We start from the raw sequence: 72,089 nt of genomic DNA on the forward strand, positions 1-72,089 counted from the left end.
AAAACAAGTTTTTCATATAAAAATTTCAATTTTTTTAGGTTTTGGGTGGATTTTTCAATTTTTTGACGGTGGTCACGAATTATCGTCCTTTTCGCTCTAGGACGCATATTTAAGGAGATATGGCCAAAAGAAGTTTTTCATATAAAAATTTCAATTTTTTAGGTATTGGGTGGATTTTTCAATTTTTTGAGGGTGATCACGAATTATCGTCCTTTTCGCTCTAGGACGCATATTTAAGGAGATATGGCCAAAAGAAGTTCTTCATATAAAAATTTCAATTTTTTTAGGTTTTGGGTGGATTTTTCAATTTTTTGACGGTGGTCACGAATTATCGTCCTTTTCGCTCTAGGACGCATATTTAAGGAGATATGGCCAAAAGAAGTTTTTCATATAAAAATTTCAATTTTTTTAGGTTTTGGGTGGATTTTTCAATTTTTTGATGGTGGTCACGAATTATCGTTCTTTTCGCTCTAGGACGCATATTTAAGGAGATATGGCCAAAAGAAGTTTTTCATATAAAAATTTCAATTTTTTTAGGTTTTGGGTGGATTTTTCAATTTTTTGAGGGTGGTCACGAATTATCGTCCTTTTCGCTCTAGGACGCATATTTAAGGAGATATGGCCAAAACAAGTTTTTCATATAAAAATTTCAATTTTTTTAGGTTTTGGGTGGATTTTTCAATTTTTTGACGGTGGTCACGAATTATCGTCCTTTTCGCTCTAGGACGCATATTTAAGGAGATATGGCCAAAAGAAGTTTTTCATATAAAAATTTCAATTTTTTATACCCACCACCATAGAATGGTGATGGGGGTATAATAAGTTTGTCATTCCGTTTGTAACACATCGAAATATCGATTTCCGACTATATAAAGTATATATATTTTTGATCAGGGAGAAATTCTAAGACGATATAACGATGTCCGTCTGTCTGTCTGTCTGTCTGTTGTAATCACGCTACAGTCTTCAATAATAAAGCAATCGTGCTGAAATTTTGCACAACCTCGTCTTTTGTCTGCAGGCAGGTCAAGTTCGAAGATGGGTTATATCGGTCCAGGTTTTGATATAGTCCCCACATAAACCGACCTCCCGATTTGGGGTCTTGGGGTTATAGAAATCGTAGTTTTTATCATATTTGCCTGAAATTTGAAATCTGGAGGTCTTTTATGACCATAAAGAGGTGTGCCAAAAATGGTGAGTATCGGTCCATGTTTTGGTATAGCCCCCATATAGACCGATCTCCCGATTTTACTTCTTGGGCTTATAGAAACCGCAGTTTTTATTCAATTTACCTGAAATTGGAAATCTAGAGTTATTGTAGGACCACAAATACGTGTGCCAAAAATTGTAAGTATCGGTCCATATTTTGGTATAGCCCCCATATAGGCCGATGTCCCGATTTGGGGTCTTGGGCTTATAGAAAGCGTAGTTTTTATCCAATGTGTCTGAAATTGGAAATCTAGGGTTATTTTCGGACCATACAGAGGTGTGCTGAAAATGGTGAGTATCGGTCCATATTTTGGTATAGCCCCCATATAGACCGATTTCCCGATTTTACTTCTTGGGCTTCTAGAATCCGAAGTTTTTATCCTATTTGCCTGAAATTGGGAATCTAGAGGTATTTTCGGGTCATAAAGAGGTGTGCCGGAAACGGTGAGTATCGGTCCATGTTTTAGTATAGCCCCCATAAGAACGATCTCCCGATTTAACTCCTTGGGTTTCTAGAAACCGTAATTTTTATCTGATTTGCCTGAAATTGTAAATATTCTGGTATTTTAGGCTCGGTCCATTTGGTAATGCCTCCGTATAGACCGACTTCACTTGAATTGCTTGAAACTCAATGTAAAATTTCCAGATTTTACTTCTACAGATTTAAGATTTCAAATCAAGACGTTATTTTATAATTTTCTTGCACACTTACAAGAGATGTTAATGATTCCTGTAAAACTCAAACAAAAATGGTTCTTATAAATCCAGAATCTGATATAGTCCTCATAGGTGAAATCTTTAAATTTATCTTCGGGAAGTGTCCTCAAGTCCTCAAGCCCTCCTAAAATTTCAAAGGAAACCCTAATATTTGGTTCATGGCGGTGGGTATTTAAGGTTCGGCCCGGCCGAACTTAGTGCTTTATATACTTGTTTAGGTATTGGGTGGATTTTTCAATTTTTTGAGGGTGATCACGAATTATCGTCCTTTTCGCTCTAGGACGCATATTTAAGGAGATATGGCCAAAAGAAGTTTTTCATATAAAAATTTCAATTTTTTTAGGTTTTGGGTGGATTTTTCATTTTTTTGATGGTGGTCACGAATTATCGTCCTTTTCGCTCTATGACGCTTAGTTCAGGAGATATGGCCAAAAGAAGTTTTTCATATAAAAATTTCAATTTTTTTAGGTTTTGGGTGGATTTTTCAATTTTTTGAGCGTGGACGAATTATCGTCCTTTTCGCTCTAGGACGCATATTTAAGGAGATATGGCCAAAAGAAGTTTTTCATATAAAAATTTCAATTTTTTTAGGTTTTGGGTGGATTTTTCAATTTTTTGAGGGTGGTCACGAATTATCGTCCTTTTCGCTCTAGGACGCTTAGTTAGATATGGCCAAAAGAAGTTTTTCATGTAATAATTTCAATTTTTTTAGGTTTTGGGTGGATTTTTCAATTTTTTGAGGGTGGTCACGAATTATCGTCCTTTTCGCTCTAGGACGCATATTTAAGGAGATATGGCCAAAAGAAGTTTTTCATATAAAAATTTCAATTTTTTTAGGTTTTGGGTGGATTTTTCAATTTTTTGAGGGTGATCACGAATTATCGTCCTTTTCGCTCTAGGACGCATATTTAAGGAGATATGGCCAAAAGGACGCATATTTAAGGAGATATGGCCAAAAGAAGTTTTTCATATAAAAATTTCAATTTTTTTAGGTATTGGGTGGATTTTTCAATCTTTTGATGGTGATCACGAATTATCGTCCTTTTCGCTCTAGGACGCATATTTAAGGAGATATGGCCAAAAGAAGTTCTTCATATAAAATTTTCAATTTTTTTAGGTTTTGGGTGGATTTTTCAATTTTTTGAGGGTGGTCACGAATTATCGTCCTTTTCGCTCTAGGACGCATATTTAAGGAGATATGGCCAAAAGAAGTTTTTCATATAAAAATTTCAATTTTTTTAGGTTTTGGGTGGATTTTTCATTTTTTTGATGGTGGTCACGAATTATCGTCCTTTTCGCTCTAGGACGCATATTTAAGGAGATATGGCCAAAAGAAGTTTTTCATATAAAAATTTCAATTTTTTTAGGTTTTGGGTGGATTTTTCAATTTTTTGACGGTGGTCACGAATTATCGTCCTTTTCGCTCTAGGACGCATATTTAAGGAGATATGGCCAAAAGAAGTTTTTCATATAAAAATTTCAATTTTTTTAGGTTTTGGGTGGATTTTTCAATTTTTTGATGGTGGTCACGAATTATCGTCCTTTTCGCTCTAGGACGCATATTTAAGGAGATATGGCCAAAAGAAGTTTTTCATATAAAAATTTCAATTTTTTTAGGTTTTGGGTGGATTTTTCAATTTTTTGAGGGTGGTCACGAATTATCGTCCTTTTCGCTCTAGGACGCATATTTAAGGAGATATGGCCAAAAGAAGTTTTTCATATAAAAATTTCAATTTTTTTAGGTTTTGGGTGGATTTTTCAATTTTTTGACGGTGGTCACGAATTATCGTCCTTTTCGCTCTAGGACGCATATTTAAGGAGATATGGCCAAAAGAAGTTTTTCATATAAAAATTTCAATTTTTTTAGGTTTTGGGTGGATTTTTCAATTTTTTGATGGTGGTCACGAATTATCGTCCTTTTCGCTCTAGGACGCATATTTAAGGAGATATGGCCAAATGAAGTTTTTCATATAAAAATTTCAATTTTTTTAGGTTTTGGGTGGATTTTTCAATTTTTTGAGGGTGGTCACGAAATATCGTCCTTTTCGCTCTAGGACGCTTAGTTAGATATGGCCAAAAGAAGTTTTTCATGTAATAACGAATTATCGTCCTTTTCGCTCTAGGACGCATATTTAAGGAGATATGGCCAAAACAAGTTTTTCATATAAAAATTTCAATTTTTTTAGGTTTTGGGTGGATTTTTCAATTTTTTGAGGGTGGTCACGAATTATCGTCCTTTTCGCCCTAGGACGCATATTTAAGGAGATATGGCCAAAACAAGTTTTTCATATAAAAATTTCAATTTTTTTAGGTTTTGGGTGGATTTTTCAATTTTTTGAGGGTGGTCACGAATTATCGTCCTTTTCGCTCTAGGACGCATATTTAAGGAGATATGGCCAAAACAAGTTTTTCATATAAAAATTTCAATTTTTTTAGGTTTTGGGTGGATTTTTCAATTTTTTGAGGGTGGTCACGAATTATCGTCCTTTTCGCTCTAGGACGCATATTTAAGGAGATATGGCCAAAAGAAGTTTTTCATATAAAAATTTCAATTTTTTTAGGTTTTGGGTGGATTTTTCAATTTTTTGACGGTGGTCACGAATTATCGTCCTTTTCGCTCTAGGACGCATATTTAAGGAGATATGGCCAAAACAAGTTTTTCATATAAAAATTTCAATTTTTTTAGGTTTTGGGTGGATTTTTCAATTTTTTGAGGGTGGTCACGAATTATCGTCCTTTTCGCTCTAGGACGCATATTTAAGGAGATATGGCCAAAAGAAGGTTTTCATATAAAAATTGCAATTTTTTTAGGTTTTGGGTGGATTTTTCAATTTTTTGAGGGTGGTCACGAATTATCGTCCTTTTCGCTCTAGGACGCATATTTAAGGAGATATGGCCAAAACAAGTTTTTCATATAAAAATTTCAATTTTTTTAGGTTTTGGGTGGATTTTTCAATTTTTTGACGGTGGTCACGAATTATCGTCCTTTTCGCTCTAGGACGCATATTTAAGGAGATATGGCCAAAAGAAGTTCTTCATATAAAAATTTCAATTTTTTTAGGTTTTGGGTGGATTTTTCAATTTTTTTAGGGTGGTCACGAATTATCGTCCTTTTCGCTCTAGGACGCATATTTAAGGAGATATGGCCAAAACAAGTTTTTCATATAAAAATTTCAATTTTTTTAGGTTTTGGGTGGATTTTTCAATTTTTTGAGGGTGGTCACGAATTATCGTCCTTTTCGCTCTAGGACGCATATTTAAGGAGATATGGCCAAAAGAAGTTTTTCATACAAAAATTTCAATTTTTTTAGGTTTTGGGTGGATTTTTCAATTTTTTGAGGGTGGTCACGAATTATCGTCCTTTTCGCTCTAGGACGCATATTTAAGGAGATATGGCCAAAACAAGTTTTTCATATAAAAATTTCAATTTTTTTAGGTTTTGGGTGGATTTTTCAATTTTTTGACGGTGGTCACGAATTATCGTCCTTTTCGCTCTAGGACGCATATTTAAGGAGATATGGCCAAAAGAAGTTTTTCATATAAAAATTTCAATTTTTTTAGGTTTTGGGTGGATTTTTCAATTTTTTGAGGGTGGTCACGAATTATCGTCCTTTTCGCTCTAGGACGCATATTTAAGGAGATATGGCCAAAAGAAGTTTTTCATATAAAAATTTCAATTTTTTTAGGTTTTGGGTGGATTTTTCAATTTTTTAAGGGTGGTCACGAATTATCGTCCTTTTCGCTCTAGGACGCATATTTAAGGAGATATGGCCAAAAGAAGTTTTTCATATAAAAATTTCAATTTTTTTAGGTTTTGGGTGGATTTTTCAATTTTTTGAGGGTGGTCACGAATTATCGTCCTTTTCGCTCTAGGACGCATATTTAAGGAGATATGGCCAAAAGAAGTTTTTCATATAAAAATTTCAATTTTTTTAGGTTTTGGGTGGATTTTTCAATTTTTTGAGGGTGGTCACGAATTATCGTCCTTTTCGCTCTAGGACGCTTAGTTCAGTAGATATGGCCAAAAGAAGTTTTTCATATAAAAATTTCAATTTTTTTAGGTTTTGGGTGGATTTTTCAATTTTTTGATGGTGGTCACGAATTATCGTCCTTTTCGCTCTAGGACGCATATTTAAGGAGATATGGCCAAAAGAAGTTTTTCATATAAACATTTAAATTTTTTTAGGTTTTGGGTGGATTTTTCAATTTTTTGAGGGTGGTCACGAATTATCGTCCTTTTCGCTCTAGGACGCTTAGTTCAGTAGATATGGCCAAAAGAAGTTTTTCATATAAAAATTTCAATTTTTTTAGGTTTTGGGTGGATTTTTCATTTTTTTGATGGTGGTCACGAATTATCGTCCTTTTCGCTCTATGACGCTTAGTTCAGGAGATATGGCCAAAAGAAGTTTTTCATATAAAAATTTCAATTTTTTTAGGTTTTGGGTGGATTTTTCAATTTTTTGAGGGTGGACGAATTATCGTCCTTTTCGCTCTAGGACGCATATTTAAGGAGATATGGCCAAAAGAAGTTTTTCATATAAAAATTTCAATTTTTTTAGGTTTTGGGTGGATTTTTCAATTTTTTGAGGGTGGTCACGAATTATCGTCCTTTTCGCTCTAGGACGCATATTTAAGGAGATATGGCCAAAAGAAGTTTTTCATATAAAAATTTCATTTTTTTTAGGTTTTGGGGGGATTTTTCAATTTTTTGATGGTGGTCACGAATTATCGTCCTTTTCGCTCTAGGACGCATATTTAAGGAGATATGGCCAAAAGAAGTTTTTCATATAAAAATTTCAATTTTTTTAGGTTTTGGGTGGATTTTTCAATTTTTTGAGGGTGGTCACGAATTATCGTCCTTTTCGCTCTAGGACGCATATTTAAGGAGATATGGCCAAAACAAGTTTTTCATATAAAAATTTCAATTTTTTTAGGTTTTGGGTGGATTTTTCAATTTTTTGACGGTAGTCACGAATTATCGTCCTTTTCGCTCTAGGACGCATATTTAAGGAGATATGGCCAAAAGAAGTTTTTCATATAAAAATTTCAATTTTTTTAGGTTTTGGGTGGATTTTTCAATTTTTTGAGGGTGGTCACGAATTATCGTCCTTTTCGCTCTAGGACGCATATTTAAGGAGATATGGCCAAAACAAGTTTTTCATATAAAAATTTCAATTTTTTTAGGTTTTGGGTGGATTTTTCAATTTTTTGAGGGTGGTCACGAATTATCGTCCTTTTCGCTCTAGGACGCATATTTAAGGAGATATGGCCAAAAGAAGGTTTTCGTATAAAAATTGCAATTTTTTTAGGTTTTGGGTGGATTTTTCAATTTTTTGAGGGTGGTCACGAATTATCGTCCTTTTCGCTCTAGGACGCATATTTAAGGAGATATGGCCAAAACAAGTTTTTCATATAAAAATTTCAATTTTTTTAGGTTTTGGGTGGATTTTTCAATTTTTTGACGGTGGTCACGAATTATCGTCCTTTTCGCTCTAGGACGCATATTTAAGGAGATATGGCCAAAAGAAGTTCTTCATATAAAAATTTCAATTTTTTTAGGTTTTGGGTGGATTTTTCAATTTTTTGAGGGTGGTCACGAATTATCGTCCTTTTCGCTCTAGGACGCATATTTAAGGAGATATGGCCAAAACAAGTTTTTCATATAAAAATTTCAATTTTTTTAGGTTTTGGGTGGATTTTTCAATTTTTTGAGGGTGGTCACGAAATATCGTCCTTTTCGCTCTAGGACGCTTAGTTAGATATGGCCAAAAGAAGTTTTTCATGTAATAACGAATTATCGTCCTTTTCGCTCTAGGACGCATATTTAAGGAGATATGGCCAAAACAAGTTTTTCATATAAAAATTTCAATTTTTTTAGGTTTTGGGTGGATTTTTCAATTTTTTGAGGGTGGTCACGAATTATCGTCCTTTTCGCCCTAGGACGCATATTTAAGGAGATATGGCCAAAACAAGTTTTTCATATAAAAATTTCAATTTTTTTAGGTTTTGGGTGGATTTTTCAATTTTTTGAGGGTGGTCACGAATTATCGTCCTTTTCGCTCTAGGACGCATATTTAAGGAGATATGGCCAAAACAAGTTTTTCATATAAAAATTTCAATTTTTTTAGGTTTTGGGTGGATTTTTCAATTTTTTGAGGGTGGTCACGAATTATCGTCCTTTTCGCTCTAGGACGCATATTTAAGGAGATATGGCCAAAAGAAGTTTTTCATATAAAAATTTCAATTTTTTTAGGTTTTGGGTGGATTTTTCAATTTTTTGACGGTGGTCACGAATTATCGTCCTTTTCGCTCTAGGACGCATATTTAAGGAGATATGGCCAAAAGAAGTTTTTCATATAAAAATTTCAATTTTTTTAGGTTTTGGGTGGATTTTTCAATTTTTTGAGGGTGGTCACGAATTATCGTCCTTTTCGCTCCAGGACGCATATTTAAGGAGATATGGCCAAAAGAAGGTTTTCATATAAAAATTGCAATTTTTTTAGGTTTTGGGTGGATTTTTCAATTTTTTGAGGGTGGTCACGAATTATCGTCCTTTTCGCTCTAGGACGCATATTTAAGGAGATATGGCCAAAACAAGTTTTTCATATAAAAATTTCAATTTTTTTAGGTTTTGGGTGGATTTTTCAATTTTTTGACGGTGGTCACGAATTATCGTCCTTTTCGCTCTAGGACGCATATTTAAGGAGATATGGCCAAAAGAAGTTCTTCATATAAAAATTTCAATTTTTTTAGGTTTTGGGTGGATTTTTCAATTTTTTTAGGGTGGTCACGAATTATCGTCCTTTTCGCTCTAGGACGCATATTTAAGGAGATATGGCCAAAACAAGTTTTTCATATAAAAATTTCAATTTTTTTAGGTTTTGGGTGGATTTTTCAATTTTTTGAGGGTGGTCACGAATTATCGTCCTTTTCGCTCTAGGACGCATATTTAAGGAGATATGGCCAAAAGAAGTTTTTCATACAAAAATTTCAATTTTTTTAGGTTTTGGGTGGATTTTTCAATTTTTTGAGGGTGGTCACGAATTATCGTCCTTTTCGCTCTAGGACGCATATTTAAGGAGATATGGCCAAAACAAGTTTTTCATATAAAAATTTCAATTTTTTTAGGTTTTGGGTGGATTTTTCAATTTTTTGACGGTGGTCACGAATTATCGTCCTTTTCGCTCTAGGACGCATATTTAAGGAGATATGGCCAAAAGAAGTTTTTCATATAAAAATTTCAATTTTTTTAGGTTTTGGGTGGATTTTTCAATTTTTTGAGGGTGGTCACGAATTATCGTCCTTTTCGCTCTAGGACGCATATTTAAGGAGATATGGCCAAAAGAAGTTTTTCATATAAAAATTTCAATTTTTTTAGGTTTTGGGTGGATTTTTCAATTTTTTAAGGGTGGTCACGAATTATCGTCCTTTTCGCTCTAGGACGCATATTTAAGGAGATATGGCCAAAAGAAGTTTTTCATATAAAAATTTCAATTTTTTTAGGTTTTGGGTGGATTTTTCAATTTTTTGAGGGTGGTCACGAATTATCGTCCTTTTCGCTCTAGGACGCATATTTAAGGAGATATGGCCAAAAGAAGTTTTTCATATAAAAATTTCAATTTTTTTAGGTTTTGGGTGGATTTTTCAATTTTTTGAGGGTGGTCACGAATTATCGTCCTTTTCGCTCTAGGACGCTTAGTTCAGTAGATATGGCCAAAAGAAGTTTTTCATATAAAAATTTCAATTTTTTTAGGTTTTGGGTGGATTTTTCAATTTTTTGATGGTGGTCACGAATTATCGTCCTTTTCGCTCTAGGACGCATATTTAAGGAGATATGGCCAAAAGAAGTTTTTCATATAAACATTTAAATTTTTTTAGGTTTTGGGTGGATTTTTCAATTTTTTGAGGGTGGTCACGAATTATCGTCCTTTTCGCTCTAGGACGCTTAGTTCAGTAGATATGGCCAAAAGAAGTTTTTCATATAAAAATTTCAATTTTTTTAGGTTTTGGGTGGATTTTTCATTTTTTTGATGGTGGTCACGAATTATCGTCCTTTTCGCTCTATGACGCTTAGTTCAGGAGATATGGCCAAAAGAAGTTTTTCATATAAAAATTTCAATTTTTTTAGGTTTTGGGTGGATTTTTCAATTTTTTGAGGGTGGACGAATTATCGTCCTTTTCGCTCTAGGACGCATATTTAAGGAGATATGGCCAAAAGAAGTTTTTCATATAAAAATTTCAATTTTTTTAGGTTTTGGGTGGATTTTTCAATTTTTTGAGGGTGGTCACGAATTATCGTCCTTTTCGCTCTAGGACGCATATTTAAGGAGATATGGCCAAAAGAAGTTTTTCATATAAAAATTTCATTTTTTTTAGGTTTTGGGGGGATTTTTCAATTTTTTGATGGTGGTCACGAATTATCGTCCTTTTCGCTCTAGGACGCATATTTAAGGAGATATGGCCAAAAGAAGTTTTTCATATAAAAATTTCAATTTTTTTAGGTTTTGGGTGGATTTTTCAATTTTTTGAGGGTGGTCACGAATTATCGTCCTTTTCGCTCTAGGACGCATATTTAAGGAGATATGGCCAAAACAAGTTTTTCATATAAAAATTTCAATTTTTTTAGGTTTTGGGTGGATTTTTCAATTTTTTGACGGTAGTCACGAATTATCGTCCTTTTCGCTCTAGGACGCATATTTAAGGAGATATGGCCAAAAGAAGTTTTTCATATAAAAATTTCAATTTTTTTAGGTTTTGGGTGGATTTTTCAATTTTTTGAGGGTGGTCACGAATTATCGTCCTTTTCGCTCTAGGACGCATATTTAAGGAGATATGGCCAAAACAAGTTTTTCATATAAAAATTTCAATTTTTTTAGGTTTTGGGTGGATTTTTCAATTTTTTGAGGGTGGTCACGAATTATCGTCCTTTTCGCTCTAGGACGCATATTTAAGGAGATATGGCCAAAAGAAGGTTTTCGTATAAAAATTGCAATTTTTTTAGGTTTTGGGTGGATTTTTCAATTTTTTGAGGGTGGTCACGAATTATCGTCCTTTTCGCTCTAGGACGCATATTTAAGGAGATATGGCCAAAACAAGTTTTTCATATAAAAATTTCAATTTTTTTAGGTTTTGGGTGGATTTTTCAATTTTTTGACGGTGGTCACGAATTATCGTCCTTTTCGCTCTAGGACGCATATTTAAGGAGATATGGCCAAAAGAAGTTCTTCATATAAAAATTTCAATTTTTTTAGGTTTTGGGTGGATTTTTCAATTTTTTGAGGGTGGTCACGAATTATCGTCCTTTTCGCTCTAGGACGCATATTTAAGGAGATATGGCCAAAACACGTTTTTCATATAAAAATTTCAATTTTTTTAGGTTTTGGGTGGATTTTTCAATTTTTTGAGGGTGGTCACGAATTATCGTCCTTTTCGCTCTAGGACGCATATTTAAGGAGATATGGCCAAAACAAGTTTTTCATATAAAAATTTCAATTTTTTTAGGTTTTGGATGGATTTTTCAATTTTTTGAGGGTGGTCACGAATTATCGTCCTTTTCGCTCTAGGACGCATATTTAAGGAGATATGGCCAAAACAAGTTTTTCATATAAAAATTTCAATTTTTTTAGGTTTTGGGTGGATTTTTCAATTTTTTGACGGTGGTCACGAATTATCGTCCTTTTCGCTCTAGGACGCATATTTAAGGAGATATGGCCAAAAGAAGTTTTTCATATAAAAATTTCAATTTTTTAAGGTATTGGGTGGATTTTTCAATTTTTTGAGGGTGATCACGAATTATCGTCCTTTTCGCTCTAGGACGCATATTTAAGGAGATATGGCCAAAAGAAGTTCTTCATATAAAAATTTCAATTTTTTTAGGTTTTGGGTGGATTTTTCAATTTTTTGAGGGTGGTCACGAATTATCGTCCTTTTCGCTCTAGGACGCATATTTAAGGAGATATGGCCAAAAGAAGTTTTTCATATAAAAATTTCAATTTTTGTAGGTTTTGGGTGGATTTTTCAATTTTTTGAGGGTGGTCACGAATTATCGTCCTTTTCGCTCTAGGACGCATATTTAAGGAGATATGGCCAAAAGAAGTTTTTCATATAAAAATTTCAATTTTTTTAGGTTTTGGGTGGATTTTTCAATTTTTTGAGGGTGGTCACGAAATATCGTCCTTTTCGCTCTAGGACGCTTAGTTCAGGAGATATGGCCAAAAGAAGCTTTTCATATAAAAATTTCAATTTTTTTAGGTTTTGGGTGGATTTTTCAATTTTTTGATGGTGGTCACGAATTATCGTCCTTTTCGCTCTAGGACGCATATTTAAGGAGATATGGCCAAAAGAAGTTTTTCATATAAACATTTAAATTTTTTTAGGTTTTGGGTGGATTTTTCAATTTTTTGAGGGTGGTCACGAATTATCGTCCTTTTCGCTCTAGGACGCATATTTAAGGAGATATGGCCAAAAGAAGTTTTTCATATAAAAATTTCAATTTTTTTAGGTTTTGGGTGGATTTTTCATTTTTTTGATGGTGGTCACGAATTATCGTCCTTTTCGCTCTATGACGCTTAGTTCAGGAGATATGGCCAAAAGAAGTTTTTCATATAAAAATTTAAATTTTTTTAGGTTTTGGGTGGATTTTTCAATTTTTTGAGGGTGGACGAATTATCGTCCTTTTCGCTCTAGGACGCATATTTAAGGAGATATGGCCAAAAGAAGTTTTTCATATAAAAATTTCAATTTTTTTAGGTTTTGGGTGGATTTTTCAATTTTTTGAGGGTGGTCACGAATTATCGTCCTTTTCGCTCTAGGACGCATATTTAAGGAGATATGGCCAAAAGAAGTTTTTCATATAAAAATTTCATTTTTTTTAGGTTTTGGGTGGATTTTTCAATTTTTTGATGGTGGTCACGAATTATCGTCCTTTTCGCTCTAGGACGCATATTTAAGGAGATATGGCCAAAAGAAGTTTTTCATATAAAAATTTCAATTTTTTTTAGGTTTTGGGTGGATTTTTCAATTTTTTGAGGGTGGTCACGAATTATCGTCCTTTTCGCTCTAGGACGCTTAGTTAGATATGGCCAAAAGAAGTTTTTCATGTAATAATTTCAATTTTTTTAGGTTTTGGGTGGATTTTTCAATTTTTTGAGGGTGGTCACGAATTATCGTCCTTTTCGCTCTAGGACGCATATTTAAGGAGATATGGCCAAAAGAAGTTTTTCATATAAAAATTTCAATTTTTTTAGGTTTTGGGTGGATTTTTCAATTTTTTGAGGGTGGTCACGAATTATCGTCCTTTTCGCTCTAGGACGCATATTTAAGGAGATATGGCCAAAACAAGTTTTTCATATAAAAATTTCAATTTTTTTAGGTTTTGGGTGGATTTTTCAAATTTTTGAGGGTGGTCACGAATTATCGTCCTTTTCGCTCTAGGACGCATATCGTCCTTTTCGCTCTAGGACGCTTAGTTCAGGAGATATGGCCAAAAGAAGCTTTTCATATAAAAATTTCAATTTTTTTAGGTTTTGGGTGGATTTTTCAATTTTTTGATGGTGGTCACGAATTATCGTCCTTTTCGCTCTAGGACGCATATTTAAGGAGATATGGCCAAAAGAAGTTTTTCATATAAACATTTAAATTTTTTTAGGTTTTGGGTGGATTTTTCAATTTTTTGAGGGTGGTCACGAATTATCGTCCTTTTCGCTCTAGGACGCATATTTAAGGAGATATGGCCAAAAGAAGTTTTTCATATAAAAATTTCAATTTTTTTAGGTTTTGGGTGGATTTTTCATTTTTTTGATGGTGGTCACGAATTATCGTCCTTTTCGCTCTATGACGCTTAGTTCAGGAGATATGGCCAAAAGAAGTTTTTCATATAAAAATTTCAATTTTTTTAGGTTTTGGGTGGATTTTTCAATTTTTTGAGGGTGGACGAATTATCGTCCTTTTCGCTCTAGAACGCATATTTAAGGAGATATGGCCAAAAGAAGTTTTTCATATAAAAATTTCAATTTTTTTAGGTTTTGGGTGGATTTTTCAATTTTTTGAGGGTGGTCACGAATTATCGTCCTTTTCGCTCTAGGACGCATATTTAAGGAGATATGGCCAAAAGAAGTTTTTCATATAAAAATTTCAATTTTTTTAGGTTTTGGGTGGATTTTTCAATTTTTTGACGGTGGTCACGAATTATCGTCCTTTTCGCTCTAGGACGCATATTTAAGGAGATATGGCCAAAAGAAGTTTTTCATATAAAAATTTCAATTTTTTTAGGTTTTGGGTGGATTTTTCAATTTTTTGATGGTGGTCACGAATTATCGTCCTTTTCGCTCTAGGACGCATATTTAAGGAGATATGGCCAAAAGAAGTTTTTCATATAAAAATTTCAATTTTTTTAGGTTTTGGGTGGATTTTTCAATTTTTTGAGGGTGGTCACGAATTATCGTCCTTTTCGCTCTAGGACGCTTAGTTAGATATGGCCAAAAGAAGTTTTTCATGTAATAATTTCAATTTTTTTAGGTTTTGGGTGGATTTTTCAATTTTTTGAGGGTGGTCACGAATTATCGTCCTTTTCGCTCTAGGACGCATATTTAAGGAGATATGGCCAAAACAAGTTTTTCATATAAAAATTTAAATTTTTTTAGGTTTTGGGTGGATTTTTCAATTTTTTGACGGTGGTCACGAATTATCGTCCTTTTCGCTCTAGGACGCATATTTAAGGAGATATGGCCAAAAGAAGTTTTTCATATAAAAATTTAAATTTTTTTAGGTTTTGGGTGGATTTTTCAATTTTTTGAGGGTGGTCACGAATTATCGTCCTTTTCGCTCTAGGACGCATATTTAAGGAGATATGGCCAAAACAAGTTTTTCATATAAAAATTTAAATTTTTTTAGGTTTTGGGTGGATTTTTCAATTTTTTGACGGTGGTCACGAATTATCGTCCTTTTCGCTCTAGGACGCATATTTAAGGAGATATGGCCAAAACAAGTTTTTCATATAAAAATTTCAATTTTTTTAGGTTTTGGGTGGATTTTTCAATTTTTTGAGGGTGGTCACGAATTATCGTCCTTTTCGCTCTAGGACGCATATTTAAGGAGATATGGCCAAAAGAAGTTCTTCATATAAAAATTTCAATTTTTTTAGGTTTAGGGTGGATTTTTAAATTTTTTTGAGGGTGGTCACGAATTATCGTCCTTTTCGCTCTAGGACGCATATTTAAGGAGATATGGCCAAAAGAAGGTTTTCATATAAAAATTGCAATTTTTTTAGGTTTTGGGTGGATTTTTCAATTTTTTGAGGGTGGTCACGAATTATCGTCCTTTTCGCTCTAGGACGCATATTTAAGGAGATATGGCCAAAAGAAGTTTTTCATATAAAAATTTCAATTTTTTTAGGTTTTGGGTGGATTTTTCAATTTTTTGACGGTGGTCACGAATTATCGTCCTTTTCGCTCTAGGACGCATATTTAAGGAGATATGGCCAAAAGAAGTTCTTCATATAAAAATTTCAATTTTTTTAGGTTTTGGGTGGATTTTTCAATTTTTTGAGGGTGGTCACGAATTATCGTCCTTTTCGCTCTAGGACGCATATTTAAGGAGATATGGCCAAAAGAAGTTTTTCATATAAAAATTTCAATTTTTTTAGGTTTTGGGTGGATTTTTCAATTTTTTGAGGGTGGTCACGAATTATCGTCCTTTTCGCTCTAGGACGCATATTTAAGGAGATATGGCCAAAAGAAGTTTTTCATACAAAAATTTCAATTTTTTTAGGTTTTGGGTGGATTTTTCAATTTTTTGAGGGTGGTCACGAATTATCGTCCTTTTCGCTCTAGGACGCATATTTAAGGAGATATGGCCAAAACAAGTTTTTCATATAAAAATTTCAATTTTTTTAGGTTTTGGGTGGATTTTTCAATTTTTTGACGGTGGTCACGAATTATCGTCCTTTTCGCTCTAGGACGCATATTTAAGGAGATATGGCCAAAAGAAGTTTTTCATATAAAAATTTCAATTTTTTTAGGTTTTGGGTGGATTAGTTCAGGAGATATGGCCAAAAGAAGTTTTTCATATAAAAATTTCAATTTTTTTAGGTTTTGGGTGGATTTTTCAATTTTTTGATGGTGGTCACGAATTATCGTCCTTTTCGCTCTAGGACGCATATTTAAGGAGATATGGCCAAAAGAAGTTTTTCATATAAAAATTTCAATTTTTTTAGGTTTTGGGTGGATTTTTCAATTTTTTGAGGGTGGTCACGAATTATCGTCCTTTTCGCTCTAGGACGCATATTTAAGGAGATATGGCCAAAAGAAGTTTTTCATATAAAAATTTCAATTTTTTTAGGTTTTGGGTGGATTTTTCATTTTTTTGATGGTGGTCACGAATTATCGTCCTTTTCGCTCTATGACGCTTAGTTCAGGAGATATGGCCAAAAGAAGTTTTTCATATAAAAATTTCACGAATTATCGTCCTTTTCGCTCTAGGACGCATATTTAAGGAGATATGGCCAAAACAAGTTTTTCATATAAAAATTTCAATTTTTTTAGGTTTTGGGTGGATTTTTCAATTTTTTGACGGTGGTCACGAATTATCGTCCTTTTCGCTCTAGGACGCATATTTAAGGAGATATGGCCAAAACAAGTTTTTCATATAAAAATTTCAATTTTTTTAGGTTTTGGGTGGATTTTTCAATTTTTTGAGGGTGGTCACGAATTATCGTCCTTTTCGCTCTAGGACGCATATTTAAGGAGATATGGCCAAAAGAAGTTCTTCATATAAAAATTTCAATTTTTTTAGGTTTTGGGTGGATTTTTCAATTTTTTGAGGGTGGTCACGAATTATCGTCCTTTTCGCTCTAGGACGCATATTTAAGGAGATATGGCCAAAACAAGTTTTTCATATAAAAATTTCAATTTTTTTAGGTTTTGGGTGGATTTTTCAATTTTTTGAGGGTGGTCACGAATTATCGTCCTTTTCGCTCTAGGACGCATATTTAAGGAGATATGGCCAAAAGAAGTTTTTCATATAAAAATTTCAATTTTTTTAGGTTTTGGGTGGATTTTTCAATTTTTTGAGGGTGGTCACGAATTATCGTCCTTTTCGCTCTAGGACGCATATTTAAGGAGATATGGCCAAAAGAAGTTTTTCATATAAAAATTTCAATTTTTTTAGGTTTTGGGTGGATTTTTCATTTTTTTGATGGTGGTCACGAATTATCGTCATTTTCGCTCTATGACGCTTAGTTCAGGAGATATGGCCAAAAGAAGTTTTTCATGTAAAAATTTCAATTTTTTTAGGTTTTGGGTGGATTTTTCAATTTTTTGAGGGTGGACGAATTATCGTCCTTTTCGCTCTAGGACGCATATTTAAGGAGATATGGCCAAAACAAGTTTTTCATATAAAAATTTCAATTTTTTTAGGTTTTGGGTGGATTTTTCAATTTTTTGAGGGTGGTCACGAATTATCGTCCTTTTCGCTCTAGGACGCATATTTAAGGAGATATGGCCAAAAGAAGTTTTTCATATAAAAATTTCAATTTTTTTAGGTTTTGGGTGGATTTTTCAATTTTTTGAGGGTGGTCACGAATTATCGTCCTTTTCGCTCTAGGACGCATATTTAAGGAGATATGGCCAAAAGAAGTTTTTCATATAAAAATTTCAATTTTTTTAGGTTTTGGGTGGATTTTTCAATTTTTTGAGGGTGGTCACGAATTATCGTCCTTTTCGCTCTAGGACGCATATTTAAGGAGATATGGCCAAAACAAGTTTTTCATATAAAAATTTCAATTTTTTTAGGTTTTGGGTGGATTTTTCAATTTTTTGACGGTGGTCACGAATTATCGTCCTTTTCGCTCTAGGACGCATATTTAAGGAGATATGGCCAAAACAAGTTTTTCATATAAAAATTTCAATTTTTTTAGGTTTTGGGTGGATTTTTCAATTTTTTGAGGGTGGTCACGAATTATCGTCCTTTTCGCTCTAGGACGCATATTTAAGGAGATATGGCCAAAACAAGTTTTTCATATAAAAATTTCAATTTTTTTAGGTTTTGGGTGGATTTTTCAATTTTTTGAGGGTGGTCACGAATTATCGTCCTTTTCGCTCTAGGACGCATATTTAAGGAGATATGGCCAAAAGAAGGTTTTCGTATAAAAATTGCAATTTTTTTAGGTTTTGGGTGGATTTTTCAATTTTTTGAGGGTGGTCACGAATTATCGTCCTTTTCGCTCTAGGACGCATATTTAAGGAGATATGGCCAAAACAAGTTTTTCATATAAAAATTTCAATTTTTTTAGGTTTTGGGTGGATTTTTCAATTTTTTGACGGTGGTCACGAATTATCGTCCTTTCGCTCTAGGACGCATATTTAAGGAGATATGGCCAAAAGAAGTTCTTCATATAAAAATTTCAATTTTTTTAGGTTTTGGGTGGATTTTTCAATTTTTTGAGGGTGGTCACGAATTATCGTCCTTTTCGCTCTAGGACGCATATTTAAGGAGATATGGCCAAAACAAGTTTTTCATATAAAAATTTCAATTTTTTTAGGTTTTGGGTGGATTTTTCAATTTTTTGAGGGTGGTCACGAATTATCGTCCTTTTCGCTGTAGGACGCATATTTAAGGAGATATGGCCAAAACAAGTTTTTCATATAAAAATTTCAATTTTTTTAGGTTTTGGGTGGATTTTTCAATTTTTTGACGGTGGTCACGAATTATCGTCCTTTTCGCTCTAGGACGCATATTTAAGGAGATATGGCCAAAAGAAGTTTTTCATATAAAAATTTCAATTTTTTAAGGTATTGGGTGGATTTTTCAATTTTTTGAGGGTGATCACGAATTATCGTCCTTTTCGCTCTAGGACGCATATTTAAGGAGATATGGCCAAAAGAAGTTCTTCATATAAAAATTTCAATTTTTTTAGGTTTTGGGTGGATTTTTCAATTTTTGAGGGTGGTCACGAATTATCGTCCTTTTCGCTCTAGGACGCATATTTAAGGAGATATGGCCAAAAGAAGTTTTTCATATAAAAATTTCAATTTTTTTAGGTTTTGGGTGGATTTTTCAATTTTTTGAGGGTGGTCACGAATTATCGTCCTTTTCGCTCTAGGACGCATATTTAAGGAGATATGGCCAAAAGAAGTTTTTCATATAAAAATTTCAATTTTTTTAGGTTTTGGGTGGATTTTTCAATTTTTTGAGGGTGGTCACGAATTATCGTCCTTTTCGCTCTAGGACGCTTAGTTCAGGAGATATGGCCAAAAGAAGCTTTTCATATAAAAATTTCAATTTTTTTAGGTTTTGGGTGGATTTTTCAATTTTTTGATGGTGGTCACGAATTATCGTCCTTTTCGCTCTAGGACGCATATTTAAGGAGATATGGCCAAAAGAAGTTTTTCATATAAACATTTAAATTTTTTTAGGTTTTGGGTGGATTTTTCAATTTTTTGAGGGTGGTCACGAATTATCGTCCTTTTCGCTCTAGGACGCATATTTAAGGAGATATGGCCAAAAGAAGTTTTTCATATAAAAATTTCAATTTTTTTAGGTTTTGGGTGGATTTTTCATTTTTTTGATGGTGGTCACGAATTATCGTCCTTTTCGCTCTAGGACGCATATTTAAGGAGATATGGCCAAAAGAAGTTTTTCATATAAACATTTCAATTTTTTTAGGTTTTGGGTGGATTTTTCAATTTTTTGAGGGTGGTCACGAATTATCGTCCTTTTCGCTCTAGGACGCATATTTAAGGAGATATGGCCAAAAGAAGTTTTTCATATAAAAATTTCAATTTTTTTAGGTTTTGGGTGGATTTTTCAATTTTTTGAGGGTGGTCGCGAATTATCGTCCTTTTCGCTCTAGGACGCATATTTAAGGAGATATGGCCAAAACAAGTTTTTCATATAAAAATTTCAATTTTTTTAGGTTTTGGGTGGATTTTTCAATTTTTTGAGGGTGGTCACGAATTATCGTCCTTTTCGCTCTAGGACGCATATTTAAGGAGATATGGCCAAAACAAGTTTTTCATATAAAAATTTCAATTTTTTTAGGTTTTGGGTGGATTTTTCAATTTTTTGACGGTGGTCACGAATTATCGTCCTTTTCGCTCTAGGACGCATATTTAAGGAGATATGGCCAAAACAAGTTTTTCATATAAAAATTTCAATTTTTTTAGGTTTTGGGTGGATTTTTCAATTTTTTGAGGGTGGTCACGAATTATCGTCCTTTTCGCTCTAGGACGCATATTTAAGGAGATATGGCCAAAAGAAGTTTTTCATATAAAAATTTCAATTTTTTTAGGTTTTGGGTGGATTTTTCAATTTTTTGAGGGTGGTCACGAATTATCGTCCTTTTCGCTCTAGGACGCATATTTAAGGAGATATGGCCAAAACAAGTTTTTCATATAAAAATTTCAATTTTTTTAGGTTTTGGGTGGATTTTTCAATTTTTTGAGGGTGGTCACGAATTATCGTCCTTTTCGCTCTAGGACGCATATTTAAGGAGATATGGCCAAAAGAAGTTTTTCATATAAAAATTTCAATTTTTTTAGGTTTTGGGTGGATTTTTCAATTTTTTGAGGGTGGTCACGAATTATCGTCCTTTTCGCTCTATGACGCATATTTAAGGAGATATGGCCAAAACAAGTTTTTCATATAAAAATTTCAATTTTTTTAGGTTTTGGGTGGATTTTTCAATTTTTTGACGGTGGTCACGAATTATCGTCCTTTTCGCTCTAGGACGCATATTTAAGGAGATATGGCCAAAACAAGTTTTTCATATAAAAATTTCAATTTAGGTTTTGGGTGGATTTTTCAATTTTTTGACGGTGGTCACGAATTATCGTCCTTTTCGCTCTAGGACGCATATTTAAGGAGATATGACCAAAAGAAGTTCTTCATATAAAAATTTCAATTTTTTTAGGTTTTGGGTGGATTTTTCAATTTTTTGAGGGTGGTCACGAATTATCGTCCTTTTCGCTCTAGGACGCATATTTAAGGAGATATGGCCAAAAGAAGTTTTTCATATAAAAATTTCAATTTTTTTAGGTTTTGGGTGGATTTTTCATTTTTTTGATGGTGGTCACGAATTATCGTCCTTTTCGCTCTATGACGCTTAGTTCAGGAGATATGTCCTTTTCGCTCTAGGACGCATATTTAAGGAGATATGGCCAAAAGAAGTTTTTCATATAAAAATTTCAATTTTTTTAGGTTTTGGGTGGATTTTTCAAATTTTTGAGGGTGGTCACGAATTATCGTCCTTTTCGCTCTAGGACGCATATCGTCCTTTTCGCTCTAGGACGCTTAGTTCAGGAGATATGGCCAAAAGAAGCTTTTCATATAAAAATTTCAATTTTTTTAGGTTTTGGGTGGATTTTTCAATTTTTTGATGGTGGTCACGAATTATCGTCCTTTTCGCTCTAGGACGCATATTTAAGGAGATATGGCCAAAAGAAGTTTTTCATATAAACATTTAAATTTTTGTAGGTTTTGGGTGGATTTTTCAATTTTTTGAGGGTGGACGAATTATCGTCCTTTTCGCTCTAGAACGCATATTTAAGGAGATATGGCCAAAAGAAGTTTTTCATATAAAAATTTCAATTTTTTTAGGTTTTGGGTGGATTTTTCAATTTTTTGAGGGTGGTCACGAATTATCGTCCTTTTCGCTCTAGGACGCATATTTAAGGTGATATGGCCAAAAGAAGTTTTTCATATAAAAATTTAAATTTTTTTAGGTTTTGGGTGGATTTTTCAATTTTTTGAGGGTGGTCACGAATTATCGTCCTTTTCGCTCTAGGATGCATATTTAAGGAGATATGGCCAAAACAAGTTTTTCATATAAAAATTTCAATTTTTTTAGGTTTTGGGTGGATTTTTCAATTTTTTGAGGGTGGTCACGAATTATCGTCCTTTTCGCTCTAGGACGCATATTTAAGGAGATATGGCCAAAAGAAGTTTTTCATATAAAAATTTCAATTTTTTTAGGTTTTGGGTGGATTTTTCAATTTTTTGAGGGTGGTCACAAATTATCGTCCTTTTCGCTCTAGGACGCATATTTAAGGAGATATGGCCAAAACAAGTTTTTCATATAAAAATTTCAATTTTTTTAGGTTTTGGGTGGATTTTTCAATTTTTTGACGGTGGTCACGAATTATCGTCCTTTTCGCTCTAGGACGCATATTTAAGGAGATATGGCCAAAAGAAGTTTTTCATATAAAAATTTCAATTTTTTTAGGTATTGGGTGGATTTTTCAATTTTTTGAGGGTGATCACGAATTATCGTCCTTTTCGCTCTAGGACGCATATTTAAGGAGATATGGCCAAAAGAAGTTCTTCATATAAAAATTTAAATTTTTTTAGGTTTTGGGTGGATTTTTCAATTTTTTGAGGGTGGTCACGAATTATCGTCCTTTTCGCTCTAGGACGCATATTTAAGGAGATATGGCCAAAACAAGTTTTTCATATAAAAATTTCAATTTTTTTAGGTTTTGGGTGGATTTTTCAATTTTTTGACGGTGGTCACGAATTATCGTCCTTTTCGCTCTAGGACGCATATTTAAGGAGATATGGCCAAAAGAAGTTTTTCATATAAAAATTTCAATTTTTTTAGGTATTGGGTGGATTTTTCAATTTTTTTGAGGGTGATCACGAATTATCGTCCTTTTCGCTCTAGGACGCATATTTAAGGAGATATGGCCAAAAGAAGTTCTTCATATAAAATTTTCAATTTTTTTAGGTTTTGGGTGGATTTTTCAATTTTTTGAGGGTGGTCACGAATTATCGTCCTTTTCGCTCTAGGACGCATATTTAAGGAGATATGGCCAAAAGAAGTTTTTCATATAAAAATTTCAATTTTTTTAGGTTTTGGGTGGATTTTTCAATTTTTTGAGGGTGGTCACGAATTATCGTCCTTTTCGCTCTAGGACGCTTAGTTCAGGAGATATGGCCAAAAGAAGTTTTTCATATAAAAATTTCAATTTTTTTAGGTTTTGGGTGGATTTTTCAATTTTTTGATGGTGGTCACGAATTATCGTCCTTTTCGCTCTAGGACGCATATTTAAGGAGATATGGCCAAAAGAAGTTTTTCATATAAAAATTTCAATTTTTTTAGGTTTTGGGTGGATTTTTCAATTTTTTGAGGGTGGTCACGAATTATCGTCCTTTTCGCTCTAGGACGCATATTTAAGGAGATATGGCCAAAAGAAGTTTTTCATATAAAAATTTCAATTTTTTTAGGTTTTGGGTGGATTTTTCAATTTTTTGAGGTTGGTCACGAATTATCGTCCTTTTCGCTCTAGGACGAAAAGGACGTAATGGCCAAAAGAAGTTTTTCATATAAAAATTTCAATTTTTTTAGGTTTTGGGTGGATTTTTCAATTTTTTGAGGGTGGTCACGAATTATCGTCCTTTTCGCTCTAGGACGCATATTTAAGGAGATATGGCCAAAAGAAGTTTTTCATATAAAAATTTCAATTTTTTTAGGTTTTGGGTGGATTTTTCAATTTTTTGAGGGTGGTCACGAATTATCGTCCTTTTCGCTCTAGGACGCATATTTAAGGAGATATGGCCAAAACAAGTTTTTCATATAAAAATTTCAATTTTTTTAGGTTTTGGGTGGATTTTTCAATTTTTTGACGGTGGTCACGAATTATCGTCCTTTTCGCTCTAGGACGCATATTTAAGGAGATATGGCCAAAAGAAGTTTTTCATATAAAAATTTCAATTTTTTTAGGTGTTGGGTGGATTTTTCAATTTTTTGACGGTGGTCACGAATTATCGTCCTTTTCGCTCTAGGACGCATATTTAAGGAGATATGGCCAAAAGAAGTTTTTCATATAAAAATTTCATTTTTTTTAGGTTTTGGGTGGATTTTTCAATTTTTTGAGGGTGGTCACGAATTATCGTCCTTTTCGCTCTAGGACGCTTAGTTCAGGAGATATGGCCAAAAGAAGTTTTTCATATAAAAATTTCAATTTTTTTAGGTTTTGGGTGGATTTTTAAATTTTTTGATGGTGGTCACGAATTATCGTCCTTTTCGCTCTAGGACGCATATTTAAGGAGATATGGCCAAAACAAGTTTTTCATATAAAAATTTCAATGTTTTTAGGTTTTGGGTGGATTTTTCAATTTTTTGAGGGTGGTCACGAATTGTCGTCCTGTTTGCTCTAGGACGCATATTTAAGGAGATATGGCCAAAAGAAGTTTTTCATATAAAAATTTCAATTTTTTTAGGTTTTGGGTGGATTTTTCATTTTTTTGATGGTGGTCACGAATTATCGTCCTTTTCGCTCTAGGACGCATATTTAAGGAGATATGGCCAAAAGAAGTTTTTCATATAAAAATTTCAATTTTTTTAGGTTTTGGGTGGATTTTTCAATTTTTTGAGGGTGGTCACGAATTATCGTCCTTTTCGCTCTAGGACGCTTAGTTAGATATGGCCAAAAGAAGTTTTTCATTTAATAATTTCAATTTTTTTAGGTTTTGGGTGGATTTTTCAATTTTTTGAGGGTGGTCACGAATTATCGTCCTTTTCGCTCTAGGACGCATATTTAAGGAGATATGGCCAAAACAAGTTTTTCATATAAAAATTTCAATTTTTTTAGGTTTTGGGTGGATTTTTCAATTTTTTGAGGGTGGTCACGAATTATCGTCCTTTTCGCTCTAGGACGCATATTTAAGGAGATATGGCCAAAAGAAGTTTTTCATATAAAAATTTCAATTTTTTTAGGTATTGGATGGATTTTTCAATTTTTTGAGGGTGATCACGAATTATCGTCCTTTTCGCTCTAGGACGCATATTTAAGGAGATATGGCCAAAAGAAGTTCTTCATATAAAAATTTCAATTTTTTTAGGTTTTGGGTGGATTTTTCAATTTTTTGAGGGTGGTCACGAATTATCGTCCTTTTCGCTCTAGGACGCATATTTAAGGAGATATGGCCAAAAGAAGTTTTTCATATAAAAATTTCAATTTTTTTAGGTTTTGGGTGGATTTTTCAATTTTTTGACGGTGGTCACGAATTATCGTCCTTTTCGCTCTAGGACGCATATTTAAGGAGATATGGCCAAAATAAGTTCTTCATATAAAAATTTCAATTTTTTTAAGTTTTGGGTGGATTTTTCAATTTTTTGAGGGTGGTCACGAATTATCGTCCTTTTCGCTCTAGGACGCATATTTAAGGAGATATGGCCAAAAGAAGTTTTTCATATAAAAATTTCAATTTTTTTAGGTTTTGGGTGGATTTTTCAATTTTTTGAGGGTGGTCACGAATTATCGTCCTTTTCGCTCTAGGACGCTTAGTTCAGGAGATATGGCCAAAAGAAGTTTTTCATATAAAAATTTCAAATTTTTAAGGTTTTGGGTGGATTTTTCATTTTTTTGATGGTGGTCACGAATTATCGTCCTTTTCGCTCTAGGACGCATATTTAAGGAGATATGGCCAAAAGAAGTTTTTCATATAAAAATTTCAATTTTTTTAGGTTTTGGGTGGATTTTTCAATTTTTTGACGGTGGTCACGAATTATCGTCCTTTTCGCTCTAGGACGCATATTTAAGGAGATATGGCCAAAAGAAGTTTTTCATATAAAAATTTCATTTTTTTTAGGTTTTGGGTGGATTTTTCAATTTTTTGAGGGTGGTCACGAATTATCGTCCTTTTCGCTCTAGGACGCTTAGTTCAGGAGATATGGCCAAAAGAAGTTTTTCATATAAAAATTTCAATTTTTTTAGGTTTTGGGTGGATTTTTAAATTTTTTGATGGTGGTCACGAATTATCGTCCTTTTCGCTCTAGGACGCATATTTAAGGAGATATGGCCAAAACAAGTTTTTCATATAAAAATTTCAATTTTTTTAGGTTTTGGGTGGATTTTTCAATTTTTTGAGGGTGGTCACGAATTATCGTCCTTTTTGCTCTAGGACGCATATTTAAGGAGATATGGCCAAAAGAAGTTTTTCATATAAAAATTTCAATTTTTTTAGGTTTTTGGTGGATTTTTCATTTTTTTGATGGTGGTCACGAATTATCGTCCTTTTCGCTCTATGACGCATATTTAAGGAGATATGGCCAAAAGAAGTTCTTCATATAAAAATTTCAATTTTTTTAGGTTTTGGGTGGATTTTTCAATTTTTTGAGGGTGGTCACGAATTATCGTCCTTTTCGCTCTAGGACGCATATTTAAGGAGATATGGCCAAAAGAAGTTTTTCATATAAAAATTTCAATTTTTTTAGGTTTTGGGTGGATTTTTCAATTTTTTGACGGTGGTCACGAATTATCGTCCTTTTCGCTCTAGGACGCATATTTAAGGAGATATGGCCAAAATAAGTTCTTCATATAAAAATTTCAATTTTTTTAAGTTTTGGGTGGATTTTTCAATTTTTTGAGGGTGGTCACGAATTATCGTCCTTTTCGCTCTAGGACGCATATTTAAGGAGATATGGCCAAAAGAAGTTTTTCATATAAAAATTTCAATTTTTTTAGGTTTTGGGTGGATTTTTCAATTTTTTGAGGGTGGTCACGAATTATCGTCCTTTTCGCTCTAGGACGCATATTTAAGGAGATATGGCCAAAAGAAGTTTTTCATATAAAAATTTCAATTTTTTAGGTATTGGATGGATTTTTCAATTTTTTGAGGGTGATCACGAATTATCGTCGTTTTCGCTCTAGGACGCATATTTAAGGAGATATGGCCAAAAGAAGTTCTTCATATAAAAATTTCAATTTTTTTAGGTTTTGGGTGGATTTTTCAATTTTTTGAGGGTGGTCACGAATTATCGTCCTTTTCGCTCTAGGACGCATATTTAAGGAGATATGGCCAAAAGAAGTTTTTCATATAAAAATTTCAATTTTTTTAGGTTTTGGGTGGATTTTTCAATTTTTTGAGGGTGGTCACGAATTATCGTCCTTTTCGCTCTAGGACGCTTAGTTCAGGAGATATGGCCAAAAGAAGTTTTTCATATAAAAATTTCAATTTTTTAGGTTTTGGGTGGATTTTTCATTTTTTTGATGGTGGTCACGAATTATCGTCCTTTTCGCTCTAGGACGCATATTTAAGGAGATATGGCCAAAAGAAGTTTTTCATATAAAAATTTCATTTTTTTTAGGTTTTGGGTGGATTTTTCAATTTTTTGAGGGTGGTCACGAATTATCGTCCTTTTCGCTCTAGGACGCATATTTAAGGAGATATGGCCAAAAGAAGTTTTTCATATAAAAATTTCAATTTTTTTAGGTTTTGGGTGGATTTTTAAATTTTTTGATGGTGGTCACGAATTATCGTCCTTTTCGCTCTAGGACGCATATTTAAGGAGATATGGCCAAAACAAGTTTTTCATATAAAAATTTCAATTTTTTTAGGTTTTGGGTGGATTTTTCAATTGGTTCAATTGAGGGTGGTCACGAATTATCGTCCTTTTTGCTCTAGGACGCATATTTAAGGAGATATGGCCAAAAGAAGTTTTTCATATAAAAATTTCAATTTTTTTAGGTTTTGGGTGGATTTTTCATTTTTTTGATGGTGGTCACGAATTATCGTCCTTTTCGCTCTAGGACGCATATTTAAGGAGATATGGCCAAAAGAAGTTTTTCATATAAAAATTTCAATTTTTTTAGGTTTTGGGTGGATTTTTCAATTTTTTGAGGGTGGTCACGAATTATCGTCCTTTTCGCTCTAGGACGCTTAGTTAGATATGGCCAAAAGAAGTTTTTCATTTAATAATTTCAATTTTTTTAGGTTTTGGGTGGAATTTTCATTTTTTTGATGGTGGTCACGAATTATCGTCCTTTTCGCTCTAGGACGCATATTTAAGGAGATATGGCCAAAAGAAGTTTTTCATATAAAAATTTCAATTTTTTTAGGTTTTGGGTGGATTTTTCAATTTTTTGACGGTGGTCACGAATTATCGTCCTTTTCGCTCTAGGACGCATATTTAAGGAGATATGGCCAAAAGAAGTTTTTCATATAAAAATTTCATTTTTTTTAGGTTTTGGGTGGATTTTTCAATTTTTTGAGGGTGGTCACGAATTATCGTCCTTTTCGCTCTAGGACGCATATTTAAGGAGATATGGCCAAAAGAAGTTTTTCATATAAAAATTTCAATTTTTTTAGGTTTTGGGTGGATTTTTCAATTTTTTGACGGTGGTCACGAATTATCGTCCTTTTCGCTCTAGGACGCATATTTAAGGAGATATGGCCAAAATAAGTTCTTCATATAAAAATTTCAATTTTTTTAAGTTTTGGGTGGATTTTTCAATTTTTTGAGGGTGGTCACGAATTATCGTCCTTTTCGCTCTAGGACGCATATTTAAGGAGATATGGCCAAAAGAAGTTTTTCATATAAAAATTTCAATTTTTTTAGGTTTTGGGTGGATTTTTCAATTTTTTGAGGGTGGTCACGAATTATCGTCCTTTTCGCTCTAGGACGCATATTTAAGGAGATATGGCCAAAAGAAGTTTTTCATATAAAAATTTCAATTTTTTTAGGTATTGGATGGATTTTTCAATTTTTTGAGGGTGATCACGAATTATCGTCCTTTTCGCTCTAGGACGCATATTTAAGGAGATATGGCCAAAAGAAGTTCTTCATATAAAAATTTCAATTTTTTTAGGTTTTGGGTGGATTTTTCAATTTTTTGAGGGTGGTCACGAATTATCGTCCTTTTCGCTCTAGGACGCATATTTAAGGAGATATGGCCAAAAGAAGTTTTTCATATAAAAATTTCAATTTTTTTAGGTTTTGGGTGGATTTTTCAATTTTTTGAGGGTGGTCACGAATTATCGTCCTTTTCGCTCTAGGACGCTTAGTTCAGGAGATATGGCCAAAAGAAGTTTTTCATATAAAAATTTCAATTTTTTTAGGTTTTGGGTGGATTTTTCATTTTTTTGATGGTGGTCACGAATTATCGTCCTTTTCGCTCTAGGACGCATATTTAAGGAGATATGGCCAAAAGAAGTTTTTCATATAAAAATTTCAATTTTTTTAGGTTTTGGGTGGATTTTTCAATTTTTTGACGGTGGTCACGAATTATCGTCCTTTTCGCTCTAGGACGCATATTTAAGGAGATATGGCCAAAAGAAGTTTTTCATATAAAAATTTCATTTTTTTTAGGTTTTGGGTGGATTTTTCAATTTTTTGAGGGTGGTCACGAATTATCGTCCTTTTCGCTCTAGGACGCTTAGTTCAGGAGATATGGCCAAAAGAAGTTTTTCATATAAAAATTTCAATTTTTTTAGGTTTTGGGTGGATTTTTAAATTTTTTGATGGTGGTCACGAATTATCGTCCTTTTCGCTCTAGGACGCATATTTAAGGAGATATGGCCAAAACAAGTTTTTCATATAAAAATTTCAATTTTTTTAGGTTTTGGGTGGATTTTTCAATTTTTTGAGGGTGGTCACGAATTATCGTCCTTTTTGCTCTAGGACGCATATTTAAGGAGATATGGCCAAAAGAAGTTTTTCATATAAAAATTTCAATTTTTTTAGGTTTTGGGTGGATTTTTCATTTTTTTGATGGTGGTCACGAATTATCGTCCTTTTCGCTCTAGGACGCATATTTAAGGAGATATGGCCAAAAGAAGTTTTTCATATAAAAATTTCAATTTTTTTAGGTTTTGGGTGGATTTTTCAATTTTTTGAGGGTGGTCACGAATTATCGTCCTTTTCGCTCTAGGACGCTTAGTTAGATATGGCCAAAAGAGGTTTTTCATTTAATAATTTCAATTTTTTTAGGTTTTGGGTGGATTTTTCAATTTTTTGAGGGTGGTCACGAATTATCGTCCTTTTCGCTCTAGGACGCATATTTAAGGAGATATGGCCAAAACAAGTTTTTCATATAAAAATTTCAATTTTTTTAGGTTTTGGGTGGATTTTTCAATTTTTTGACGGTGGTCACGAATTATCGTCCTTTTCGCTCTAGGACGCATATTTAAGGAGATATGGCCAAAAGAAGTTTTTCATATAAAAATTTCAATTTTTTAGGTATTGGGTGGATTTTTCAATTTTTTGAGGGTGATCACGAATTATCGTCCTTTTCGCTCTAGGACGCATATTTAAGGAGATATGGCCAAAAGAAGTTCTTCATATAAAAATTTCAATTTTTTTAGGTTTTGGGTGGATTTTTCAATTTTTTGAGGGTGGTCACGAATTATCGTCCTTTTCGCTCTAGGACGCATATTTAAGGAGATATGGCCAAAACAAGTTTTTCATATAAAAATTTCAATTTTTTTAGGTTTTGGGTGGATTTTTCAATTTTTTGACGGTGGTCACGAATTATCGTCCTTTTCGCTCTAGGACGCATATTTAAGGAGATATGGCCAAAAGAAGTTTTTCATATAAAAATTTCAATTTTTTTAGGTTTTGGGTGGATTTTTCAATTTTTTGAGGGTGGTCACGAATTATCGTCCTTTTCGCTCTAGGACGCATATTTAAGGAGATATGGCCAAAAGAAGTTTTTCATATAAAAATTTCAATTTTTTTAGGTTTTGGGTGGATTTTTCAATTTTTTGAGGGTGGTCACGAATTATCGTCCTTTTCGCTCTAGGACGCATATTTAAGGAGATATGGCCAAAAGAAGTTTTTCATATAAAAATTTCAATTTTTTTAGGTATTGGGTGGATTTTTCAATTTTTTGAGGGTGGTCACGAATTATCGTCCTTTTCGCTCTAGGACGCATATTTAAGGAGATATGGCCAAAAGAAGTTCTTCATATAAAAATTTCAATTTTTTTAAGTTTTGGGTGGATTTTTCAATTTTTTGAGGGTGGTCACGAATTATCGTCCTTTTCGCTCTAGGACGTTTTGGGTGGATTTCTCAATTTTTTGAGGGTGGTCACGAATTATCGTCCTTTTCGCTCTAGGACGCATATTTAAGGAGATATGGCCAAAAGAAGTTTTTCATATAAAAATTTCAATTTTTTTAGGTATTGGGTGGATTTTTCAATTTTTTGAGGGTGATCACGAATTATCGTCCTTTTCGCTCTAGGACGCATATTTAAGGAGATATGGCCAAAAGAAGTTTTTCATATAAAAATTTCAGGAGATATGGCCAAAAGAAGTTTTTCATATAAAAATTTCAATTTTTTTAGGTTTTGGGTGGATTTTTCAATTTTTTGACGGTGGTCACGAATTATCGTCCTTTTCGCTCTAGGACGCATATTTAAGGAGATATGGCCAAAAGAAGTTTTTCATATAAAAATTTCAGGAGATATGGCCAAAACAAGTTTTTCATATAAAAATTTCAATTTTTTTAGGTTTTGGGTGGATTTTTCAATTTTTTGATGGTGGTCACGAATTATCGTCCTTTTCGCTCTAGGACGCATATTTAAGGAGATATGGCCAAAAGAAGTTTTTCATATAAAAATTTCAATTTTTTTAGGTTTTGGGTGGATTTTTCAATTTTTTGAGGGTGGTCACGAATTATCGTCCTTTTCGCTCTAGGACGCTTAGTTCAGGAGATATGGCCAAAAGAAGTTTTTCATATAAAAATTTCAATTTTTTTAGGTTTTGGGTGGATTTTTCATTTTTTTGATGGTGGTCACGAATTATCGTCCTTTTCGCTCTAGGACGCATATTTAAGGAGATATGGCCAAAAGAAGTTTTTCATATAAAAATTTCAATTTTTTTAGGTTTTGGGTGGATTTTTCATTTTTTTGACGGTGGTCACGAATTATCGTCCTTTTCGCTCTAGGATTTTTCATTTTTTTGGGTGGATTTTTCATTTTTTTGATGGTGGTCACGAATTATCGTCCTTTTCGCTCTAGGACGCATATTTAAGGAGATATGGCCAAAAGAAGTTTTTCATATAAAAATTTCAATTTTTTTAGGTTTTGGGTGGATTTTTCAATTTTTTGACGGTGGTCACGAATTATCGTCCTTTTCGCTCTAGGACGCATATTTAAGGAGATATGGCCAAAAGAAGTTTTTCATATAAAAATTTCATTTTTTTTAGGTTTTGGGTGGATTTTTCAATTTTTTGAGGGTGGTCACGAATTATCGTCCTTTTCGCTCTAGGACGTTTAGTTCAGGAGATATGGCCAAAAGAAGTTTTTCATATAAAAATTTCAATTTTTTTAGGTTTTGGGTGGATTTTTAAATTTTTTGATGGTGGTCACGAATTATCGTCCTTTTCGCTCTAGGACGCATATTTAAGGAGATATGGCCAAAACAAGTTTTTCATATAAAAATTTCAATTTTTTTAGGTTTTGGGTGGATTTTTCAATTTTTTGAGGGTGGTCACGAATTATCGTCCTTTTTGCTCTAGGACGCATATTTAAGGAGATATGGCCAAAAGAAGTTTTTCATATAAAAATTTCAATTTTTTTAGGTTGTGGGTGGATTTTTCATTTTTTTGAGGGTGGTCACGAATTATCGTCCTTTTCGCTCTAGGACGCATATTTAAGGAGATATGGCCAAAAGAAGTTTTTCATATAAAAATTTCAATTTTTTTAGGTTTTGGGTGGATTTTTCAATTTTTTGAGGGTGGTCACGAATTATCGTCCTTTTCGCTCTAGGACGCTTAGTTAGATATGGCCAAAAGAGGTTTTTCATTTAATAATTTCAATTTTTTTAGGTTTTGGGTGGATTTTTCAATTTTTTGAGGGTGGTCACGAATTATCGTCCTTTTCGCTCTAGGACGCATATTTAAGGAGATATGGCCAAAAGAAGTTTTTCATATAAAAATTTCAATTTTTTTAGGTTTTGGGTGGATTTTTCAATTTTTTGACGGTGGTCACGAATTATCGTCCTTTTCGCTCTAGGACGCATATTTAAGGAGATATGGCCAAAAGAAGTTTTTCATATAAAAATTTCAATTTTTTAGGTATTGGGTGGATTTTTCAATTTTTTGAGGGTGATCACGAATTATCGTCCTTTTCGCTCTAGGACGCATATTTAAGGAGATATGGCCAAAAGAAGTTCTTCATATAAAAATTTCAATTTTTTTAGGTTTTGGGTGGATTTTTCAATTTTTTGAGGGTGGTCACGAATTATCGTCCTTTTCGCTCTAGGACGCATATTTAAGGAGATATGGCCAAAACAAGTTTTTCATATAAAAATTTCAATTTTTTTAGGTTTTGGGTGGATTTTTCAATTTTTTGACGGTGGTCACGAATTATCGTCCTTTTCGCTCTAGGACGCATATTTAAGGAGATATGGCCAAAAGAAGTTTTTCATATAAAAATTTCAATTTTTTTAGGTTTTGGGTGGATTTTTCAATTTTTTGAGGGTGGTCACGAATTATCGTCCTTTTCGCTCTAGGACGCATATTTAAGGAGATATGGCCAAAAGAAGTTTTTCATATAAAAATTTCAATTTTTTTAGGTTTTGGGTGGATTTTTCAATTTTTTGAGGGTGGTCACGAATTATCGTCCTTTTCGCTCTAGGACGCATATTTAAGGAGATATGGCAAAAAGAAGTTTTTCATATAAAAATTTCAATTTTTTTAGGTTTTGGGTGGATTTTTCAATTTTTTGAGGGTGGTCACGAATTATCGTCCTTTTCGCTCTAGGACGCATATTTAAGGAGATATGGCCAAAAGAAGTTTTTCATATAAAAATTTCAATTTTTTTAGGTTTTGGGTGGATTTTTCAATTTTTTGAGGGTGGTCACGAATTATCGTCCTTTTCGCTCTAGGACGCATATTTAAGGAGATATGGCCAAAAGAAGTTTTTCATATAAAAATTTCAATTTTTTTAGGTATTGGGTGGATTTTTCATTTTTTTGAGGGTGGTCACGAATTATCGTCCTTTTCGCTCTAGGACGCATATTTAAGGAGATATGGCCAAAAGAAGTTCTTCATATAAAAATTTCAATTTTTTTAAGTTTTGGGTGGATTTTTCAATTTTTTGAGGGTGGTCACGAATTATCGTCCTTTTCGCTCTAGGACGCATATTTAAGGAGATATGGCCAAAAGAAGTTTTTCATATAAAAATTTCAATTTTTTTAGGTTTTGGGTGGATTTTTCAATTTTTTGACGGTGGTCACGAATTATCGTCCTTTTCGCTCTAGGACGCATATTTAAGGAGATATGGCCAAAAGAAGTTTTTCATATAAAAATTTCATTTTTTTTAGGTTTTGGGTGGATTTTTCAATTTTTTGAGGGTGGTCACGAATTATCGTCCTTTTCGCTCTAGGACGTTTAGTTCAGGAGATATGGCCAAAAGAAGTTTTTCATATAAAAATTTCAATTTTTTTAGGTTTTGGGTGGATTTTTAAATTTTTTGATGGTGGTCACGAATTATCGTCCTTTTCGCTCTAGGACGCATATTTAAGGAGATATGGCCAAAACAAGTTTTTCATATAAAAATTTCAATTTTTTTAGGTTTTGGGTGGATTTTTCAATTTTTTGAGGGTGGTCACGAATTATCGTCCTTTTTGCTCTAGGACGCATATTTAAGGAGATATGGCCAAAAGAAGTTTTTCATATAAAAATTTCAATTTTTTTAGGTTGTGGGTGGATTTTTCATTTTTTTGAGGGTGGTCACGAATTATCGTCCTTTTCGCTCTAGGACGCATATTTAAGGAGATATGGCCAAAAGAAGTTTTTCATATAAAAATTTCAATTTTTTTAGGTTTTGGGTGGATTTTTCAATTTTTTGAGGGTGGTCACGAATTATCGTCCTTTTCGCTCTAGGACGCTTAGTTAGATATGGCCAAAAGAGGTTTTTCATTTAATAATTTCAATTTTTTTAGGTTTTGGGTGGATTTTTCAATTTTTTGAGGGTGGTCACGAATTATCGTCCTTTTCGCTCTAGGACGCATATTTAAGGAGATATGGCCAAAAGAAGTTTTTCATATAAAAATTTCAATTTTTTTAGGTTTTGGGTGGATTTTTCAATTTTTTGACGGTGGTCACGAATTATCGTCCTTTTCGCTCTAGGACGCATATTTAAGGAGATATGGCCAAAAGAAGTTTTTCATATAAAAATTTCAATTTTTTAGGTATTGGGTGGATTTTTCAATTTTTTGAGGGTGATCACGAATTATCGTCCTTTTCGCTCTAGGACGCATATTTAAGGAGATATGGCCAAAAGAAGTTCTTCATATAAAAATTTCAATTTTTTTAGGTTTTGGGTGGATTTTTCAATTTTTTGAGGGTGGTCACGAATTATCGTCCTTTTCGCTCTAGGACGCATATTTAAGGAGATATGGCCAAAACAAGTTTTTCATATAAAAATTTCAATTTTTTTAGGTTTTGGGTGGATTTTTCAATTTTTTGAGGGTGGTCACGAATTATCGTCCTTTTCGCTCTAGGACGCATATTTAAGGAGATATGGCCAAAAGAAGTTTTTCATATAAAAATTTCAATTTTTTTAGGTTTTGGGTGGATTTTTCAATTTTTTGAGGGTGGTCACGAATTATCGTCCTTTTCGCTCTAGGACGCATATTTAAGGAGATATGGCCAAAAGAAGTTTTTCATATAAAAATTTCAATTTTTTTAGGTTTTGGGTGGATTTTTCAATTTTTTGAGGGTGGTCACGAATTATCGTCCTTTTCGCTCTAGGACGCATATTTAAGGAGATATGGCCAAAAGAAGTTTTTCATATAAAAATTTCAATTTTTTTAGGTATTGGGTGGATTTTTCAATTTTTTGAGGGTGGTCACGAATTATCGTCCTTTTCGCTCTAGGACGCATATTTAAGGAGATATGGCCAAAAGAAGTTCTTCATATAAAAATTTCAATTTTTTTAAGTTTTGGGTGGATTTTTCAATTTTTTGAGGGTGGTCACGAATTATCGTCCTTTTCGCTCTAGGACGTTTTGGGTGGATTTCTCAATTTTTTGAGGGTGGTCACGAATTATCGTCCTTTTCGCTCTAGGACGCATATTTAAGGAGATATGGCCAAAAGAAGTTTTTCATATAAAAATTTCATTTTTTTTAGGTTTTGGGTGGATTTTTCAATTTTTTGAGGGTGATCACGAATTATCGTCCTTTTCGCTCTAGGACGCATATTTAAGGAGATATGGCCAAAAGAAGTTTTTCATATAAAAATTTCAATTTTTTTAGGTTTTGGGTGGATTTTTCAATTTTTTGACGGTGGTCACGAATTATCGTCCTTTTCGCTCTAGGACGCATATTTAAGGAGATATGGCCAAAAGAAGTTTTTCATATAAAAATTTCAGGAGATATGGCCAAAACAAGTTTTTCATATAAAAATTTCAATTTTTTTAGGTTTTGGGTGGATTTTTCAATTTTTTGATGGTGGTCACGAATTATCGTCCTTTTCGCTCTAGGACGCATATTTAAGGAGATATGGCCAAAAGAAGTTTTTCATATAAAAATTTCAATTTTTTTAGGTTTTGGGTGGATTTTTCAATTTTTTGAGGGTGGTCACGAATTATCGTCCTTTTCGCTCTAGGACGCTTAGTTAGATATGGCCAAAAGAAGTTTTTCATGTAATAATTTCAATTTTTTTAGGTTTTGGGTGGATTTTTCAATTTTTTGAGGGTGGTCACGAATTATCGTCCTTTTCGCTCTAGGACGCATATTTAAGGAGATATGGCCAAAACAAATTTTTCATATAAAAATTTCAATTTTTTTAGGTTTTGGGTGGATTTTTCAATTTTTTGAGGGTGGTCACGAATTATCGTCCTTTTCGCTCTAGGACGCTTAGTTAGATATGGCCAAAAGAAGTTTTTCATGTAATAATTTCAATTTTTTTAGGTTTTGGGTGGATTTTTCAATTTTTTGACGGTGGTCACGAATTATCGTCCTTTTCGCTCTAGGACGCATATTTAAGGAGATATGGCCAAAACAAGTTTTTCATATAAAAATTTCAATTTTTTTAGGTTTTGGGTGGATTTTTCAATTTTTTGAGGGTGGTCACGAATTATCGTCCTTTTCGCTCTAGGACGCATATTTAAGGAGATATGGCCAAAAGAAGTTTTTCATATAAAAATTTCAATTTTTTTAGGTTTTGGGTGGATTTTTCAATTTTTTGACGGTGGTCACGAATTATCGTCCTTTTCGCTCTAGGACGCATATTTAAGGAGATATGGCCAAAAGAAGTTTTTCATATAAAAATTTCAATTTTTTTAGGTATTGGATGGATTTTTCAATTTTTTGAGGGTGATCACGAATTATCGTCCTTTTCGCTCTAGGACGCATATTTAAGGAGATATGGCCAAAAGAAGTTCTTCATATAAAAATTTCAATTTTTTTAGGTTTTGGGTGGATTTTTCAATTTTTTGAGGGTGGTCACGAATTATCGTCCTTTTCGCTCTAGGACGCATATTTAAGGAGATATGGCCAAAAGAAGTTTTTCATATAAAAATTTCAATTTTTTTAGGTTTTGGGTGGATTTTTCAATTTTTTGATGGTGGTCACGAATTATCGTCCTTTTCGCTCTAGGACGCATATTTAAGGAGATATGGCCAAAACAAGTTTTTCATATAAAAATTTCAATTTTTTTAGGTTTTGGGTGGATTTTTCAATTTTTTGAGGGTGGTCACGAATTATCGTCCTTTTTGCTCTAGGACGCATATTTAAGGAGATATGGCCAAAAGAAGTTTTTCATATAAAAATTTCAATTTTTTTAGGTTGTGGGTGGATTTTTCATTTTTTTGAGGGTGGTCACGAATTATCGTCCTTTTCGCTCTAGGACGCATATTTAAGGAGATATGGCCAAAAGAAGTTTTTCATATAAAAATTTCAATTTTTTTAGGTTTTGGGTGGATTTTTCAATTTTTTGAGGGTGGTCACGAATTATCGTCCTTTTCGCTCTAGGACGCTTAGTTAGATATGGCCAAAAGAGGTTTTTCATTTAATAATTTCAATTTTTTTAGGTTTTGGGTGGATTTTTCAATTTTTTGAGGGTGGTCACGAATTATCGTCCTTTTCGCTCTAGGACGCATATTTAAGGAGATATGGCCAAAAGAAGTTTTTCATATAAAAATTTCAATTTTTTTAGGTTTTGGGTGGATTTTTCAATTTTTTGACGGTGGTCACGAATTATCGTCCTTTTCGCTCTAGGACGCATATTTAAGGAGATATGGCCAAAAGAAGTTTTTCATATAAAAATTTCAATTTTTTAGGTATTGGGTGGATTTTTCAATTTTTTGAGGGTGATCACGAATTATCGTCCTTTTCGCTCTAGGACGCATATTTAAGGAGATATGGCCAAAAGAAGTTCTTCATATAAAAATTTCAATTTTTTTAGGTTTTGGGTGGATTTTTCAATTTTTTGAGGGTGGTCACGAATTATCGTCCTTTTCGCTCTAGGACGCATATTTAAGGAGATATGGCCAAAACAAGTTTTTCATATAAAAATTTCAATTTTTTTAGGTTTTGGGTGGATTTTTCAATTTTTTGAGGGTGGTCACGAATTATCGTCCTTTTCGCTCTAGGACGCATATTTAAGGAGATATGGCCAAAAGAAGTTTTTCATATAAAAATTTCAATTTTTTTAGGTTTTGGGTGGATTTTTCAATTTTTTGAGGGTGGTCACGAATTATCGTCCTTTTCGCTCTAGGACGCATATTTAAGGAGATATGGCCAAAAGAAGTTTTTCATATAAAAATTTCAATTTTTTTAGGTTTTGGGTGGATTTTTCAATTTTTTGAGGGTGGTCACGAATTATCGTCCTTTTCGCTCTAGGACGCATATTTAAGGAGATATGGCCAAAAGAAGTTTTTCATATAAAAATTTCAATTTTTTTAGGTATTGGGTGGATTTTTCAATTTTTTGAGGGTGGTCACGAATTATCGTCCTTTTCGCTCTAGGACGCATATTTAAGGAGATATGGCCAAAAGAAGTTCTTCATATAAAAATTTCAATTTTTTTAAGTTTTGGGTGGATTTTTCAATTTTTTGAGGGTGGTCACGAATTATCGTCCTTTTCGCTCTAGGACGTTTTGGGTGGATTTCTCAATTTTTTGAGGGTGGTCACGAATTATCGTCCTTTTCGCTCTAGGACGCATATTTAAGGAGATATGGCCAAAAGAAGTTTTTCATATAAAAATTTCAATTTTTTTAGGTATTGGGTGGATTTTTCAATTTTTTGAGGGTGATCACGAATTATCGTCCTTTTCGCTCTAGGACGCATATTTAAGGAGATATGGCCAAAAGAAGTTTTTCATATAAAAATTTCAATTTTTTTAGGTTTTGGGTGGATTTTTCAATTTTTTGACGGTGGTCACGAATTATCGTCCTTTTCGCTCTAGGACGCATATTTAAGGAGATATGGCCAAAAGAAGTTTTTCATATAAAAATTTCAGGAGATATGGCCAAAACAAGTTTTTCATATAAAAATTTCAATTTTTTTAGGTTTTGGGTGGATTTTTCAATTTTTTGATGGTGGTCACGAATTATCGTCCTTTTCGCTCTAGGACGCATATTTAAGGAGATATGGCCAAAAGAAGTTTTTCATATAAAAATTTCAATTTTTTTAGGTTTTGGGTGGATTTTTCAATTTTTTGAGGGTGGTCACGAATTATCGTCCTTTTCGCTCTAGGACGCTTAGTTAGATATGGCCAAAAGAAGTTTTTCATGTAATAATTTCAATTTTTTTAGGTTTTGGGTGGATTTTTCAATTTTTTGAGGGTGGTCACGAATTATCGTCCTTTTCGCTCTAGGACGCATATTTAAGGAGATATGGCCAAAACAAGTTTTTCATATAAAAATTTCAATTTTTTTAGGTTTTGGGTGGATTTTTCAATTTTTTGAGGGTGGTCACGAATTATCGTCCTTTTCGCTCTAGGACGCTTAGTTAGATATGGCCAAAAGAAGTTTTTCATGTAATAATTTCAATTTTTTTAGGTTTTGGGTGGATTTTTCAATTTTTTGACGGTGGTCACGAATTATCGTCCTTTTCGCTCTAGGACGCATATTTAAGGAGATATGGCCAAAACAAGTTTTTCATATAAAAATTTCAATTTTTTTAGGTTTTGGGTGGATTTTTCAATTTTTTGAGGGTGGTCACGAATTATCGTCCTTTTCGCTCTAGGACGCATATTTAAGGAGATATGGCCAAAAGAAGTTTTTCATATAAAAATTTCAATTTTTTTAGGTTTTGGGTGGATTTTTCAATTTTTTGACGGTGGTCACGAATTATCGTCCTTTTCGCTCTAGGACGCATATTTAAGGAGATATGGCCAAAAGAAGTTTTTCATATAAAAATTTCAATTTTTTTAGGTATTGGATGGATTTTTCAATTTTTTGAGGGTGATCACGAATTATCGTCCTTTTCGCTCTAGGACGCATATTTAAGGAGATATGGCCAAAAGAAGTTCTTCATATAAAAATTTCAATTTTTTTAGGTTTTGGGTGGATTTTTCAATTTTTTGAGGGTGGTCACGAATTATCGTCCTTTTCGCTCTAGGACGCATATTTAAGGAGATATGGCCAAAAGAAGTTTTTCATATAAAAATTTCAATTTTTTTAGGTTTTGGGTGGATTTTTCAATTTTTTGAGGGTGGTCACGAATTATCGTCCTTTTCGCTCTAGGACGCTTAGTTCAGGAGATATGGCCAAAAGAAGTTTTTCATATAAAAATTTCAATTTTTTTAGGTTTTGGGTGGATTTTTCAATTTTTTGATGGTGGTCACGAATTATCGTCCTTTTCGCTCTAGGACGCATATTTAAGGAGATATGGCCAAAAGAAGTTTTTCATATAAACATTTCAATTTTTTTAGGTTTTGGGTGGATTTTTCAATTTTTTGAGGGTGGTCACGAATTATCGTCCTTTTCGCTCTAGGACGCATATTTAAGGAGATATGGCCAAAAGAAGTTTTTCATATAAAAATTTCAATTTTTTTAGGTTTTGGGTGGATTTTTCATTTTTTTTGATGGTGGTCACGAATTATCGTCCTTTTCGCTCTATGACGCTTAGTTCAGGAGATATGGCCAAAAGAAGTTTTTCATATAAAAATTTCAATTTTTTTAGGTTTTGGGTGGATTTTTCAATTTTTTGAGGGTGGACGAATTATCGTCCTTTTCGCTCTAGGACGCATATTTAAGGAGATATGGCCAAAAGAAGTTTTTCATATAAAAATTTCATTTTTTTTAGGTTTTGGGTGGATTTTTCAATTTTTTGAGGGTGGTCACGAATTATCGTCCTTTTCGCTCTAGGACGCTTAGTTCAGGAGATATGGCCAAAAGAAGTTTTTCATATAAAAATTTCAATTTTTTTAGGTTTTGGGTGGATTTTTCAATTTTTTGATGGTGGTCACGAATTATCGTCCTTTTCGCTCTAGGACGCATATTTAAGGAGATATGGCCAAAACAAGTTTTTCATATAAAAATTTCAATTTTTTTAGGTTTTGGGTGGATTTTTCAATTTTTTGAGGGTGGTCACGAATTATCGTCCTTTTTGCTCTAGGACGCATATTTAAGGAGATATGGCCAAAAGAGGTTTTTCATATAAAAATTTCAATTTTTTTAGGTTTTGGGTGGATTTTTCATTTTTTTGATGGTGGTCACGAATTATCGTCCTTTTCGCTCTAGGACGCATATTTAAGGAGATATGGCCAAAAGAAGTTTTTCATATAAAAATTTCAATTTTTTTAGGTTTTGGGTGGATTTTTCAATTTTTTGAGGGTGGTCACGAATTATCGTCCTTTTCGCTCTAGGACGCTTAGTTAGATATGGCCAAAAGAAGTTTTTCATTTAATAATTTCAATTTTTTAAGGTTTTGGGTGGAATTTTCATTTTTTTGATGGTGGTCACGAATTATCGTCCTTTTCGCTCTAGGACGCATATTTAAGGAGATATGGCCAAAAGAAGTTTTTCATATAAAAATTTCAATTTTTTTAGGTTTTGGGTGGATTTTTCAATTTTTTGACGGTGGTCACGAATTATCGTCCTTTTCGCTCTAGGACGCATATTTAAGGAGATATGGCCAAAAGAAGTTTTTCATATAAAAATTTCATTTTTTTTAGGTTTTGGGTGGATTTTTAAATTTTTTGAGGGTGGTCACGAATTATCGTCCTTTTCGCTCTAGGACCCATATTTAAGGAGATATGGCCAAAAGAAGTTTTTCATATAAAAATTTCAATTTTTTTAGGTTTTGGGTGGATTTTTCAATTTTTTGACGGTGGTCACGAATTATCGTCCTTTTCGCTCTAGGACGCATATTTAAGGAGATATGGCCAAAATAAGTTCTTCATATAAAAATTTCAATTTTTTTAAGTTTTGGGTGGATTTTTCAATTTTTTGAGGGTGGTCACGAATTATCGTCCTTTTCGCTCTAGGACGCATATTTAAGGAGATATGGCCAAAAGAAGTTTTTCATATAAAAATTTCAATTTTTTTAGGTTTTGGGTGGATTTTTCAATTTTTTGAGGGTGGTCACGAATTATCGTCCTTTTCGCTCTAGGACGCATATTTAAGGAGATATGGCCAAAAGAAGTTTTTCATATAAAAATTTCAATTTTTTTAGGTATTGGATGGATTTTTCAATTTTTTGAGGGTGATCACGAATTATCGTCCTTTTCGCTCTAGGACGCATATTTAAGGAGATATGGCCAAAAGAAGTTCTTCATATAAAAATTTCAATTTTTTTAGGTTTTGGGTGGATTTTTCAATTTTTTGAGGGTGGTCACGAATTATCGTCCTTTTCGCTCTAGGACGCATATTTAAGGAGATATGGCCAAAAGAAGTTTTTCATATAAAAATTTCAATTTTTTTAGGTTTTGGGTGGATTTTTCAATTTTTTGAGGGTGGTCACGAATTATCATCCTTTTCGCTCTAGGACGCTTAGTTCAGGAGATATGGCCAAAAGAAGTTTTTCATATAAAAATTTCAATTTTTTTAGGTTTTGGGTGGATTTTTCATTTTTTTGATGGTGGTCACGAATTATCGTCCTTTTCGCTCTAGGACGCATATTTAAGGAGATATGGCCAAAAGAAGTTTTTCATATAAAAATTTCAATTTTTTTAGGTTTTGGGTGGATTTTTCAATTTTTTGACGGTGGTCACGAATTATCGTCCTTTTCGCTCTAGGACGCATATTTAAGGAGATATGGCCAAAAGAAGTTTTTCATATAAAAATTTCATTTTTTTTAGGTTTTGGGTGGATTTTTAAATTTTTTGAGGGTGGTCACGAATTATCGTCCTTTTCGCTCTAGGACGCATATTTAAGGAGATATGGCCAAAACAAGTTTTTCATATAAAAATTTCAATTTTTTTAGGTTTTGGGTGGATTTTTCAATTTTTTGACGGTGGTCACGAATTATCGTCCTTTTCGCTCTAGGACGCATATTTAAGGAGATATGGCCAAAAGAAGTTTTTCATATAAAAATTTCAATTTTTTTAGGTATTGGGTGGATTTTTCAATTTTTTGAGGGTGATCACGAATTATCGTCCTTTTCGCTCTAGGACGCATATTTAAGGAGATATGGCCAAAAGAAGTTCTTCATATAAAAATTTCAATTTTTTTAGGTTTTGGGTGGATTTTTCAATTTTTTGAGGGTGGTCACGAATTATCGTCCTTTTCGCTCTAGGACGCATATTTAAGGAGATATGGCCAAAACAAGTTTTTCATATAAAAATTTCAATTTTTTTAGGTTTTGGGTGGATTTTTCAATTTTTTGACGGTGGTCACGAATTATCGTCCTTTTCGCTCTAGGACGCATATTTAAGGAGATATGGCCAAAAGAAGTTTTTCATATAAAAATTTCAATTTTTTTAGGTTTTGGGTGGATTTTTCAATTTTTTGAGGGTGGTCACGAATTATCGTCCTATCGCTCTAGGACGCATATTTAAGGAGATATGGCCAAAACAAGTTTTTCATATAAAAATTTCAATTTTTTTAGGTTTTGGGTGGATTTTTCAATTTTTTGAGGGTGGTCACGAATTATCGTCCTTTTCGCTCTAGGACGCATATTTAAGGAGATATGGCCAAAAGAAGTTTTTCATATAAAAATTTCAATTTTTTTAGGTATTGGGTGGATTTTTCAATTTTTTGAGGGTGGTCACGAATTATCGTCCGTTTCGCTCTAGGACGCATATTTAAGGAGATATGGCCAAAAGAAGTTCTTCATATAAAAATTTCAATTTTTTTAAGTTTTGGGTGGATTTTTCAATTTTTTGAGGGTGGTCACGAATTATCGTCCTTTTCGCTCTAGGACGTTTTGGGTGGATTTTTCAATTTTTTGAGGGTGGTCACGAATTATCGTCCTTTTCGCTCTAGGACGCATATTTAAGGAGATATGGCCAAAAGAAGTTTTTCATATAAAAATTTCAATTTTTTTAGGTATTGGGTGGATTTTTCAATTTTTTGAGGGTGATCACGAATTATCGTCCTTTTCGCTCTAGGACGCATATTTAAGGAGATATGGCCAAAAGAAGTTTTTCATATAAAAATTTCAATTTTTTTAGGTTTTGGGTGGATTTTTCAATTTTTTGACGGTAGTCACGAATTATCGTCCTTTTCGCTCTAGGACGCATATTTAAGGAGATATGGCCAAAAGAAGTTTTTCATATAAAAATTTCAGGAGATATGGCCAAAACAAGTTTTTCATATAAAAATTTCAATTTTTTTAGGTTTTGGGTGGATTTTTCAATTTTTTGATGGTGGTCACGAATTATCGTCCTTTTCGCTCTAGGACGCATATTTAAGGAGATATGGCCAAAAGAAGTTTTTCATATAAAAATTTCAATTTTTTTAGGTTTTGGGTGGATTTTTCAATTTTTTGAGGGTGGTCACGAATTATCGTCCTTTTCGCTCTAGGACGCTTAGTTAGATATGGCCAAAAGAAGTTTTTCATGTAATAATTTCAATTTTTTTAGGTTTTGGGTGGATTTTTCAATTTTTTGAGGGTGGTCACGAATTATCGTCCTTTTCGCTCTAGGACGCATATTTAAGGAGATATGGCCAAAAGAAGTTTTTCATATAAAAATTTCAATTTTTTTTGAGGGTGGTCACGAATTATCGTCCTTTTCGCTCTAGGACGCTTAGTTAGATATGGCCAAAACAAGTTTTTCATATAAAAATTTCAATTTTTTTAGGTTTTGGGTGGATTTTTCAATTTTTTGACGGTGGTCACGAATTATCGTCCTTTTCGCTCTAGGACGCATATTTAAGGAGATATGGCCAAAACAAGTTTTTCATATAAAAATTTCAATTTTTTTAGGTTTTGGGTGGATTTTTCAATTTTTTGAGGGTGGTCACGAATTATCGTCCTTTTCGCTCTAGGACGCATATTTAAGGAGATATGGCCAAAAGAAGTTTTTCATATAAAAATTTCAATTTTTTTTGAGGGTGGTCACGAATTATCGTCCTTTTCGCTCTAGGACGTTTTGGGTGGATTTCTCAATTTTTTGAGGGTGGTCACGAATTATCGTCCTTTTCGCTCTAGGACGCATATTTAAGGAGATATGGCCAAAAGAAGTTTTTCATATAAAAATTTCAATTTTTTTAGGTTTTGGGTGGATTTTTCAATTTTTTGACGGTGGTCACGAATTATCGTCCTTTTCGCTCTAGGACGCATATTTAAGGAGATATGGCCAAAACAAGTTTTTCATATAAAAATTTCAATTTTTTTAGGTATTGGATGGATTTTTCAATTTTTTGAGGGTGATCACGAATTATCGTCCTTTTCGCTCTAGGACGCATATTTAAGGAGATATGGCCAAAAGAAGTTCTTCATATAAAAATTTCAATTTTTTTAGGTTTTGGGTGGATTTTTCAATTTTTTGAGGGTGGTCACGAATTATCGTCCTTTTCGCTCTAGGACGCATATTTAAGGAGATATGGCCAAAAGAAGTTTTTCATATAAAAATTTCAATTTTTTTAGGTTTTGGGTGGATTTTTCAATTTTTTGAGGGTGGTCACGAATTATCGTCCTTTTCGCTCTAGGACGCTTAGTTCAGGAGATATGGCCAAAAGAAGTTTTTCATATAAAAATTTCAATTTTTTTAGGTTTTGGGTGGATTTTTCAATTTTTTGATGGTGGTCACGAATTATCGTCCTTTTCGCTCTAGGACGCATATTTAAGGAGATATGGCCAAAAGAAGTTTTTCATATAAACATTTCAATTTTTTTAGGTTTTGGGTGGATTTTTCAATTTTTTGAGGGTGGTCACGAATTATCGTCCTTTTCGCTCTAGGACGCATATTTAAGGAGATATGGCCAAAAGAAGTTTTTCATATAAAAATTTCAATTTTTTTAGGTTTTGGGTGGATTTTTCATTTTTTTGATGGTGGTCACGAATTATCGTCCTTTTCGCTCTATGACGCTTAGTTCAGGAGATATGGCCAAAAGAAGTTTTTCATATAAAAATTTCAATTTTTTTAGGTTTTGGGTGGATTTTTCAATTTTTTGAGGGTGGACGAATTATCGTCCTTTTCGCTCTAGGACGCATATTTAAGGAGATATGGCCAAAAGAAGTTTTTCATATAAAAATTTCAATTTTTTTAGGTTTTGGGTGGATTTTTCAATTTTTTGAGGGTGGTCGCGAATTATCGTCCTTTTCGCTCTAGGACGCATATTTAAGGAGATATGGCCAAAACAAGTTTTTCATATAAAAATTTCAATTTTTTTAGGTTTTGGGTGGATTTTTCAATTTTTTGAGGGTGGTCACGAATTATCGTCCTTTTCGCTCTAGGACGCATATTTAAGGAGATATGGCCAAAACAAGTTTTTCATATAAAAATTTCAATTTTTTTAGGTTTTGGGTGGATTTTTCAATTTTTTGAGGGTGGTCACGAATTATCGTCCTTTTCGCTCTAGGACGCTTAGTTAGATATGGCCAAAAGAAGTTTTTCATGTAATAATTTCAATTTTTTTAGGTTTTGGGTGGATTTTTCAATTTTTTGAGGGTGGTCACGAATTATCGTCCTTTTCGCTCTAGGACGCATATTTAAGGAGATATGGCCAAAACAAGTTTTTCATATAAAAATTTCAATTTTTTTAGGTTTTGGGTGGATTTTTCATTTTTTTGAGGGTGATCACGAATTATCGTCCTTTTCGCTCTAGGACGCATATTTAAGGAGATATGGCCAAAAGAAGTTTTTCATATAAAAATTTCAATTTTTTTAGGTTTTGGGTGGATTTTTCATTTTTTTGAGGGTGATCACGAATTATCGTCCTTTTCGCTCTAGGACGCATATTTAAGGAGATATGGCCAAAAGAAGTTTTTCATATAAAAATTTCAATTTTTTTAGGTATTGGGTAGATTTTTCAATTTTTTGAGGGTGGTCACGAATTATCGTCCTTTTCGCTCTAGGACGCATATTTAAGGAGATATGGCCAAAAGAAGTTTTTCATATAAAAATTTCAATTTTTTTAGGTTTTGGGTGGATTTTTCAATTTTTTGAGGGTGGTCACGAATTATCGTCCTTTTCGCTCTAGGACGCATATTTAAGGAGATATGGCCAAAACAAGTTTTTCATATAAAAATTTCAATTTTTTTAGGTTTTGGGTGGATTTTTCAATTTTTTGACGGTGGTCACGAATTATCGTCCTTTTCGCTCTAGGACGCATATTTAAGGAGATATGGCCAAAAGAAGTTTTTCATATAAAAATTTCAATTTTTTTAGGTTTTGGGTGGATTTTTCATTTTTTTGAGGGTGATCACGAATTATCGTCCTTTTCGCTCTAGGACGCATATTTAAGGAGATATGGCCAAAAGAAGTTTTTCATATAAAAATTTCAATTTTTTTAGGTTTTGGGTGGATTTTTCATTTTTTTGAGGGTGATCACGAATTATCGTCCTTTTCGCTCTAGGACGCATATTTAAGGAGATATGGCCAAAAGAAGTTCTTCATATAAAAATTTCAATTTTTTTAGGTTTTGGGTGGATTTTTCAATTTTTTGAGGGTGGTCACGAATTATCGTCCTTTTCGCTCTAGGACGCATATTTAAGGAGATATGGCCAAAAGAAGTTTTTCATATAAAAATTTCAATTTTTTTAGGTTTTGGGTGGATTTTTCAATTTTTTGAGGGTGGTCACGAATTATCGTCCTTTTCGCTCTAGGACGCATATTTAAGGAGATATGGCCAAACCAAGTTTTTCATATAAAAATTTCAATTTTTTTAGGTTTTGGGTGGATTTTTCAATTTTTTGACGGTGGTCACGAATTATCGTCCTTTTCGCTCTAGGACGCATATTTAAGGAGATATGGCCAAAAGAAGTTTTTCATATAAAAATTTCAATTTTTTTAGGTATTGGGTGGATTTTTCAATTTTTTGAGGGTGATCACGAATTATCGTCCTTTTCGCTCTAGGACGCATATTTAAGGAGATATGGCCAAAAGAAGTTCTTCATATAAAAATTTCAATTTTTTTAAGTTTTGGGTGGATTTTTCAATTTTTTGAGGGTGGTCACGAATTATCGTCCTTTTCGCTCTAGGACGCATATTTAAGGAGATATGGCCAAAAGAAGTTTTTCATATAAAAATTTAAATTTTTTTAGGTTTTGGGTGGATTTCTCAATTTTTTGAGGGTGGTCACGAATTATCGTCCTTTTCGCTCTAGGACGCATATTTAAGGAGATATGGCCAAAAGAAGTTTTTCATATAAAAATTTCAATTTTTTTAGGTATTGGGTGGATTTTTCAATTTTTTGAGGGTGATCACGAATTATCGTCCTTTTCGCTCTAGGACGCATATTTAAGGAGATATGGCCAAAAGAAGATTTTCATATAAAAATTTCAATTTTTTTAGGTTTTGGGTGGATTTTTCAATTTTTTGAGGGTGGTCACGAATTATCGTCCTTTTCGCTCTAGGACGCATATTTAAGGAGATATGGCCAAAACAAGTTTTTCATATAAAAATTTCAATTTTTTTAGGTTTTGGGTGGATTTTTCAATTTTTTGACGGTGGTCACGAATTATCGTCCTTTTCGCTCTAGGACACATATTTAAGGAGATATGGCCAAAAGAAGTTTTTCATATAAAAATTTCAATTTTTTTAGGTATTGGGTGGATTTTTCAATTTTTTGAGGGTGGTCACGAATTATCGTCCTTTTCGCTCTAGGGCGCATATTTAAGGAGATATGGCCAAAAGAATTTTTTCATATAAAAATTTCAATTTTTTTAGGTTTTGGGTGGATTTTTCAATTTTTTGAGGGTGGTCACGAATTATCGTCCTTTTCGCTCTAGGACGCTTAGTTAGATATGGCCAAAAGAAGTTTTTCATGTAATAATTTCAATTTTTTTAGGTTTTGGGTGGATTTTCCAATTTTTTGAGGGTGGTCACGAATTATCGTCCTTTTCGCTCTAGGACGCATATTTAAGGAGATATGGCCAAAACAAGTTTTTCATATAAAAATTTCAATTTTTTTAGGTTTTGGGTGGATTTTTCAATTTTTTGACGGTGGTCACGAATTATCGTCCTTTTCGCTCTAGGACGCATATTTAAGGAGATATGGCCAAAACAAGTTTTTCATATAAAAATTTCAATTTTTTTAGGTTTTGGGTGGATTTTTCAATTTTTTGAGGGTGGTCACGAATTATCGTCCTTTTCGCTCTAGGACGCATATTTAAGGAGATATGGCCAAAACAAGTTTTTCATATAAAAATTTCAATTTTTTAGGTTTTGGGTGGATTCTTCAATTTTTTGAGGGTGGTCACGAATTATCGTCCTTTTCGCTCTAGGACGCATATTTAAGGAGATATGGCCAAAACAAGTTTTTCATATAAAAATTTCAATTTTTTTAGGTTTTGGGTGGATTTTTCAATTTTTTGACGGTGGTCACGAATTATCGTCCTTTTCGCTCTAGGACGCATATTTAAGGAGATATGGCCAAAAGAAGTTTTTCATATAAAAATTTCAATTTTTTTAGGTATTGGGTGGATTTTTCAATTTTTTGAGGGTGATCACGAATTATCGTCCTTTTCGCTCTAGGACGCAAATTTAAGGAGATATGGCCAAAAGAAATTCTTCATATAAAAATTTCAATTTTTTTAGGTTTTGGGTGGATTTTTCAATTTTTTGAGGGTGGTCACGAATTATCGTCCTTTTCGCTCTAGGACGCATATTTAAGGAAATATGGCCAAAACAAGTTTTTCATATAAAAATTTCAATTTTTTTAGGTTTTGGGTGGATTTGCCAATTTTTTGAGGGTGGTCACGAATTATCGTCCTTTTCGCTCTAGGACGCATATTTAAGGAGATATGGCCAAAAGAAGTTTTTCATATAAAAATTTCAATTTTTTTAGGTTTTGGGTGGATTTTTCAATTTTTTGAGGGTGGTCACGAATTATCGTCCTTTTCGCTCTAGGACGCATATTTAAGGAGATATGGCCAAAAGAAGTTTTTCATATAAAAATTTCAATTTTTTTAGGTTTTGGGTGGATTTTTCATATAAAAATTTCAATTTTTTTAGGTTTTGGGTGGATTTTTCAATTTTTTGACGGTGGTCACGAATTATCGTCCTTTTCGCTCTAGGACGCATATTTAAGGAGATATGGCCAAAACAAGTTTTTCATATAAAAATTTCAATTTTTTTAGGTATTGGGTGGATTTTTCAATTTTTTGAGGGTGATCACGAATTATCGTCCTTTTCGCTCTAGGACGCAAATTTAAGGAGATATGGCCAAAAGAAATTCTTCATATAAAAATTTCAATTTTTTTAGGTTTTGGGTGGATTTTTCAATTTTTTGAGGGTGGTCACGAATTATCGTCCTTTTCGCTCTAGGACGCATATTTAAGGAAATATGGCCAAAACAAGTTTTTCATATAAAAATTTCAATTTTTTTAGGTTTTGGGTGGATTTTTCAATTTTTTGAGGGTGGTCACGAATTATCGTCCTTTTCGCTCTAGGACGCATATTTAAGGAGATATGGCCAAAAGAAGTTTTTCATATAAAAATTTCAATTTTTTTAGGTTTTGGGTGGATTTTTCAATTTTTTGAGGGTGGTCACGAATTATCGTCCTTTTCGCTCTAGGACGCATATTTAAGGAGATATGGCCAAAAGAAGTTTTTCATATAAAAATTTCAATTTTTTTAGGTTTTGGGTGGATTTTTCAATTTTTTGAGGGTGGTCACGAATTATCGTCCTTTTCGCTCTAGGACGCATATTTAAGGAGATATGGCCAAAACAAGTTTTTCATATAAAAATTTCAATTTTTTTAGGTTTTGGGTGGATTTTCCAAAAGAAGTTTTTCATATAAAAATTTCAATTTTTTAGGTTTTGGGTGGATTTTTCAATTTTTTGAGGGTGATCACGAATTATCGTCCTTTTCGCTCTAGGACGCATATTTAAGGAGATATGGCCAAAAGAAGTTTTTCATATAAAAATTTCAATTTTTTTAGGTTTTGGGTGGATTTTTCAATTTTTTGACGGTGGTCACGAATTATCGTCCTTTTCGCTCTAGGACGCATATTTAAGGAGATATGGCCAAAAGAAGTTTTTCATATAAAAATTTCAATTTTTTTAGGTTTTGGGTGGATTTTTCAATTTTTTGATGGTGGTCACGAATTATCGTCCTTTTCGCTCTAGGACGCATATTTAAGGAGATAAGGCCAAAAGAAGTTTTTCATATAAAAATTTCAATTTTTTTAGGTATTGGGTGGATTTTTCAATTTTTTGAGGGTGATCACGAATTATCGTCCTTTTCGCTCTAGGACGCATATATAAGGAGATATGGCCAAAAGAAGTTCTTCATATAAAAATTTAAATTTTTTTAGGTTTTGGGTGGATTTTTCAATTTTTTGAGGGTGGTCACGAATTATCGTCCTTTTCGCTCTAGGACGCATATTTAAGGAGATATGGCCAAAAGAAGTTTTTCATATAAAAATTTCAATTTTTTTTGGTATTGGGTGGATTTTTCAATTTTTTGAGGGTGATCACGAATTATCGTCCTTTTCGCTCTAGGACGCATATTTAAGGAGATATGGCCAAAAGAAGTTCTTCATATAAAAATTTCAATTTTTTTAGGTTTTGGGTGGATTTTTCAATTTTTTGAGGGTGGTCACGAATTATCGTCCTTTTCGCTCTAGGACGCATATTTAAGGAGATATGGCCAAAAGAAGTTCTTCATATAAAAATTTCAATTTTTTTAGGTTTTGGGTGGATTTTCCAAAAGAAGTTTTTCATATAAAAATTTCAATTTTTTTAGGTTTTGGGTGGATTTTTCAATTTTTTGAGGGTGGTCACGAATTATCGTCCTTTTCGCTCTAGGACGCATATTTAAGGAGATATGGCCAAAAGAAGTTTTTCATATAAAAATTTCAATTTTTTTAGGTTTTGGGTGGATTTTTCAATTTTTTGACGGTGGTCACGAATTATCGTCCTTTTCGCTCTAGGACGCATATTTAAGGAGATATGGCCAAAACAAGTTTTTCATATAAAAATTTCAATTTTTTTAGGTTTTGGGTGGATTTTTCAATTTTTTGACGGTGGTCACGAATTATCGTCCTTTTCGCTCTAGGACGCATATTTAAGGAGATATGGCCAAAAGAAGTTTTTCATATAAAAATTTCAATTTTTTTAGGTATTGGGTGGATTTTTCAATTTTTTGAGGGTGATCACGAATTATCGTCCTTTTCGCTCTGGGACGCATATTTAAGGAGATATGGCCAAAAGAAGTTCTTCATATAAAAATTTCAATTTTTTTAAGTTTTGGGTGGATTTTTCAATTTTTTGAGGGTGGTCACGAATTATCGTCCTTTTCGCTCTAGGACGCATATTTAAGGAGATATGGCCAAAAGAAGTTTTTCATATAAAAATTTAAATTTTTTTAGGTTTTGGGTGGATTTCTCAATTTTTTGAGGGTGGTCACGAATTATCGTCCTTTTCGCTCTAGGACGCATATTTAAGGAGATATGGCCAAAAGAAGTTTTTCATATAAAAATTTCAATTTTTTTAGGTATTGGGTGGATTTTTCAATTTTTTGAGGGTGATCACGAATTATCGTCCTTTTCGCTCTGGGACGCATATTTAAGGAGATATGGCCAAAAGAAGTTCTTCATATAAAAATTTCAATTTTTTTAAGTTTTGGGTGGATTTTTCAATTTTTTGAGGGTGGTCACGAATTATCGTCCTTTTCGCTCTAGGACGCATATTTAAGGAGATATGGCCAAAACAAGTTTTTCATATAAAAATTTCAATTTTTTTAGGTTTTGGGTGGATTTTTCAATTTTTTGAGGGTGGTCACGAATTATCGTCCTTTTCGCTCTAGGACGCATATTTAAGGAGATATGGCCAAAAGAAGTTTTTCATATAAAAATTTCAATTTTTTTAGGTTTTGGGTGGATTTTTCATTTTTTTGATGGTGGTCACGAATTATCGTCCTTTTCGCTCTAGGACGCATATTTAAGGAGATATGGCCAAAAGAAGTTTTTCATATAAAAATTTCAATTTTTTTAGGTTTTGGGTGGATTTTTCAATTTTTTGATGGTGGTCACGAATTATCGTCCTTTTCGCTCTAGGACGCATATTTAAGGAGATATGGCCAAAAGAAGTTTTTCATATAAAAATTTCAATTTTTTTAGGTTTTGGGTGGATTTTTCAATTTTTTGACGGTGGTCACGAATTATCGTCCTTTTCGCTCTAGGACGCATATTTAAGGAGATTGGCCAAAAGAAGTTTTTCATATAAAAATTTCAATTTTTTTAGGTTTTGGGTGGATTTTTCAATTTTTTGATGGTGGTCACGAATTATCGTCCTTTTCGCTCTAGGACGCATATTTAAGGAGATATGGCCAAAAGAAGTTTTTCATATAAAAATTTCAATTTTTTTAGGTATTGGGTGGATTTTTCATTTTTTTGAGGGTGATCACGAATTATCGTCCTTTTCGCTCTAGGACGCATATTTAAGGAGATATGGCAAAAAGAAGTTCTTCATATAAAAATTTCAATTTTTTTAGGTTTTGGGTGGATTTTTCAATTTTTTGAGGGTGGTCACGAATTATCGTCCTTTTCGCTCTAGGACGCATATTTAAGGAGATATGGCCAAAACAAGTTTTTCATATAAAAATTTCAATTATTTTAGGTTTTGGGTGGATTTTTCAATTTTTTGACGGTGGTCACGAATTATCGTCCTTTTCGCTCTAGGACGCATATTTAAGGAGATATGGCCAAAAGAAGTTTTTCATATAAAAATTTCAATTTTTTTAGGTATTGGGTGGATTTTTCAATTTTTTGAGGGTGATCACGAATTATCGTCCTTTTCGCTCTAGGACGCATATTTAAGGAGATATGGCCAAAAGAAGTTCTTCATATAAAAATTTCAATTTTTTTAGGTTTTGGGTGGATTTTTCAATTTTTTGAGGGTGGTCACGAATTATCGTCCTTTTCGCTCTAGGACGCATATTTAAGGAGATATGGCCAAAAGAAGTTTTTCATATAAAAATTTCAATTTTTTTAGGTTTTGGGTGGATTTTTCAATTTTTTGAGGGTGGTCACGAATTATCGTCCTTTTCGCTCTAGGACGCTTAGTTCAGGAGATATGGCCAAAAGAAGTTTTTCATATAAAAATTTCAATTTTTTTAGGTTTTGGGTGGATTTTTCAATTTTTTGATGGTGGTCACGAATTATCGTCCTTTTCGCTCTAGGACGCATATTTAAGGAGATATGGCCAAAAGAAGTTTTTCATATAAAAATTTCAATTTTTTTAGGTTTTGGGTGGATTTTTCATTTTTTTGATGGTGGTCACGAATTATCGTCCTTTTCGCTCTATGACGCTTAGTTCAGGAGATATGGCCAAAAGAAGTTTTTCATATAAAAATTTCAATTTTTTTAGGTTTTGGGTGGATTTTTCAATTTTTTGAGGGTGGTCACGAATTATCGCCCTTTTCGCTCTAGGACGCATATTTAAGGAGATATGGCCAAAAGAAGTTTTTCATATAAAAATTTCAATTTTTTTAGGTTTTGGGTGGATTTTTCAATTTTTTGAGGGTGGTCACGAATTATCGTCCTTTTCGCTCTAGGACGCATATTTAAGGAGATATGGCCAAAAGAAGTTTTTCATATAAAAATTTCAATTTTTTTAGGTTTTGGGTGGATTTTTCAATTTTTTGAGGGTGGTCACGAATTATCGTCCTTTTCGCTCTAGGACGCATATTTAAGGAGATATGGCCAAAAGAAGTTTTTCATATAAAAATTTCAATTTTTTTAGGTTTTGGGTGGATTTTTCAATTTTTTGAGGGTGGTCACGAATTATCGTCCTTTTCGCTCTAGGACGCATATTTAAGGAGATATGGCCAAAACAAGTTTTTCATATAAAAATTTCAATTTTTTTAGGTTTTGGGTGGATTTTCCAAAAGAAGTTTTTCATATAAAAATTTCAATTTTTTTAGGTTTTGGGTGGATTTTTCAATTTTTTGAGGGTGGTCACGAATTATCGTCCTTTTCGCTCTAGGACGCATATTTAAGGAGATATGGCCAAAAGAAGTTTTTCATATAAAAATTTCAATTTTTTTAGGTTTTGGGTGGATTTTTCAATTTTTTGACGGTGGTCACGAATTATCGTCCTTTTCGCTCTAGGACGCATATTTAAGGAGATATGGCCAAAAGAAGTTTTTCATATAAAAATTTCAATTTTTTTAGGTTTTGGGTGGATTTTTCAATTTTTTGATGGTGGTCACGAATTATCGTCCTTTTCGCTCTAGGACGCATATTTAAGGAGATATGGCCAAAAGAAGTTTTTCATATAAAAATTTCAATTTTTTTAGGTTTTGGGTGGATTTTTCAATTTTTTGATGGTGGTCACGAATTATCGTCCTTTTCGCTCTAGGACGCATATTTAAGGAGATATGGCCAAAAGAAGTTTTTCATATAAAAATTTCAATTTTTTTAGGTATTGGGTGGATTTTTCAATTTTTTGAGGGTGATCACGAATTATCGTCCTTTTCGCTCTAGGACGCATATTTAAGGAGATATGGCCAAAAGAAGTTCTTCATATAAAAATTTCAATTTTTTTAGGTTTTGGGTGGATTTTTCAATTTTTTGAGGGTGGTCACGAATTATCGTCCTTTTCGCTCTAGGACGCATATTTAAGGAGATATGGCCAAAACAAGTTTTTCATATAAAAATTTCAATTATTTTAGGTTTTGGGTGGATTTTTCAATTTTTTGACGGTGGTCACGAATTATCGTCCTTTTCGCTCTAGGACGCATATTTAAGGAGATATGGCCAAAAGAAGTTTTTCATATAAAAATTTCAATTTTTTTACGTATTGGGTGGATTTTTCAATTTTTTGAGGGTGATCACGAATTATCGTCCTTTTCGCTCTAGGACGCATATTTAAGGAGATATGGCCAAAAGAAGTTCTTCATATAAAAATTTCAATTTTTTTAGGTTTTGGGTGGATTTTTCAATTTTTTGAGGGTGGTCACGAATTATCGTCCTTTTCGCTCTAGGACGCATATTTAAGGAGATATGGCCAAAAGAAGTTTTTCATATAAAAATTTCAATTTTTTTAGGTTTTGGGTGGATTTTTCAATTTTTTGAGGGTGGTCACGAATTATCGTCCTTTTCGCTCTAGGACGCTTAGTTCAGGAGATATGGCCAAAAGAAGTTTTTCATATAAAAATTTCAATTTTTTTAGGTTTTGGGTGGATTTTTCAATTTTTTGATGGTGGTCACGAATTATCGTCCTTTTCGCTCTAGGACGCATATTTAAGGAGATATGGCCAAAAGAAGTTTTTCATATAAACATTTCAATTTTTTTAGGTTTTGGGTGGATTTTTCAATTTTTTGATGGTGGTCACGAATTATCGTCCTTTTCGCTCTAGGATATGGATATGGCCAAAAGAAGTTTTTCATATAAAAATTTCAATTTTTTTAGGTTTTGGGTGGATTTTTCATTTTTTTGATGGTGGTCACGAATTATCGTCCTTTTCGCTCTATGACGCTTAGTTCAGGAGATATGGCCAAAAGAAGTTTTTCATATAAAAATTTCAATTTTTTTAGGTTTTGGGTGGATTTTTCAATTTTTTGAGGGTGGTCACGAATTATCGTCCTTTTCGCTCTAGGACGCATATTTAAGGAGATATGGCCAAAAGAAGTTTTTCATATAAAAATTTCAATTTTTTTAGGTTTTGGGTGGATTTTTCAATTTTTTGAGGGTGGTCACGAATTATCGTCCTTTTCGCTCTAGGACGCTTAGTTCAGGAGATATGGCCAAAAGAAGTTTTTCATATAAAAATTTCAATTTTTTTAGGTTTTGGGTGGATTTTTCAATTTTTTGATGGTGGTCACGAATTATCGTCCTTTTCGCTCTAGGACGCATATTTAAGGAGATATGGCCAAAAGAAGTTTTTCATATAAAAATTTCAATTTTTTTAGGTTTTGGGTGGATTTTTCAATTTTTTGAGGGTGGTCACGAATTATCGTCCTTTTCGCTCTAGGACGCATATTTAAGAAGATATGGCCAAAAGAAGTTTTTCATATAAAAATTTCAATTTTTTTAGGTTTTGGGTGGATTTTTCAATTTTTTGAGGGTGGTCACGAATTATCGTCCTTTTCGCTCTATGACGCATATTTAAGGAGATATGGCCAAAAGAAGTTTTTCATATAAAAATTTCAATTTTTTTAGGTTTTGGGTGGATTTTTCAATTTTTTGAGGGTGGTCACGAATTATCGTCCTTTTCGCTCAAGGACGCATATTTAAGGAGATATGGCCAAAAGAAGTTTTTCATATAAAAATTTCAATTTTTTTTGGTATTGGGTGGATTTTTCAATTTTTTGAGGGTGATCACGAATTATCGTCCTTTTCGCTCTAGGACGCATATTTAAGGAGATATGGCCAAAAGAAGTTCTTCATATAAAAATTTCAATTTTTTTAGGTTTTGGGTGGATTTTTCAATTTTTTGAGGGTGGTCACGAATTATCGTCCTTTTCGCTCTAGGACGCATATTTAAGGAGATATGGCCAAAAGAAGTTCTTCATATAAAAATTTCAATTTTTTTAGGTTTTGGGTGGATTTTTCAATTTTTTGAGGGTGGTCACGAATTATCGTCCTTTTCGCTCTAGGACGCATATTTAAGAAGATATGGCCAAAAGAAGTTTTTCATATAAAAATTTCAATTTTTTTAGGTTTTGGGTGGATTTTTCAATTTTTTGACGGTGGTCACGAATTATCGTCCTTTTCGCTCTATGACGCATATTTAAGGAGATATGGCCAAAAGAAGTTTTTCATATAAAAATTTCAATTTTTTTAGGTTTTGGGTGGATTTTTCAATTTTTTGAGGGTGGTCACGAATTATCGTCCTTTTCGCTCTAGGACGCATATTTAAGGAGATATGGCCAAAAGAAGTTTTTCATATAAAAATTTCAATTTTTTTTGGTATTGGGTGGATTTTTCAATTTTTTGAGGGTGATCACGAATTATCGTCCTTTTCGCTCTAGGACGCATATTTAAGGAGATATGGCCAAAAGAAGTTCTTCATATAAAAATTTCAATTTTTTTAGGTTTTGGGTGGATTTTTCAATTTTTTGAGGGTGGTCACGAATTATCGTCCTTTTCGCTCTAGGACGCATATTTAAGGAGATATGGCCAAAAGAAGTTCTTCATATAAAAATTTCAATTTTTTTAGGTTTTGGGTGGATTTTTCAATTTTTTGAGGATGGTCACGAATTATCGTCCTTTTCGCTCTAGGACGCATATTTAAGGAGATATGGCCAAAAGAAGTTCTTCATATAAAAATTTAAATTTTTTTAGGTTTTGGGTGGATTTTTCAATTTTTTGAGGGTGGTCACGAATTATCGTCCTTTTCGCTCTAGGACGCATATTTAAGGAGATATGGCCAAAAGAAGTTTTTCATATAAAAATTTCAATTTTTTTAGGTTTTGGGTGGATTTTTCAATTTTTTGAGGGTGGTCACGAATTATCGTCCTTTTCGCTCTAGGACGCATATTTAAGGAGATATGGCCAAAAGAAGTTTTTCATATAAAAATTTCAATTTTTTTAGGTTTTGGGTGGATTTTTCAATTTTTTGATGGTGGTCACGAATTATCGTCCTTTTCGCTCTAGGACGCATATTTAAGGAGATATGGCCAAAAGAAGTTTTTCATATAAAAATTTCAATTTTTTTAGGTATTGGGTGGATTTTTCAATTTTTTGAGGGTGATCACGAATTATCGTCCTTTTCGCTCTAGGACGCATATTTAAGGAGATATGGCCAAAAGAAGTTCTTCATATAAAAATTTCAATTTTTTTAGGTTTTGGGTGGATTTTTCAATTTTTTGAGGGTGGTCACGAATTATCGTCCTTTTCGCTCTAGGACGCATATTTAAGGAGATATGGCCAAAACAAGTTTTTCATATAAAAATTTCAATTATTTTAGGTTTTGGGTGGATTTTTCAATTTTTTGACGGTGGTCACGAATTATCGTCCTTTTCGCTCTAGGACGCATATTTAAGGAGATATGGCCAAAAGAAGTTTTTCATATAAAAATTTCAATTTTTTTAGGTATTGGGTGGATTTTTCAATTTTTTGAGGGTGATCACGAATTATCGTCCTTTTCGCTCTAGGACGCATATTTAAGGAGATATGGCCAAAAGAAGTTCTTCATATAAAAATTTCAATTTTTTTAGGTTTTGGGTGGATTTTTCAATTTTTTGAGGGTGGTCACGAATTATCGTCCTTTTCGCTCTAGGACGCATATTTAAGGAGATATGGCCAAAAGAAGTTTTTCATATAAAAATTTCAATTTTTTTAGGTTTTGGGTGGATTTTTCAATTTTTTGAGGGTGGTCACGAATTATCGTCCTTTTCGCTCTAGGACGCTTAGTTCAGGAGATATGGCCAAAAGAAGTTTTTCATATAAAAATTTCAATTTTTTTAGGTTTTGGGTGGATTTTTCAATTTTTTGATGGTGGTCACGAATTATCGTCCTTTTCGCTCTAGGACGCATATTTAAGGAGATATGGCCAAAAGAAGTTTTTCATATAAACATTTCAATTTTGGGTGGATTTTTCAATTTTTTGACGGTGGTCACGAATTATCGTCCTTTTCGCTCTAGGACGCATATTTAAGGAGATATGGCCAAAAGAAGTTTTTCATATAAAAATTTCAATTTTTTTAGGTTTTGGGTGGATTTTTCAATTTTTTGATGGTGGTCACGAATTATCGTCCTTTTCGCTCTAGGACGCATATTTAAGGAGATATGGCCAAAAGAAGTTTTTCATATAAAAATTTCAATTTTTTTAGGTATTGGGTGGATTTTTCAATTTTTTGAGGGTGATCACGAATTATCGTCCTTTTCGCTCTGGGACGCATATTTAAGGAGATATGGCCAAAAGAAGTTCTTCATATAAAAATTTCAATTTTTTTAAGTTTTGGGTGGATTTTTCAATTTTTTGAGGGTGGTCACGAATTATCGTCCTTTTCGCTCTAGGACGCATATTTAAGGAGATATGGCCAAAACAAGTTTTTCATATAAAAATTTCAATTTTTTTAGGTTTTGGGTGGATTTTTCAATTTTTTGAGGGTGGTCACGAATTATCGTCCTTTTCGCTCTAGGACGCATATTTAAGGAGATATGGCCAAAAGAAGTTTTTCATATAAAAATTTCAATTTTTTTAGGTTTTGGGTGGATTTTTCAATTTTTTGACGGTGGTCACGAATTATCGTCCTTTTCGCTCTAGGACGCATATTTAAGGAGATATGGCCAAAAGAAGTTTTTCATATAAAAATTTCAATTTTTTTAGGTTTTGGGTGGATTTTTCAATTTTTTGAGGGTGGTCACGAATTATCGTCCTTTTCGCTCTAGGACGCATATTTAAGGAGATATGGCCAAAAGAAGTTTTTCATATAAAAATTTCAATTTTTTTTTGGTATTGGGTGGATTTTTCAATTTTTTGAGGGTGATCACGAATTATCGTCCTTTTCGCTCTAGGACGCATATTTAAGGAGATATGGCCAAAAGAAGTTCTTCATATAAAAATTTCAATTTTTTTAGGTTTTGGGTGGATTTTTCAATTTTTTGAGGGTGGTCACGAATTATCGTCCTTTTCGCTCTAGGACGCATATTTAAGGAGATATGGCCAAAAGAAGTTCTTCATATAAAAATTTCAATTTTTTTAGGTTTTGGGTGGATTTTTCAATTTTTTGAGGGTGGTCACGAATTATCGTCCTTTTCGCTCTAGGACGCATATTTAAGGAGATATGGCCAAAACAAGTTTTTCATATAAAAATTTCAATTTTTTTAGGTTTTGGGTGGATTTTTCAATTTTTTGATGGTGGTCACGAATTATCGTCCTTTTCGCTCTAGGACGCATATTTAAGGAGATATGGCCAAAAGAAGTTTTTCATATAAAAATTTCAATTTTTTTAGGTTTTGGGTGGATTTTTCATTTTTTTGATGGTGGTCACGAATTATCGTCCTTTTCGCTCTATGACGCTTAGTTCAGGAGATATGGCCAAAAGAAGTTTTTCATATAAAAATTTCAATTTTTTTAGGTTTTGGGTGGATTTTTCAATTTTTTGAGGGTGGTCACGAATTATCGTCCTTTTCGCTCTAGGACGCATATTTAAGGAGATATGGCCAAAAGAAGTTTTTCATATAAAAATTTCAATTTTTTTAGGTTTTGGGTGGATTTTTCAATTTTTTGAGGGTGGTCACGAATTATCGTCCTTTTCGCTCTAGGACGCTTAGTTCAGGAGATATAGCCAAAAGAAGTTTTTCATATAAAAATTTCAATTTTTTTAGGTTTTGGGTGGATTTTTCAATTTTTTGATGGTGGTCACGAATTATCGTCCTTTTCGCTCTAGGACGCATATTTAAGGAGATATGGCCAAAAGAAGTTTTTCATATAAAAATTTCAATTTTTTTAGGTTTTGGGTGGATTTTTCAATTTTTTGAGGGTGGTCACGAATTATCGTCCTTTTCGCTCTAGGACGCATATTTAAGGAGATATGGCCAAAAGAAGTTTTTCATATAAAAATTTCAATTTTTTTAGGTTTTGGGTGGATTTTTCAATTTTTTGACGGTGGTCACGAATTATCGTCCTTTTCGCTCTATGACGCATATTTAAGGAGATATGGCCAAAAGAAGTTTTTCATATAAAAATTTCAATTTTTTTAGGTTTTGGGTGGATTTTTCAATTTTTTGAGGGTGGTCACGAATTATCGTCCTTTTCGCTCTAGGACGCATATTTAAGGAGATATGGCCAAAAGAAGTTTTTCATATAAAAATTTCAATTTTTTTTGGTATTGGGTGGATTTTTCAATTTTTTGAGGGTGGTCACGAATTATCGTCCTTTTCGCTCTAGGACTCTTAGTTTAGGAGATATGGCCAAAAGAAGTTTTTCATATAAAAATTTCAATTTTTTTAGGTTTTTGGTGGATTTTTCAATTTTTTGACGGTGGTCACGAATTATCGTCCTTTTCGCTCTAGGACGCATATTTAAGGAGATATGGCCAAAAGAAGTTTTTCATATAAAAATTTCAATTTTTTTTGGTATTGGGTGGATTTTTCAATTTTTTGAGGGTGGTCACGAATTATCGTCCTTTTCGCTCTAGGACTCTTAGTTTAGGAGATATGGCCAAAAGAAGTTTTTCATATAAAAATTTCAATTTTTTTAGGTTTTTGGTGGATTTTTCAATTTTTTGACGGTGGTCACGAATTATCGTCCTTTTCGCTCTAGGACGCATATTTAAGGAGATATGGCCAAAAGAAGTTTTTCATATAAAAATTTCAATTTTTTTAGGTATTATGTGGATTTTTCAATTTTTTGAGGGTGATCACGAATTATCGTCCTTTTCGCTCTAGGACGCATATTTAAGGAGATATGGCCAAAAGAAGTTTTTCATATAAAAATTTAAATTTTTTTAGGTTTTGGGTGGATTTTTCAATTTTTTGAGGGTGGTCACGAATTATCGTCTTTTTCGCTCTAGGACGCATATTTAAGGAGATATGGCCAAAAGAAGTTTTTCATATAAAAATTTCAATTTTTTTAGGTTTTGGGTGGATTTTTCAATTTTTTGAGGGTGGCCACGAATTATCGTCCTTTTCGCTCTAGGACGCTTAGTTCAGGAGATATGGCCAAAAGAAGTTTTTCATATAAAAATTTCAATTTTTTTAGGTTTTGGGTGGATTTTTCATTTTTTTGATGGTGGTCACGAATTATCGTCCTTTTTGCTCTATGACGCATATTTAAGGAGATATGGCCAAAACAAGTTTTTCATATAAAAATTTAAATTTTTTTAGGTTTTGGGTGGATTTTTCAATTTTTTGAGGGTGGACGAATTATCGTCCTTTTCGCTCTAGGACGCATATTTAAGGAGATATGGCCAAAAGAAGTTTTTCATATAAAAATTTCAATTTTTTTAGGTTTTGGGTGGATTTTTCATTTTTTTGATGGTGGTCACGAATTATCGTCCTTTTCGCTCTAGGACGCATATTTAAGGAGATATGGCCAAAACAAGTTTTTCATATAAAAATTTCAATTTTTTTAGGTTTTGGGTGGATTTTTCAATTTTTTGAGGGTGGTCACGAATTATCGTCCTTTTCGCTCTAGGACGCATATTTAAGGAGATATGGCCAAAAGAAGTTTTTCATATAAAAATTTCAATTTTTTTAGGTTTTGGGTGGATTTTTCAATTTTTTGACGGTGGTCACGAATTATCGTCCTTTTCGCTCTAGGACGCATATTTAAGGAGATATGGCCAAAAGAAGTTTTTCATATAAAAATTTCAATTTTTTTAGGTTTTGGGTGGATTTTTCAATTTTTTGATGGTGGTCACGAATTATCGTCCTTTTCGCTCTAGGACGCATATTTAAGGAGATATGGCCAAAAGAAGTTTTTCATATAAAAATTTCAATTTTTTTAGGTATTGGGTGGATTTTTCAATTTTTTGAGGGTGATCACGAATTATCGTCCTTTTCGCTCTAGGACGCATATTTAAGGAGATATGGCCAAAAGAAGTTCTTCATATAAAAATTTCAATTTTTTTAGGTTTTGGGTGGATTTTTCAATTTTTTGAGGGTGGTCACGAATTATCGTCCTTTTCGCTCTAGGACGCATATTTAAGGAGATATGGCCAAAACAAGTTTTTCATATAAAAATTTCAATTATTTTAGGTTTTGGGTGGATTTTTCAATTTTTTGACGGTGGTCACGAATTATCGTCCTTTTCGCTCTAGGACGCATATTTAAGGAGATATGGCCAAAAGAAGTTTTTCATATAAAAATTTCAATTTTTTTAGGTATTGGGTGGATTTTTCAATTTTTTGAGGGTGATCACGAATTATCGTCCTTTTCGCTCTAGGACGCATATTTAAGGAGATATGGCCAAAAGAAGTTCTTCATATAAAAATTTCAATTTTTTTTAGGTTTTGGGTGGATTTTTCAATTTTTTGAGGGTGGTCACGAATTATCGTCCTTTTCGCTCTAGGACGCATATTTAAGGAGATATGGCCAAAAGAAGTTTTTCATATAAAAATTTCAATTTTTTTAGGTTTTGGGTGGATTTTTCAATTTTTTGAGGGTGGTCACGAATTATCGTCCTTTTCGCTCTAGGACGCTTAGTTCAGGAGATATGGCCAAAAGAAGTTTTTCATATAAAAATTTCAATTTTTTTAGGTTTTGGGTGGATTTTTCAATTTTTTGATGGTGGTCACGAATTATCGTCCTTTTCGCTCTAGGACGCATATTTAAGGAGATATGGCCAAAAGAAGTTTTTCATATAAACATTTCAATTTTTTTAGGTTTTGGGTGGATTTTTCAATTTTTTGATGGTGGTCACGAATTATCGTCCTTTTCGCTCTAGGACGCATATTTAAGGAGATATGGCCAAAAGAAGTTTTTCATATAAAAATTTCAATTTTTTTAGGTTTTGGGTGGATTTTTCATTTTTTTGATGGTGGTCACGAATTATCGTCCTTTTCGCTCTATGACGCTTAGTTCAGGAGATATGGCCAAAAGAAGTTTTTCATATAAAAATTTCAATTTTTTTAGGTTTTGGGTGGATTTTTCAATTTTTTGAGGGTGGTCACGAATTATCGTCCTTTTCGCTCTAGGACGCATATTTAAGGAGATATGGCCAAAAGAAGTTTTTCATATAAAAATTTCAATTTTTTTAGGTTTTGGGTGGATTTTTCAATTTTTTGAGGGTGGTCACGAATTATCGTCCTTTTCGCTCTAGGACGCATATTTAAGGAGATATGGCCAAAAGAAGTTTTTCATATAAAAATTTCAATTTTTTTAGGTTTTGGGTGGATTTTTCAATTTTTTGAGGGTGGTCACGAATTATCGTCCTTTTCGCTCTAGGACGCATATTTAAGGAGATATGGCCAAAAGAAGTTTTTCATATAAAAATTTCAATTTTTTTAGGTTTTGGGTGGATTTTTCAATTTTTTGAGGGTGGTCACGAATTATCGTCCTTTTCGCTCTAGGACGCATATTTAAGGAGATATGGCCAAAACAAGTTTTTCATATAAAAATTTCAATTTTTTTAGGTTTTGGGTGGATTTTCCAAAAGAAGTTTTTCATATAAAAATTTCAATTTTTTTAGGTTTTGGGTGGATTTTTCAATTTTTTGAGGGTGGTCACGAATTTCGCTCTAGGACGCATATTTAAGGAGATATGGCCAAAAGAAGTTTTTCATATAAAAATTTCAATTTTTTTAGGTTTTGGGTGGATTTTTCAATTTTTTGACGGTGGTCACGAATTATCGTCCTTTTCGCTCTAGGACGCATATTTAAGGAGATATGGCCAAAAGAAGTTTTTCATATAAAAATTTCAATTTTTTTAGGTTTTGGGTGGATTTTTCAATTTTTTGATGGTGGTCACGAATTATCGTCCTTTTCGCTCTAGGACGCATATTTAAGGAGATATGGCCAAAAGAAGTTTTTCATATAAAAATTTCAATTTTTTTAGGTATTGGGTGGATTTTTCAATTTTTTGAGGGTGATCACGAATTATCGTCCTTTTCGCTCTGGGACGCATATTTAAGGAGATATGGCCAAAAGAAGTTCTTCATATAAAAATTTCAATTTTTTTAAGTTTTGGGTGGATTTTTCAATTTTTTGAGGGTGGTCACGAATTATCGTCCTTTTCGCTCTAGGACGCATATTTAAGGAGATATGGCCAAAACAAGTTTTTCATATAAAAATTTCAATTTTTTTAGGTTTTGGGTGGATTTTTCAATTTTTTGAGGGTGGTCACGAATTATCGTCCTTTTCGCTCTAGGACGCATATTTAAGGAGATATGGCCAAAAGAAGTTTTTCATATAAAAATTTCAATTTTTTTAGGTTTTGGGTGGATTTTTCAATTTTTTGAGGGTGGTCACGAATTATCGTCCTTTTCGCTCTAGGACGCATATTTAAGGAGATATGGCCAAAAGAAGTTTTTCATATAAAAATTTCAATTTTTTTAGGTTTTGGGTGGATTTTTCAATTTTTTGAGGGTGGTCACGAATTATCGTCCTTTTCGCTCTAGGACGCATATTTAAGGAGATATGGCCAAAAGAAGTTTTTCATATAAAAATTTCAATTTTTTTTGGTATTGGGTGGATTTTTCAATTTTTTGAGGGTGATCACGAATTATCGTCCTTTTCGCTCTAGGACGCATATTTAAGGAGATATGGCCAAAAGAAGTTCTTCATATAAAAATTTCAATTTTTTTAGGTTTTGGGTGGATTTTTCAATTTTTTGAGGGTGGTCACGAATTATCGTCCTTTTCGCTCTAGGACGCATATTTAAGGAGATATGGCCAAAAGAAGTTCTTCATATAAAAATTTCAATTTTTTTAGGTTTTGGGTGGATTTTTCAATTTTTTGAGGGTGGTCACGAATTATCGTCCTTTTCGCTCTAGGACGCATATTTAAGGAGATATGGCCAAAACAAGTTTTTCATATAAAAATTTCAATTTTTTTAGGTTTTGGGTGGATTTTTCAATTTTTTGACGGTGGTCACGAATTATCGTCCTTTTCGCTCTAGGACGCATATTTAAGGAGATATGGCCAAAAGAAGTTTTTCATATAAAAATTTCAATTTTTTTAGGTATTATGTGGATTTTTCAATTTTTTGAGGGTGATCACGAATTATCGTCCTTTTCGCTCTAGGACGCATATTTAAGGAGATATGGCCAAAAGAAGTTCTTCATATAAAAATTTAAATTTTTTTAGGTTTTGGGTGGATTTTTCAATTTTTTGAGGGTGGTCACGAATTATCGTCCTTTTCGCTCTAGGACGCATATTTAAGGAGATATGGCCAAAAGAAGTTTTTCATATAAAAATTTCAATTTTTTTAGGTTTTGGGTGGATTTTTCAATTTTTTGAGGGTGGTCACGAATTATCGTCCTTTTCGCTCTAGGACGCTTAGTTCAGGAGATATGGCCAAAAGAAGTTTTTCATATAAAAATTTCAATTTTTTTAGGTTTTGGGTGGATTTTTCATTTTTTTGATGGTGGTCACGAATTATCGTCCTTTTCGCTCTATGACGCATATTTAAGGAGATATGGCCAAAACAAGTTTTTCATATAAAAATTTCAATTTTTTTAGGTTTTGGGTGGATTTTTCAATTTTTTGAGGGTGGACGAATTATCGTCCTTTTCGCTCTAGGACGCATATTTAAGGAGATATGGCCAAAAGAAGTTTTTCATATAAAAATTTCAATTTTTTTAGGTTTTGGGTGGATTTTTCATTTTTTTGATGGTGGTCACGAATTATCGTCCTTTTCGCTCTAGGACGCATATTTAAGGAGATATGGCCAAAAGAAGTTTTTCATATAAAAATTTCAATTTTTTTAGGTTTTGGGTGGATTTTTCAATTTTTTGAGGGTGGTCACGAATTATCGTCCTTTTCGCTCTAGGACGCATATTTAAGGAGATATGGCCAAAAGAAGTTTTTCATATAAAAATTTCAATTTTTTTAGGTTTTGGGTGGATTTTTCAATTTTTTGACGGTGGTCACGAATTATCGTCCTTTTCGCTCTAGGACGCATATTTAAGGAGATATGGCCAAAAGAAGTTTTTCATATAAAAATTTCAATTTTTTTAGGTTTTGGGTGGATTTTTCAATTTTTTGATGGTGGTCACGAATTATCGTCCTTTTCGCTCTAGGACGCATATTTAAGGAGATATGGCCAAAAGAAGTTTTTCATATAAAAATTTCAATTTTTTTAGGTATTGGGTGGATTTTTCAATTTTTTGAGGGTGATCACGAATTATCGTCCTTTTCGCTCTAGGACGCATATTTAAGGAGATATGGCCAAAAGAAGTTCTTCATATAAAAATTTCAATTTTTTTAGGTTTTGGGTGGATTTTTCAATTTTTTGAGGGTGGTCACGAATTATCGTCCTTTTCGCTCTAGGACGCATATTTAAGGAGATATGGCCAAAACAAGTTTTTCATATAAAAATTTCAATTTTTTTAGGTTTTGGGTGGATTTTTCAATTTTTTGAGGGTGGTCACGAATTATCGTCCTTTTCGCTCTAGGACGCATATTTAAGGAGATATGGCCAAATGAAGTTTTTCATATAAAAATTTCAATTTTTTTAGGTTTTGGGTGGATTTTTCAATTTTTTGAGGGTGGTCACGAATTATCGTCCTTTTCGCTCTAGGACGCTTAGTTCAGGAGATATGGCCAAAAGAAGTTTTTCATATAAAAATTTCAATTTTTTTAGGTTTTGGGTGGATTTTTCATTTTTTTGATGGTGGTCACGAATTATCGTCCTTTTCGCTCTATGACGCATATTTAAGGAGATATGGCAAAAAGAAGTTTTTCATATAAAAATTTCAATTTTTTTAGGTTTTGGGTGGATTTTTCAATTTTTTGACGGTGGTCACGAATTATCGTCCTTTTCGCTCTAGGACGCATATTTAAGGAGATATGGCCAAAAGAAGTTTTTCATATAAAAATTTCAATTTTTTTAGGTTTTGGGTGGATTTTTCATTTTTTTGATGGTGGTCACGAATTATCGTCCTTTTCGCTCTAGGACGCATATTTAAGGAGATATGGCCAAAAGAAGTTTTTCATATAAAAATTTCAATTTTTTTAGGTTTTGGGTGGATTTTTCAATTTTTTGAGGGTGGTCACGAATTATCGTCCTTTTCGCTCTAGGACGCATATTTAAGGAGATATGGCCAAAAGAAGTTTTTCATATAAAAATTTCAATTTTTTTAGGTTTTGGGTGGATTTTTCAATTTTTTGACGGTGGTCACGAATTATCGTCCTTTTCGCTCTAGGACGCATATTTAAGAAGATATGGCCAAAAGAAGTTTTTCATATAAAAATTTCAATTTTTTTAGGTTTTGGGTGGATTTTTCAATTTTTTGATGGTGGTCACGAATTATCGTCCTTTTCGCTCTAGGACGCATATTTAAGGAGATATGGCCAAAAGAAGTTTTTCATATAAAAATTTCAATTTTTTTAGGTATTGGGTGGATTTTTCAATTTTTTGAGGGTGATCACGAATTATCGTCCTTTTCGCTCTAGGACGCATATTTAAGGAGATATGGCCAAAAGAAGTTCTTCATATAAAAATTTCAATTTTTTTAGGTTTTGGGTGGATTTTTCAATTTTTTGAGGGTGGTCACGAATTATCGTCCTTTTCGCTCTAGGACGCATATTTAAGGAGATATGGCCAAAACAAGTTTTTCATATAAAAATTTCAATTATTTTAGGTTTTGGGTGGATTTTTCAATTTTTTGACGGTGGTCACGAATTATCGTCCTTTTCGCTCTAGGACGCATATTTAAGGAGATATGGCCAAAAGAAGTTTTTCATATAAAAATTTCAATTTTTTTAGGTATTGGGTGGATTTTTCAATTTTTTGAGGGTGATCACGAATTATCGTCCTTTTCGCTCTAGGACGCATATTTAAGGAGATATGGCCAAAAGAAGTTCTTCATATAAAAATTTCAATTTTTTTAGGTTTTGGGTGGATTTTTCAATTTTTTGAGGGTGGTCACGAATTATCGTCCTTTTCGCTCTAGGACGCATATTTAAGGAGATATGGCCAAAAGAAGTTTTTCATATAAAAATTTCAATTTTTTTAGGTTTTGGGTGGATTTTTCAATTTTTTGAGGGTGGTCACGAATTATCGTCCTTTTCGCTCTAGGACGCTTAGTTCAGGAGATATGGCCAAAAGAAGTTTTTCATATAAAAATTTCAATTTTTTTAGGTTTTGGGTGGATTTTTCAATTTTTTGATGGTGGTCACGAATTATCGTCCTTTTCGCTCTAGGACGCATATTTAAGGAGATATGGCCAAAAGAAGTTTTTCATATAAACATTTCAATTTTTTTAGGTTTTGGGTGGATTTTTCAATTTTTTGATGGTGGTCACGAATTATCGTCCTTTTCGCTCTAGGACGCATATTTAAGGAGATATGGCCAAAAGAAGTTTTTCATATAAAAATTTCAATTTTTTTAGGTTTTGGGTGGATTTTTCATTTTTTTGATGGTGGTCACGAATTATCGTCCTTTTCGCTCTATCACGCTTAGTTCAGGAGATATGGCCAAAAGAAGTTTTTCATATAAAAATTTCAATTTTTTTAGGTTTTGGGTGGATTTTTCAATTTTTTGAGGGTGGTCACGAATTATCGTCCTTTTCGCTCTAGGACGCATATTTAAGGAGATATGGCCAAAAGAAGTTTTTCATATAAAAATTTCAATTTTTTTAGGTTTTGGGTGGATTTTTCAATTTTTTGAGGGTGGTCACGAATTATCGTCCTTTTCGCTCTAGGACGCTTAGTTCAGGAGATATGGCCAAAAGAAGTTTTTCATATAAAAATTTCAATTTTTTTAGGTTTTGGGTGGATTTTTCAATTTTTTGATGGTGGTCACGAATTATCGTCCTTTTCGCTCTAGGACGCATATTTAAGGAGATATGGCCAAAAGAAGTTTTTCATATAAAAATTTCAATTTTTTTAGGTTTTGGGTGGATTTTTCAATTTTTTGAGGGTGGTCACGAATTATCGTCCTTTTCGCTCTAGGACGCATATTTAAGGAGATATGGCCAAAAGAAGTTTTTCATATAAAAATTTCAATTTTTTTAGGTTTTGGGTGGATTTTTCAATTTTTTGACGGTGGTCACGAATTATCGTCCTTTTCGCTCTATGACGCATATTTAAGGAGATATGGCCAAAAGAAGTTTTTCATATAAAAATTTCAATTTTTTTAGGTTTTGGGTGGATTTTTCAATTTTTTGAGGGTGGTCACGAATTATCGTCCTTTTCGCTCTAGGACGCTTAGTTCAGGAGATATGGCCAAAAGAAGTTTTTCATATAAAAATTTCAATTTTTTTAGGTTTTGGGTGGATTTTTCATTTTTTTGATGGTGGTCACGAATTATCGTCCTTTTCGCTCTATGACGCATATTTAAGGAGATATGGCCAAAACAAGTTTTTCATATAAAAATTTCAATTTTTTTAGGTTTTGGGTGGATTTTTCAATTTTTTGAGGGTGGACGAATTATCGTCCTTTTCGCTCTAGGACGCATATTTAAGGAGATATGGCCAAAAGAAGTTTTTCATATAAAAATTTCAATTTTTTTAGGTTTTGGGTGGATTTTTCATTTTTTTGATGGTGGTCACGAATTATCGTCCTTTTCGCTCTAGGACGCATATTTAAGGAGATATGGCCAAAAGAAGTTTTTCATATAAAAATTTCAATTTTTTTAGGTTTTGGGTGGATTTTTCAATTTTTTGAGGGTGGTCACGAATTATCGTCCTTTTCGCTCTAGGACGCATATTTAAGGAGATATGGCCAAAAGAAGTTTTTCATATAAAAATTTCAATTTTTTTAGGTTTTGGGTGGATTTTTCAATTTTTTGACGGTGGTCACGAATTATCGTCCTTTTCGCTCTAGGACGCATATTTAAGGAGATATGGCCAAAAGAAGTTTTTCATATAAAAATTTCAATTTTTTTAGGTTTTGGGTGGATTTTTCAATTTTTTGATGGTGGTCACGAATTATCGTCCTTTTCGCTCTAGGACGCATATTTAAGGAGATATGGCCAAAAGAAGTTTTTCATATAAAAATTTCAATTTTTTTAGGTATTGGGTGGATTTTTCAATTTTTTGAGGGTGATCACGAATTATCGTCCTTTTCGCTCTAGGACGCATATTTAAGGAGATATGGCCAAAAGAAGTTCTTCATATAAAAATTTCAATTTTTTTAGGTTTTGGGTGGATTTTTCAATTTTTTGAGGGTGGTCACGAATTATCGTCCTTTTCGCTCTAGGACGCATATTTAAGGAGATATGGCCAAAACAAGTTTTTCATATAAAAATTTCAATTATTTTAGGTTTTGGGTGGATTTTTCAATTTTTTGACGGTGGTCACGAATTATCGTCCTTTTCGCTCTAGGACGCATATTTAAGGAGATATGGCCAAAAGAAGTTTTTCATATAAAAATTTCA

Source organism: Haematobia irritans, chromosome 3, assembly GCF_050003625.1.
Source record: "Haematobia irritans isolate KBUSLIRL chromosome 3, ASM5000362v1, whole genome shotgun sequence".
Classification (NCBI taxonomy): domain Eukaryota; kingdom Metazoa; phylum Arthropoda; class Insecta; order Diptera; family Muscidae; genus Haematobia; species Haematobia irritans.